The 72089-nt window shown below is 46.9% G+C and overlaps 1 protein-coding gene and 1 pseudogene across 1 annotated transcript; both read left to right on the forward strand.

Annotated features, from left to right (window-relative positions):
- The first annotated feature begins 25224 nt into the window (after positions 1-25224).
- LOC123497247 (uncharacterized) lies at positions 25225-42005 on the forward strand. Its single transcript, XM_045233598.2, has 9 exons — positions 25225-25248; positions 25335-25559; positions 25630-25782; positions 25974-26094; positions 26261-26472; positions 26550-26747; positions 26824-26961; positions 27041-27078; positions 41702-42005. The coding sequence occupies exons 1-9, from the start codon at positions 25225-25227 to the stop codon at positions 42003-42005; spliced, it is 1413 nt and encodes a 470-aa protein (XP_045089533.2).
- A 550-nt stretch (positions 42006-42555) lies between these two features.
- On the forward strand, positions 42556-45657 carry LOC109770197 (wall-associated receptor kinase 3-like; annotated as a pseudogene).
- Positions 45658-72089: the final 26432 nt, after the last annotated feature.

Raw genomic sequence — 72089 nt, forward strand, 5'->3', positions numbered from 1 at the left:
CATGCATGAAACGTCACCCAATTTTGGGAGGCAGTGGGCATGCCCATCTTAGGGCCCCACGCAAGATTCGAATGAGTTCAGACACCAAACGCACGTTGGGTCACGCCCGGTCAGTGTTTTCGGTGCGTTTCACGGAGAAAACCATAAGAAATTCATACGGTGTCGGAAAATTATCAGAACTTGCACGCATGATGACCCTGGTGATGCTGCCGTGTGGAAAAAGTTTGGGGTCCACCAGCTGAGTCAGAAAAGAAAACGCAATACGGAGCTGACATCCTTCATATCCGATCAGTGCCGGTTGCATGGGTGGTACGCGGTGGCATGCATGAAACGTCACCCAATTTTGGGAGGCAGTGGGCATGCCCATCTTAGGGCCCCACGCAAGATTTGAACGAATTCGGACACCAAACGCACGTTGCGTCACGACCGGTCAGTGTTTTCGGTGCGTTTCATGGAGAAAACCATAAGAAATTCATACGGTGTCGGAAAATTATGAAAGCTTGCACGCATGATGGCCCTGGTGATGCTGGCGTGTGGAAAAAGTTTGGGGTCCACCGGCTGAGTCAGAAAAGAAAACGCAGTACGGAGCTGACCTCCTTCATATCCGATCAGTGCCGGTTGCACGGGTGGTACGCGGTGGCATGCATGAAACGTCACCCAATTTCGGGAGGCAGTGCGCATGCCCATCATAGGGCCCCACGCAAGATTTGAACGAATTCGGACACCAAACGCACGTTGGGTCACGCTCGGTCATTGTTTTCGGTGCGTTTCACGGAGAAAACCATAAGAAATTCATATGGTGTCGGAAAATTATGAAAACTTGCACGCATGATGGCCCTGGTGATGCTGGCGTGTGGAAAAAGTTTGGTGTCCACCGGCTGAGTCAGAAAAGAACACGCAGTACGGAGCTGACCTCCTTCATATCCGATCAGTGCCGGTTGCATGGGTCGTACGAGGTGGCATGCCTGAAACGTCACCCAATTTTGGGAGGCAGTGGGCATGCCCATCTTAGGGCCCCACGCAAGATTTGAACGAATTCGGACACCAAACGCACGTTGGGTCACGCCCGGTCCTTGTTTTTGGTGCGTTTCACGGGGAAAACCATAAGAAATTCATACGGTGTCGGAAAATTATGAAAACTTGCACGCATGATGGCCCTGGTGATGCTGGCGTGTGGAAAAAGTTTGGGGTTCACCGGCTGAGTCAGAAAAGAAAACGCAGTACAGAGCTGACCTCCTTCATATCCGATCAGTGCCGGTTGCATGGGTGGTACGCGGTGGCATGCATGAAACGTCACCCAATTTCGGGAGGCAGTGGGCATGCCCATCATAGGGCCCCACGCAAGATTTGAACGAATTCGGACACCAAACGCACGTTGGGTCACGCTCGGTCATTGTTTTTGGTGCGTTTCACGGAGAAAACCATAAGAAATTCATACGGTGTTAGAAAATTATGAAAACTTGCACGCATGATGGCCCTGGTGATGCTGGCGTGTGGAAAAAGTTTGGGGTCCACCGGCTGAGTCAGAAAAGAACACGCAGTACGGAGCTGACCTCCTTCATATCCGATCAGTGCCGGTTGCATGGGTCGTACGAGGTGGCATGCCTGAAACGTCACCCAATTTTGGGAGGCAGTGGGCATGCCCATCTTAGGGCCCCACGCAAGATTTGAACGAATTCGGACACCAAACGCACGTTGGGTCACGCCCGGTCATTGTTTTCGGTGCGTTTCACGGGGAAAACCATAAGAAATTCATACGGTGTCGGAAAATTATGAAAACTTGCACGCATGATGACCCTGGTGATGCTGGCGGGCGGAAAAAGTTTGGGGTCCACCGACTGAGCCAGAAAAGAAAACGCAGTATGGAGCTGACATCCTTCATATCCGATCAGTGCCGGTTGCATGGGTGGTACGAGGTGGCATGCATGAAACGTCACCCAATTTTGGGAGGCAGTGGGTATGCCCATCTTAGGGCCCCACGCAAGATTTGAACGAATTCGGACACCAAACGCACGTTGCGTCACGCCCGGTCAGTGTTTTCGTTGCGTTTCATGGAGAAAACCATAAGAAATTCATACGGTGTCGGAAAATTATGAAAACTTGCACGCATGATGGCCCTGGTGATGCTGGCGTGTGGAAAAAATTTGGGGTCCACCAGCTGAGTCAGAAAAGAAAACGCAGTACGGAGCTGACCTACTTCATATCTGATAAGTGCCGGTAACATGGGTGGTACGAGGTGGCATGCATGAAACGTCACCCAATTATGTGAGGCAGTGCGCATGCCCATCTTAGGGCCCCACGCAAGATTTGAACGAATTCGGACACCAAACGCACGTTGGGTCATGCCCGGTCATTGTTTTCGGTGCGTTTCACAGAGAAAACCATAAGAAATTCATACGGTGTCGGAAAATTATGAAAACTTGCACGCATGATGGCCCTGGTGATGCTGGCGTGTGGAAAAAGTTTGGGGTCCACCAGCTGAGTCAGAAAAGAAAACGCAGTACGGAGCTGACCTCCTTCATATCCGATCAGTGCCGGTTACATGGGTGGTACGAGGTGGCATGCATGAAACGTCACCCAATTATGTGAGGCAGTGCGCATGCCCATCTTAGGGCCCCATGCAAGATTTGAACGAATTCGGACACCAAACGCACGTTGGGTCACGCCCGGTCATTGTTTTCGGTGCGTTTCACGGAGAAAACCATAAGAAATTCATACGGTGTCGGAAAATTATGAAAACTTGCACGGATGATGGCCCTGGTGATGCTGGCGTGTGGAAAAAGTGTGGGGTCCACCGGCTGAGTCAGAAAAGAAAACACAGTACGGAGCTGACCTCCTTCATATCCGATCAGTGCCGGTTGCATGGGTGGTACGAGGTGGCATGCATGAAACGTCACCCAATTTTGGGAGGCAGTGCGCATGCCCATCTTAGGGCCCCACGCAAGATTTGAACGAATTCGGACACCAAACGCATGTTGGGTCACGCCTGGTCATTGTTTTTGGTGCGTTTTACGGTGAAAACCATAAGAAATTCATACGGTGTCGGAAAATTATGAAAACTTGCACGCATGATGGCCCTGGTGATGCTGGCGTGTGGAAAAAGTTTGGGGTCCACCGGCTGAGTCAGAAAAGAACACGCAGTACGGAGCTGACCTCCTTCATATCAGATCAGTGCCGGTTGCATGGGTCGTACGAGGTGGCATGCCTGAAACGTCACCCAATTTTGGGAGGCAGTGGGCATGCCCATCTTAGGGCCCCACGCAAGATTTGAACGAATTCGGACACCAAACGCACGTTGGGTCACGCCCGGTCCTTGTTTTCGGTGCGTTTCACGGGGAAAACCATAAGAAATTCATACGGTGTCGGAAAATTATGAAAACTTGCACGCATGATGGCCCTGGTGATGCTGGCCTGTGGAAAAAGTTTGGGGTTCACCGGCTGAGTCAGAAAAGAAAACGCAGTACAGAGCTGACCTCCTTCATATCCGATCAGTGCCGGTTGCATGGGTGGTACACGGTGGCATGCATGAAACGTCACCCAATTTCGGGAGGCAGTGGGCATGCCCATCATAGGGCCCCACGCAAGATTTGAACGAATTCGGACACCAAACGCACGTTGGGTCACGCTCGGTCATTGTTTTTGGTGCGTTTCACGGAGAAAACCATAAGAAATTCATACGGTGTCGGAAAATTATGAAAACTTGCACGCAGGATGGCCCTGGTGATGCTGGCGTGTGGAAAAAGTTTGGGGTCCACCGGCTGAGTCAGAAAAGAACACGCAGTACGGAGCTGACCTCCTTCATATCCGATCAGTGCCGGTTGCATGGGTCGTACGAGGTGGCATGCCTGAAATGTCACCCAATTTTGGGAGGCAGTGGGCATGCCCATCTTAGGGCCCCACGCAAGATTTGAACGAATTCGGACACCAAACGCACGTTGGGTCACGCCCGGTCATTGTTTTCGGTACGTTTCACGGGGAAAACCATAAGAAATTCATACGGTGTCGGAAAATTATGATAACTTGCACGCATGATGACCCTGGTGATGCTGGCGTGTGGAAAAAGTTTGGGGTCCACCGACTGAGCCAGAAAAGAAAACGCAGTATGGAGCTGACATCGTTCATATCCGATCAGTGCCGGTTGCATGGGTGGTACGAGGTGGCATGCATGAAACGTCACCCAATTTTGGGAGGCAGTGGGTATGCCCATCTTAGGGCCCCACGCAAGATTTGAACGAATTCGGACACCAAACGCACGTTGCGTCACGCCCGGTCACTGTTTTCGTTGCGTTTCATGGAGAAAACCATAAGAAATTCATACGGTGTCGGAAAATTATGAAAACTTGCACGCATGATGGCCCTGGTGATGCTGGCGTGTGGAAAAAATTTGGGGTCCACCAGCTGAGTCAGAAAAGAAAACGCAGTACGGAGCTGACCTACTTCATATCTGATAAGTGCCGGTTACATGGGTGGTACGAGGTGGCATGCATGAAACATCACCCAATTATGTGAGGCAGTGCGCATGCCCATCTTAGGGCCCCACGCAAGATTTGAACGAATTCGGACACCAAACGCACGTTGGGTCATGCCCGGTCATTGTTTTCGGTGCGTTTCACAGAGAAAACCATAAGAAATTCATACGGTGTCGGAAAATTATGAAAACTTGCACGCATGATGGCCCTGGTGATGCTGGCGTGTGGAAAAAGTTTGGGGTCCACCAGCTGAGTCAGAAAAGAAAACGCAGTACGGAGCTGACCTCCTTCATATCCGATCAGTGCCGGTTACATGGGTGGTACGAGGTGGCATGCATGAAATGTCACCCAATTATGTGAGGCAGTGCGCATGCCCATCTTAGGGCCCCATGCAAGATTTGAACGAATTCGGACACCAAACGCACGTTGGGTCACGCCCGGTCATTGTTTTCGGTGCGTTTCACGGAGAAAACCATAAGAAATTCATACGGTGTCGGAAAATTATGAAAACTTGCACGGATGATGGCCCTGGTGATGCTGGCGTGTGGAAAAAGTGTGGGGTCCACCGGCTGAGTCAGAAAAGAAAACACAGTACGGAGCTGACCTCCTTCATATCCGATCAGTGCCGGTTGCATGGGTGGTACGAGGTGGCATGCATGAAACGTCAGCCAATTTTGGGAGGCAGTGCGCATGCCCATCTTAGGGCCCCACGCAAGATTTGAACGAATTCGGACACCAAACGCATGTTGGGTCACGCCTGGTCATTGTTTTTGGTGCGTTTTACGGTGAAAACCATAAGAAATTCATACGGTGTCGGAAAATTATGAAAACTTGCACGCATGATGGCCCTGGTGATGCTGGCGTGTGGAAAAAGTTTGGGGTCCACCGGCTGAGTCAGAAAAGAACACGCAGTACGGAGCTGACCTCCTTCATATCAGATCAGTGCCGGTTGCATGGGTCGTACGAGGTGGCATGCCTGAAACGTCACCCAATTTTGGGAGGCGGTGGGCATGCCCATCTTAGGGCCCCACGCAAGATTTGAACGAATTCGGACACCAAACGCACGTTGGGTCACGCCCGGTCCTTGTTTTCGGTGCGTTTCACGGGGAAAACCATAAGAAATTCATACGGTGTCGGAAAATTATGAAAACTTGCACGCATGATGGCCCTGGTGATGCTGGCGTGTGGAAAAAGTTTGGGGTTCACCGGCTGAGTCAGAAAAGAAAACGCAGTACAGAGCTGACCTCCTTCATATCCGATCAGTGCCGGTTGCATGGGTGGTACGCGGTGGCATGCATGAAACGTCACCCAATTTCGGGAGGCAGTGGGCATGCCCATCATAGGGCCCCACGCAAGATTTGAACGAATTCGGACACCAAACGCACGTTGGGTCACGCTCGGTCATTGTTTTTGGTGCGTTTCACGGAGAAAACCATAAGAAATTCATACGGTGTCGGAAAATTATGAAAACTTGCACGCAGGATGGCCCTGGTGATGCTGGCGTGTGGAAAAAGTTTGGGGTCCACCGGCTGAGTCAGAAAAGAACACGCAGTACGGAGCTGACCTCCTTCATATCAGATCAGTGCCGGTTGCATGGGTCGTACGAGGTGGCATGCCTGAAACGTCACCCAATTTTGGGAGGCAGTGGGCATGCCCATCTTAGGGCCCCACGCAAGATTTGAACGAATTCGGACACCAAACGCACGTTGGGTCACGCCCGGTCATTGTTTTCGGTACGTTTCACGGGGAAAACCATAAGAAATTCATACGGTGTCGGAAAATTATGATAACTTGCACGCATGATGACCCTGGTGATGCTGGCGTGTGGAAAAAGTTTGGGGTCCACCGACTGAGCCAGAAAAGAAAACGCAGTATGGAGCTGACATCGTTCATATCCGATCAGTGCCGGTTGCATGGGTGGTACGAGGTGGCATGCATGAAACGTCACCCAATTTTGGGAGGCAGTGGGTATGCCCATCTTAGGGCCCCACGCAAGATTTGAACGAATTCGGACACCAAACGCACGTTGCGTCACGCCCGGTCAGTGTTTTCGTTGCGTTTCATGGAGAAAACCATAAGAAATTCATACGGTGTCGGAAAATTATGAAAACTTGCACGCATGATGGCCCTGGTGATGCTGGCGTGTGGAAAAAATTTGGGGTTCACCGGCTGAGTCAGAAAAGAAAACGCAGTACAGAGCTGACCTCCTTCATATCCGATCAGTGCCGGTTGCATGGGTGGTACGCGGTGGCATGCATGAAACGTCACCCAATTTCGGGAGGCAGTGGGCATGCCCATCATAGGGCCCCACGCAAGATTTGAACGAATTCGGACACCAAACGCACGTTGGGTCACGCTCGGTCATTATTTTTGGTGCGTTTCACGGAGAAAACCATAAGAAATTCATACGGTGTCGGAAAATTATGAAAACTTGCACGCAGGATGGCCCTGGTGATGCTGGCGTGTGGAAAAAGTTTGGGGTCCACCGGCTGAGTCAGAAAAGAACACGCAGTACGGAGCTGACCTCCTTCATATCAGATCAGTGCCGGTTGCATGGGTCGTACGAGGTGGCATGCCTGAAACGTCACCCAATTTTGGGAGGCAGTGGGCATGCCCATCTTAGGGCCCCACGCAAGATTTGAACGAATTCGGACACCAAACGCACGTTGGGTCACGCCCGGTCATTGTTTTCGGTACGTTTCACGGGGAAAACCATAAGAAATTCATACGGTGTCGGAAAATTATGATAACTTGCACGCATGATGACCCTGGTGATGCTGGCGTGTGGAAAAAGTTTGGGGTCCATCGACTGAGCCAGAAAAGAAAACGCAGTATGGAGCTGACATCGTTCATATCCGATCAGTGCCGGTTGCATGGGTGGTACGAGGTGGCATGCATGAAACGTCACCCAATTTTGGGAGGCAGTGGGTATGCCCATCTTAGGGCCCCACGCAAGATTTGAACGAATTCGGACACCAAACGCACGTTGCGTCACGCCCGGTCAGTGTTTTCGTTGCGTTTCATGGAGAAAACCATAAGAAATTCATACGGTGTCGGAAAATTATGAAAACTTGCACGCATGATGGCCCTGGTGATGCTGGCGTGTGGAAAAAATTTGGGGTCCACCAGCTGAGTCAGAAAAGAAAACGCAGTACGGAGCTGACCTACTTCATATCTGATAAGTGCCGGTTACATGGGTGGTACGAGGTGGCATGCATGAAACGTCACCCAATTATGTGAGGCAGTGCGCATGCCCATCTTAGGGCCCCACGCAAGATTTGAACGAATTCGGACACCAAACGCACGTTGGGTCATGCCCGGTCATTGTTTTCGGTGCGTTTCACAGAGAAAACCATAAGAAATTCATACGGTGTCGGAAAATTATGAAAACTTGCACGCATGATGGCCCTGGTGATGCTGGCGTGTGGAAAAAGTTTGGGGTCCACCAGCTGAGTCAGAAAAGAAAACGCAGTACGGAGCTGACCTCCTTCATATCCGATCAGTGCCGGTTACATGGGTGGTACGAGGTGGCATGCATGAAATGTCACCCAATTATGTGAGGCAGTGCGCATGCCCATCTTAGGGCCCCATGCAAGATTTGAACGAATTCGGACACCAAACGCACGTTGGGTCACGCCCGGTCATTGTTTTCGGTGTGTTTCACGGAGAAAACCATAAGAAATTCATACGGTGTCGGAAAATTATGAAAACTTGCACGGATGATGGCCCTGGTGATGCTGGCGTGTGGAAAAAGTGTGGGGTCCACCGGCTGAGTCAGAAAAGAAAACACAGTACGGAGCTGACCTCCTTCATATCCGATCAGTGCCGGTTGCATGGGTGGTACGAGGTGGCATGCATGAAACGTCAGCCAATTTTGGGAGGCAGTGCGCATGCCCATCTTAGGGCCCCACGCAAGATTTGAACGAATTCGGACACCAAACGCATGTTGGGTCACGCCTGGTCATTGTTTTTGGTGCGTTTTACGGTGAAAACCATAAGAAATTCATACGGTGTCGGAAAATTATGAAAACTTGCACGCATGATGGCCCTGGTGATGCTGGCGTGTGGAAAAAGTTTGGGGTCCACCGGCTGAGTCAGAAAAGAACACGCAGTACGGAGCTGACCTCCTTCATATCAGATCAGTGCCGGTTGCATGGGTCGTACGAGGTGGCATGCCTGAAACGTCACCCAATTTTGGGAGGCGGTGGGCATGCCCATCTTAGGGCCCCACGCAAGATTTGAACGAATTCGGACACCAAACGCACGTTGGGTCACGCCCGGTCCTTGTTTTCGGTGCGTTTCACGGGGAAAACCATAAGAAATTCATACGGTGTCGGAAAATTATGAAAACTTGCACGCATGATGGCCCTGGTGATGCTGGCGTGTGGAAAAAGTTTGGGGTTCACCGGCTGAGTCAGAAAAGAAAACGCAGTACAGAGCTGACCTCCTTCATATCCGATCAGTGCCGGTTGCATGGGTGGTACGCGGTGGCATGCATGAAACGTCACCCAATTTCGGGAGGCAGTGGGCATGCCCATCATAGGGCCCCACGCAAGATTTGAACGAATTCGGACACCAAACGCACGTTGGGTCACGCTCGGTCATTGTTTTTGGTGCGTTTCACGGAGAAAACCATAAGAAATTCATACGGTGTCGGAAAATTATGAAAACTTGCACGCAGGATGGCCCTGGTGATGCTGGCGTGTGGAAAAAGTTTGGGGTCCACCGGCTGAGTCAGAAAAGAACACGCAGTACGGAGCTGACCTCCTTCATATCCGATCAGTGCCGGTTGCATGGGTCGTACGAGGTGGCATGCCTGAAATGTCACCCAATTTTGGGAGGCAGTGGGCATGCCCATCTTAGGGCCCCACGCAAGATTTGAACGAATTCGGACACCAAACGCACGTTGGGTCACGCCCGGTCATTGTTTTCGGTACGTTTCACGGGGAAAACCATAAGAAATTCATACGGTGTCGGAAAATTATGATAACTTGCACGCATGATGACCCTGGTGATGCTGGCGTGTGGAAAAAGTTTGGGGTCCACCGACTGAGCCAGAAAAGAAAACGCAGTATGGAGCTGACATCCTTAATATCCGATCAGTGCCGGTTGCATGGGTGGTACGAGGTGGCATGCATGAAACGTCACCCAATTTTGGGAGGCAGTGGGTATGCCCATCTTAGGGCCCCACGCAAGATTTGAACGAATTCGGACACCAAACGCACGTTGCGTCACGCCCGGTCAGTGTTTTCGTTGCGTTTCATGGAGAAAACCATAAGAAATTCATACGGTGTCGGAAAATTATGAAAACTTGCACGCATGATGGCCCTGGTGATGCTGGCGTGTGGAAAAAATTTGGGGTCCACCAGCTGAGTCAGAAAAGAAAACGCAGTACGGAGCTGACCTACTTCATATCTGATAAGTGCCGGTTACATGGGTGGTACGAGGTGGCATGCATGAAACGTCACCCAATTATGTGAGGCAGTGCGCATGCCCATCTTAGGGCTCCACGCAAGATTTGAACGAATTCGGACACCAAACGCACGTTGGGTCATGCCCGGTCATTGTTTTCGGTGCGTTTCACAGAGAAAACCATAAGAAATTCATACGGTGTCGGAAAATTATGAAAACTTGCACGCATGATGGCCCTGGTGATGCTGGCGTGTGGAAAAAGTTTGGGGTCCACCAGCTGAGTCAGAAAAGAAAACGCAGTACGGAGCTGACCTCCTTCATATCCGATCAGTGCCGGTTACATGGGTGGTACGAGGTGGCATGCATGAAATGTCACCCAATTATGTGAGGCAGTGCGCATGCCCATCTTAGGGCCCCATGCAAGATTTGAACGAATTCGGACACCAAACGCACGTTGGGTCACGCCCGGTCATTGTTTTCGGTGCGTTTCACGGAGAAAACCATAAGAAATTCATACGGTGTCGGAAAATTATGAAAACTTGCACGGATGATGGCCCTGGTGATGCTGGCGTGTGGAAAAAGTGTGGGGTCCACCGGCTGAGTCAGAAAAGAAAACACAGTACGGAGCTGACCTCCTTCATATCCGATCAGTGCCGGTTGCATGGGTGGTACGAGGTGGCATGCATGAAACGTCAGCCAATTTTGGGAGGCAGTGCGCATGCCCATCTTAGGGCCCCACGCAAGATTTGAACGAATTCGGACACCAAACGCATGTTGGGTCACGCCTGGTCATTGTTTTTGGTGCGTTTTACGGTGAAAACCATAAGAAATTCATACGGTGTCGAAAAATTATGAAAACTTGCACGCATGATGGCCCTGGTGATGCTGGCGTGTGGAAAAAGTTTGGGGTCCACCGGCTGAGTCAGAAAAGAACACGCAGTACGGAGCTGACCTCCTTCATATCCGATCAGTGCCGGTTGCATGGGTCGTACGAGGTGGCATGCCTGAAACGTCACCCAATTTTGGGAGGGAGTGGGCATGCCCATCTTAGGGCCCCACGCAAGATTTGAACGAATTCGGACACCAAACGCACGTTGGTCACGCCCGGTCATTGTTTTCGGTGCGTTTCACGGAGAAAATCATAAGAAATTCATACGATGTCGGAAAATTATGAAAACTTGCACGCATGATGGCCCTGGTGATGCTGGCATGTGGAAAAATTTTGGGGTCCACCGGCTGAGTCAGAAAAGAAAACCAGTACGGAGCTGACATCCTTCATATACGATCAGTGCCGGTTGCATGGGTGGTACGAGGCGGCATGCATGAAACGTCACCCAATTTTGGGAGGCAGTGCGCATATATACCGAGACAATAGAGTGCCTCAACGCACCGATTAGTGTGGTTAAACTGGCCCAAAGAAACATCGTAAACAGAAGGAAGGGATTTGCAAATGCATCAGACTATTTAGAAACCTGGGATGACTCGGACAGCATAACGGCTATAAATGCTCAAAAATATTTGAGACATCCTGCAAAATGGTGGCATAACCACTCAACAACATCATAATATCAAGGTTCTGGTTCAACTGACAACACATGGAAGTAGTAGAAACTGAACTGAGGCTTCAGACCAACAATCCTACGAGTCTACGGATTAGTAACACGTGATCCTGATAGAAAGATGAGAAGCCTAGTTCTTAATCCCCGTAGAAAAGAAGAGGTTGACTCAGATCAGAAGGCGTAAGGTAAAGGAGTAAAAAGAGCCTTACGTTCCCTCCCACTGTCAATTCCCCTACATATAACTAAAGCATTTCTAGACTCAACTTCGACCAGTTTGGCTTGGTAATCCTACAGGCAGTCAGGCTCTGATACCAAAGCTGTCGGGACCCTGATTCCGAGTCACACCGATCTAGCCTGTAACACCTCATATCACTTTGTGGCCTCACGCATGGTACTCCCACGGGTGTCACCTTACCATGGCCCGGGACCGTTTGCGCCTTTTGGCTCACGTATATGACAATGTCGCTAGCATCCATATGACAGAGAACCCGGGCCGACATGGCTAGTCGTGAACCCAAAGCGGCACTAACATATGGGGACAGGCATACATGAATCAACATCGAACGTGTCGGTCAGCAGCGTGCGAATCCGGGCTGTAGCACTAGGCTAACAGGACTCCGGGAACCCGGGCTGTAGCAGGCTAGGCAGGACTCCGGATGTCACCGCGTGACATTTCCCCGAAGGGACAGACACAGGAACGATATGAAACACATGCCGGCCAGTCAAGTGTCCAGAGCAGTAGTGTTGGGCTAGCAGGACTCCGGTGAACCGGGCTGTAGCGAACTACTATGGCTCAAGGAGGCACTAGACTACATTTCCCCATAAGAGAGGCTGCTAAGGATAGACAACTAGATTGTCGGATCCCACACATACCAAGCATTTCAATCATACACACAATATGCTCGATATGTGCAACTACAACATGGCATCACAACAAGACTCTACGACTCAGAGTATTTATTCATTAGGCTCTGAAGAGCCAGATATTACAAACCTGGGTCTCATGACCCAACATTCAGAGCATACAAGTCAAAGCACATGCGGAAGCTTAGCATGTCTGAGTACAGACATCTACAAATGAAAAAGGCTGAGAAGCCTGACTATCTACCAGATCCTGCCGAGGGCACAAGATCGTAGCTGAGGTATCAAGCTAAACGTCGAAGTCCACACGGAACTACTAGCGAGACTGACGTCTCTCTGCAAAACATAAAATAGGCAAACGTGAGTACAAATGTACCCAGCAAGACTTACATCAGAACTAGCTACATATGCATCGGTATCAACAAAGGGGGTAGTGGAGTTTAACTGCAGCAAGCCAGCTTTGACTCGGTGGCTATCCTGAACTACGACTGCAAGTAACTCTTTCGAGGTGGCGCACACGAGTCCACATATTCACCATATCAATACACCACCATGGATCCGCTCCCGTCTCCCTACGAGAACGCCATCCATAGCACTCACGCTTATCTTGCGCATTTTAGAGTATCCACTTTCACTTGTCTATGAACTGTACAGGCAACCCAGAAGTCCTTTACCGCGGACACGGCTATTCGAATAGATCATATTAACCCTGCAGGGGTGTACTTCGTCACACACGCTCTCGCCACTTACCACCATGTACACGTCGTGTACCTCGGCAACCTTCAAGCGGAAGCCTGGCGAGGGAGTCGGCCACGACCTGACTAACCACACAAGTCTCTAGTCCAGGTTTATCGCCTATTCGGGTTCCATCCGCAAGGAGATCCGGCCGGGGTGTCGCTCACGGCCCCAAATCGATGTGAACAGGGTTCCCAAGCCCACCTCGACGGATGGATCTACGCTGGGTACACCGTGCCATGGTGCCTAGTCTGTCCCAAGCCCACCTGTACCGGGTACCACTTGGTAGACTACTAACACTACCTACAAACACCAGAAACTAGTTGCAACTCCTGGACAAAGATCAAGTTGATTAATAAGTCGAGAGGGGCACTTAAGCATTCCAATGTGTGGTAGTAACTGTTCATGGATCACAAACACAGAACTCAGTTCCTGAGGACGGTTTCATTGAGACAACCCACCATGTACTCCTACATGGCCTCTCATCGCTACCTTTACCAAATCGTGTTCACACACTTAGCTCTCAACAGTAGGACATGTTCACCACATTCCAATTCATTCCCGATGAATCAGACCTGACACAACTCTAAGCAATAGCAGGCATGACAAACAAGCATGAATGAGTAGGCACATCAGGGCTCAAACAACTCCTACTCATGCTAGTGGGTTTCATCTATTTATTGTGGCAATGACAGGTCATGCAGAGGATAAAGGGGTTCAGCTACCGCAGCAAGTAACAGATAGATTGTTTTTGTCCTAATGCAGTAAAAGAGAGCAGGAGCGAGAGAGTGGGATTGTATCGGAATGAACAAGGGGGTTTTGCTTGCCTGGCACTTCTGAAGATAGCATTGAGTCTTCATTAGTGTCAACGATCACAACGCCGGAACATCGTCTACCGAGAGGGGACAAATACCGGCAACAGAGAAGAAATACAATCAATGCAATGCACAATATGATGCATGATCATGGCATGGCAATATGAATGCCTTTTGAGCTAATGCAACTAGCAACATATTAACTGGAGTTGGTTTGAACCTTAGGTTCAAATTCAAACTTCATATGTGGAAATTCAAATGCCATTTACATGATTTGTCCTAAACAGCAGCCTTAAATTGTTCTAACATGCATGAAAATGGTACAGATGGATAGATTGGATTTTTCTGATCATTTTCCATATATAATTTGTTTCATTTGGAGCTACGGTTGAATTTCTATGAATTTTAGAAGTTTAGGGCATTTTCTGAAATTCTTGAATTATTTTTAATCCAGAAAAGGATTAATTGCGTCAGCACTGCGTCATGCCTGTGTCAACAGGTCAGCAACGCTGACCAGGGTCAAACCTGACGTGTGGGGTCCACACGTCAGTGACACCTGGTGCTAACCCGCGTTGACTAGCACTTTGACCTGCTGCGGGGCCCATTGTCAGTGGCTAAGGGTGGCTGAGCTGGCAGGGATTAGCGCTAATGACTGCGCCACGTCGGTCCTTGCCGGTGTTTCGCCGGCGACAACCAAAACTGCGGCGGTAACTCGCCGGACTTGAGCTACAGACGGCGGTTGGACGCGCGGAAACCACCAGGAGGTAGCCCACGCTCTTCCGCATCCAGGGGAGGTGTCAGAAGGTCGCGGGGTGGCCTGGTTCGCCGGCGGCGAGCACTTGGGCGGCCGCCAGAGTTCGGTGTGTGCGGCAGCTGCGGCTAGAGCATGTGGCGGAGCAAGTTAAGCAGCGGGGCGACAGCTACGGACCAGTAGGAGCACAACCATGTGCTCGGACGCAAGCGTTGGGTGCCCTGGCCACGGCGGCGCCATGGCCGGCCACACGGAGCTCTCGGCTCGGGTGGCTAGACTGGCTAGAGGAGGGGATTGACTGCGGGGAAGAGGGATAGTCGACGGAGGATCTCACAGTGATCACGAGGAGGGGTTCGGCTTGCTCGTGGATGAACTGGGGCAGACGAATCGGCCGGCGGCATCTCGGATGCCCGAGGTTGAAGACGATGGCAGTGACGGCAGAGCAGGCCTCCCAGCGGGGTGTAGTTCACTGGAGAGGGCGAGGGCGTCAAGGCGGTTCCTCTGGACTGCTCAAGGGGACGAGGGAGAGGCGATGGCCGCGGTGGTGCTAGTCGGCGGCGGCAGGAGCGTTCGGTGAGGTGGGGGAACGGCGAGGGAGAGAGCCAGGGGAGAGGGGAGAGCTCGAGGGAGAGGCCGAGGGGGACCAGGGGTCTGCGTGGCATCGCGAGGGAGATCCAGGGCGACGAGGGAGCACGCAGGCAGGGTGGAGGTGGCCGGCGTGTGGCTGCGCGCGCCGGGCACGCGCGCTCCAGTCCTTCTGGCGTGAGCTGGAAGAGGACAAGGGAGAGAGATGGGCTGGGCCAACAGTGTTGGGCCAACACAGTGCAGGCCAGGTAAGTGGCTCAGGTACTCTCCTCTCTCTCTCTTTACTTTATGTTTTCTATTTATTTGATCTGTTTTGAATTAGTAAAATTACTAACTCATTTTGTAAAATCCTGATAAAAATTGTGGGCACTATTTGAATTATTTCCAACAGCCCCCAATTGTTTTCAGAAGTATTGAAGCATTTAAAATATTTATAGGCATTAAATGCTCCAATTCAAATACAATATGATTTAGCTCAAAAATCCATAAATGGCCAATAAATATGCTCATCATTTCCGGCAGAGGTTTTCACCTTTATCAAAAATCATGAACATTTCCAAAGGGCATTTTGGGTTCATTGAAAACATTTGAATTTGACCCTAGTTGAGTTCATTTGGTGCTAGGGTTTGTTCATCCCCATTTCAAATTTCAATAAGTTTAGACATGATGCAAGCATATCTAGCTAGCCTAAGCGCATACCAGACTAGGGATGTGACAACTCACCCCCACTAAACAAAAATCTCGTCCCGAGATTCAAGCGTAGGGTAAGATGAAAGGGGAACACAAACTAACATAATCTTCACGATCCAATTGTTCTCCTCGAAGATGTTGATTCATTGCATCATCTTGATCTTGACATCTTTTCTTTCGGGAGCTTCATCCAACTATGATGACGGAAGAGAGGGAAACTCTACAGGATTGATCTTCTCGAAGATCGAGCTATACAAGATCAACTCGCGGAATGAGATGTTGAAACATCTCGAGTTGAGACACAAAACACAACGAGAGGGATGGAAGAACAACGATGAGATTTGATCTGGTGGGCAACAATCCCACGCTTAGATAATATGGTGCATGGGTTCCAAAGCAGCGAGGAGTTAATTGCCATGACTCCATAACGGGGCACCTTAGGAAAGGTGACTCGTAGAATTCTTCCCTTAAGTGGCAAAAAGAATTACTTTTGATACAAAGATCATTGAAACTCTTTATACCAGCGTAAGGCAATTTACAAATGATCGTTTGAAAGAATTCAAAAGAATGGCACACTCAATTTGGAAAGGAAACTATGGTTATAGAACAACTCGGCAAATGGAAGGCACATTCCAGTTGATACCAAGGACATAACCTAGTGACTGAGCGTGCTTTCAAGAACTTGAGCATTTCCATATTCATCAAGGTTTTACCAACATCCGTGTCGAGGATCCTGGCAACACATCATACTACCATGAAGAACGGTGATGGAGGATGCAGGTGCCAAGGGGGACATCACTTTCTCAGATTTTTCCTTAGCAATGCCAAAGAGGCAAATCTGGATGATCGACCGAGAGACATTTAGCACTCCGCTTCTAATGTTCTCCTTGATGCACTAGCATATCCCATTCATAGATATGGTTTGATATCTAGAACATCAAGTAAAAGGTCGGACTTCGGAAATATAAAAATCCATAAGGAACAACTTAGGGAGCAAATCCTACGAAATCCTTATGGGGAGGTGGCCAACTTCCTCAATCAAGTTACTACAATAATAGGTCTTCCGGCTGGGTGTGTTGGCCACGACATCCACTTACCGGGTTACGAAGACCAATATTATAGCTATTGGGAGATGTTCCAACCATCATATCTTCCTGAGATTCAGATCTGGTTGGTAACAGGATATTTCAGACAGCATGTCCGAAAAAAAAGTTTGCAACACAAATCGACGAGATCATGTTGCGAGATTCTCGGGAATGAACTACGATAGCAAGCTCTAAACACGAGCTGGTTCTGCTACATACATGAGAACACGCTGTCCAGGACAAGCATGACCACGTAGTAGTCTCACAACAAACACTACCGGGTTCTGGTTGGGAACCATCATTGAGGATAACGGAATCTTGTGCATTACCATGGATTAGCACTTAACTCCTTTTCCTCGAACAAATCAATCAGTGGCTTGGTGTGCTAGGAAATACCGATGGGATGGAGGTAGCTAATCTCTCAAGCCATGGTATACTTCGCATGTGCATGACTGACTTGGGATGATTCCAGAGGAAGCAAAACAAACTTTCCCAAATTCACGGTGGCAACTTACTTCAGATACACATGAATAGAGGAAGTCACTTTTACACCGAACATATGCTTCGTGAACGGAACACGAAGATACTGCTTATAAAGTTTCCAATACTAGCTGGATGTTCAACACGAGTCATGGAGAAGGTAGCAGTGTTGCTGATGGGCTCAACAACAATTCATCCAGGTTTCCATGGAGATGGAATTCCATAATTATGTGAACAAGTGATAGCATTGGTCAGAACCAAAAGGTATAATGGTGCATGCTCGAGGGATCAACCACGAGTAAGACAACATTATGAACATCGTTGGTTCTGATTTGATTTGATGATAGCCCATACTCAAATCAAAGTCTTGATACGACAATAGGTCCAACAACTGATCACAGGGACCAATCGATGAAGATATCATCTTTCTTCAAAACACTCACAAAAAGATATCCCTTAAAATGAACTAAGCCAGGCAAGCTTTTATCTTCCAACTCCCCAAGTTGTTGTTTGTCTTAACCAACTAGCTCAGGGGTATCCAACACAGATTCTTGGAGAAAGGGTGGTTTGCAAGAATACCAACATGATCACGAACTCAACATACCGGTCAGGTGATGACCTGGTGATACTTCCGAGAAGATATTCGGAAAATCACATACCACCGATATGTTGCTAAGCTCGAGAACCATCTTGCTTTTCAGGGCAAGAAGATATGATCAAGAGAGTGATGGATTGACACAATCCTATCTCATTAATCGAGGAGTGCACCAGGGAAAACGGACTAGGTCGCACGATAAATCTTAGGATGACGATTCGATAACCGGCATACTAAGGATGAGAGTATTGTCCATTAACTACCAAGCAACGGGGTTGCTAGGAGTATTGATTTTACACATCACGGTTCACTTGTCGGTATTCCGGTTGTGACAACACGGGACCAAGGAATGAATAATGATGGCGAGAAGTATCACTGCGTCAAGAATTCATAAGAGGTGATGCAATTCTCATGACACTCTTGACATAAAGATGGTAACGCTCCAAAGTAGAGCAGAGCAAAGGCTGGATTGGCATTTTGATCTGCGGAATACAATTGTTTTGACCCGATCCTAGATATGGATGAGGTACCGGAGTTTGTTTCTCCTAGCCATCCAGAATAGAATGGCTTGACAGACCACAAGAATAGTAGGCATCGATGAACACGATCGCACACATACCCTTGACTATCAATTGATAGATGAAGGTCGGAGTACAGCTAAAGAGGGACAACCCAAAGGAACATATGTTTTTCTAAGTTGTGGATGCATGAGTTAGTATGTCGAACAAATTCAACATATTTCTTCCGGATAACCCATGCAGAGGAGGAAGGACTGGCAGAGTCACAATATGAATGAAGTACTCCTCAAGAGCGCCCTGGTTGTGATCTTTTGGTTAAAAGAACTTTTGCCATGATGGTTCATGGTATTGGAAGAAGGAAATACCACGGACCTCGAGGACTAATGCAAAGGTTACTAATAACCTAAAGGAACGAGCAAACACTATCAACATGAGGTAAGTAGGATGAATCTCGGGTCCAAGAACCCAGGAATAGAATGCCTACTAACTAAATGGCATCACGGGATGCTTTCGAGAATAATGGCCAGAATCATCACACTAGGAACACAAAACATGGCTAGATTACTAGGTGATCCTCTAAGACACCTAGGGTCATAATAATAGCTCCAACATATATACCGAGACAATAGAGTGCCTCAACGCACCGATTAGTGTGGTTAAACTGGCCCAAAGAAACATCGGAAACAGAAGGAAGGGATTTGCAAATGCATCAGACTATTTAGAAACCTGGGATGACTCGGACAGCATAACGGCTGTAAATGCTCAAAAATACTTGAGACATCCTGCAAAATGGTGGCATAACCACTCAACAACATCATAATATCAAGGTTCTGGTTCAACTGACAACACATGGAAGTAGTAGAAACTGAACTGAGGCTTCAGACCAACAATCCTACGAGTCTACGGATTAGTAACACGTGATCCTGATAGAAAGATGAGAAGCCTAGTTCTTAATCCCCGTAGAAAAGAAGAGGTTGACTAATATCAGAAGGCATAAGGTAAAGGAGTAAAAAGAGCCTTACGTTCCCTCCCACAATCAATTCCCCTACATATAACTAAAGCATTTCTAGACTCAACTTCGACCAGTTTGGCTTGGTAATCCTACAGGCAGTCAGGCTCTGATACCAAAGCTGTCGGGACCCCGATTCCGAGTCACACCGATCTAGCCTGTAACACCTCATATCACTTTGCGGCCTCACGCACGGTACTCCCACGGGTGTCGCCTTACCATGGCCCGGGACCGTTTGCGCCTTTTGGCTCACGTATATGACAATGTCACTAGCATCCATATGACAGAGAACCCGGGCCGACATGGCTAGTCGTGAACCCAAAGCGGCACTAACGTATGGGGACAGGCATACATGAATCAACATCGAACGTGTCGGTCAGCAGCGTGCGAATCCGGGCTGTAGCACTAGCCTAACAGGACTCCGGGAACCCGGGCTGTAGCAGGCTAGGCAGGACTCCGGATGTCACCGCGTGACATTTCCGCGAAGGGACAGACACAGGAACGATATGAAACACATGCCGGCCAGTCAAGTGTCCAGAGCAGTAGTGTTGGGCTAGCAGGACTCCGGTGAACCGGGCTGTAGCGGACTACTATGGCTCAAGGAGGCACTAGACTACATTTCCCCATAAGAGAGGCTGCTAAGGATAGACAACTAGATTGTCGGATCCCACACATACCAAGCATTTCAATCATACACACAATATGCTCGATATGTGCAACTACAACATGGCATCACAACAAGACTCTACGACTCAGAGTATTTATTCATTAGGCTCTGAAGAGCCAGATATTACAAACCTGGGTCTCATGACCCAACATTCAGACCATACAAGTCAAAGCACATGCGGAAGCTTAGCATGTCTGAGTACAGACATCTACAAATGAAAAAGGCTGAGAAGCCTGACTATCTACCAGATCCTGCCGAGGGCACAAGATCGTAGCTGAGGTATCAAGCTAAACGTCGAAGTCCACACGGAACTACTAGCGAGACTGACGTCTCTCTGCAAAACATAAAATAGGCAAACGTGAGTACAAATGTACCCAGCAAGACTTACATCAGAACTAGCTACATATGCATCGGTATCAACAAAGGGGGTAGTGGAGTTTAACTGCAGCAAGCCAGCTTTGACTCGGTGGCTATCCTGAACTACGACTGCAAGTAACTCTTTCGAGGTGGCGCACACGAGTCCACATATTCACCATATCAATACACCACCATGGATCCGCTCCCGTCTCCCTACGAGAACGCCATCCATAGCACTCACGCTTATCTTGCGCATTTTAGAGTATCCACTTTCACTTGTCTATGAACTGTACAGGCAACCCAGAAGTCCTTTACCGCGGACACGGCTATTCGAATAGATCATATTAACCCTGCAGGGGTGTACTTCGTCACACACGCTCTCGCCACTTACCACCATGTACACGTCGTGTACCTCGGCAACCTTCAAGCGGAAGCCTGGCGAGGGAGTCGGCCACGACCTGACTAACCACACAAGTCTCTAGTCCAGGTTTATCGCCTATTCGGGTTCCATCCGCAAGGAGATCCGGCCGGGGTGTCGCTCACGGCCCCAAACGATGTGAACAGGGTTCCCAAGCCCACCTCGACGGATGGATCTACGCTGGGTACACCGTGCCATGGTGCCTAGTCTGTCCCAAGCCCACCTGTACCGGGTACCACTTGGTAGACTACTAACACTACCTACAAACACCAGAAACTAGTTGCAACTCCTGGACAAAGATCAAGTTGATTAATAAGTCGAGAGGGGCACTTAAGCATTCCAATGTGTGGTAGTAACTGTTCATGGATCACAAACACAGAACTCAGTTCCGGAGGACGGTTTCAATGAGACAACCCACCATGTACTCCTACATGGCCTCTCACCGCTACCTTTACCAAATCGTGTTCACACACTTAGCTCTCAATAGTAGGACATGTTCACCACATTCCAATTCATTCCCGATGAATCAGACCTGACACAACTCCAAGCAATAGCAGGCATGACAAACAAGCATGAATGAGTAGGCACATCAGGGCTCAAACAACTCCTACTCATGCTAGTGGGTTTCATCTATTTACTATGGCAATGACAGGTCATGCAGAGGATAAAGGGGTTCAGCTACCGCAGCAAGTAACAGATAGATCGTTGTTGTCCTAATGCAGTAAAAGAGAGCAGGAGCAAGAGAGTGGGATTGTATCGGAATGAACAAGGGGGTTTTGCTTGCCTGGCACTTCTGAAGATAGCATTGAGTCTTCATTAGTGTCAACGATCACAACGCCGGAACATCGTCTACCGAGAGGGGACAAATACCGGCAACAGAGAAGAAATACAATCAATGCAATGCACAATATGATGCATGATCATGGCATGGCAATATGAATGCGTTTTGAGCTAATGCAACTAGCAACATATTAACTGGAGTTGGTTTGAACCTTAGGTTCAAATTCAAACTTCATATGTGGAAATTCAAATGCCATTTACATGATTTTTCCTAAACAGCAGCCTTAAATTGTTCTAACATGCATGAAAATGGTACAGATGGATAGATTGGATTTTTCTGATCATTTTCCATATATAATTTGTTTCATTTGGAGCTACAGTTGAATTTCTATGAATTTTAGAAGTTTAGGGCATTTTCTGAAATTCCTGAATTATTTTTAATCCAGAAAAGGATTAATTGCGTCAGCACTGCGTCATGCCTGTGTCAGCAGGTCAGCAGCGCTGACCAGGGTCAAACCTGACGTGTGGGGTCCACACGTCAGTGACACCTGGTGCTAACCCGCGTTGACTAGCACTTTGACCTGCTGCGGGGCCCATTGTCAGTGGCTAAGGGTGGCTGAGCTGGCAGGGATTAGCGCTAATGACTGCGCCACGTCGGTCCTTGCCGGTGTTTCGCCGGCGACAACCAAAACTGCGGCGGTAACTCACTGGACTTGAGCTACAGACGGCGGATGGACGCGCGGAAACCACCAGGAGGTAGCCCACGCTCTTCCGCATCCAGGGGAGGTGTCAGAAGGTCGCTGGGTGGCCTGGTTCGCCGGCGGCGAGCACTTGGGCGGCCGCCAGAGTTCGGTGTGTGCGGCAGCTGCGGCTAGAGCATGTGGCGGAGCAAGTTAAGCAGCGGGGCGGCAGCTACGGACCAGTAGGAGCACAACCATGTGCTCGGACGCAAGCGTTGGGTGCCCTGGCCACGGCGGCGCCATGGCCGGCGACACGGAGCTCTCGGCTCGGGTGGCTAGACTGGCTAGAGGAGGGGATTGACTGCGGGGAAGAGGGATAGTCGACGGAGGAGCTCACAGTGATCACGAGGAGGGGTTCGGCTTGCTCGTGGATGAACTGGGGCAGACGAATCGGCCGGCGGCATCTCGGATGCCCGAGGTTGAAGACGATGGCAGTGACGGCAGAGCAGGCCTCCCAGCGGGGTGTAGTTCACTGGAGAGGGCGAGGGCGTCAAGGCGGAGCCTCTGGACTGCTCAAGGGGACGAGGGAGAGGCGATGGCCGCGGTGGTGCTAGTCGGCGGCGGCAGGAGCGTTCGGTGAGGTGGGGGGAACGACGAGGGAGAGAGCCAGGGAGAGGGGGAGAGCTCGAGGGAGAGGCCGAGGGGGACCAGGGGTCTGCGTGGCATCGCGAGGGAGATCCAGGGCGACGAGGGAGCACGCAGGCAGGGTGGAGGTGGCCGGCGTGTGGCTGCGCGCGCCGGGCACGCGCGCTCCAGTCCTTCTGGCGTGAGCTGGAAGAGGACAAGGGAGAGAGATGGGCTGGGCCAACAGTGTTGGGCCAACACAGTGCAGGCCAGGTAAGTGGCTCAGGTACTCTCCTCTCTCTCTCTTTACTTTATGTTTTCTATTTATTTGATCTGTTTTGAATTAGTAAAATTACTAACTCATTTTGTAAAATCCTGATAAAAATTGTGGGCACTATTTGAATTATTTCCAACAGCCCCCAATTGTTTTCAGAAGTATTGAAGCATTTAAAATATTTGCATTAAATGCTCCAATTCAAATACAATATGATTTAGCTCAAAAATCCATAAATGGCCAATAAATATGCTCATCATTTCTGGCAGAGGTTTTCACCTTTATCAAAAATCATGAACATTTCCAAAGGGCATTTTGGGTTCATTGAAAACATTTGAATTTGACCCTAGTTGAGTTCATTTGGTGCTAGGGTTTGTTCATCCCCATTTCAAATTTCAATAAGTTTAGACATGATGCAAGCATATCTAGCTAGCCTAAGCGCATACCAGACTAGGGATGTGACATAGCGATGTGGTATTAAACTAGAACAATTAAAGTACAATGCATGTTTTCAATAAATGCATCATGGGCCAGCCGGCGGTAGTTTTACGGGACGGGCCAAGGGGCCCACTATGGCGTGACCACGTCTATGACGCCGTACGTGCGTGCATGGCATGGAAACCACGCCGCCATTACCTCGCCCGAGGACCGCCTAACCCCGGCGCCTCCACGCACGACCTCACCCCGATCTAACGGTCGCACCGCCGTGGCCGTCCCAACTCCCTTCCCTGCCGTCCTCACGACGGCCATACACTTCGGCATCTGCGCGCGCGACTTGGATCTCGGCCCGGCCGGGCCGTCTCAGCAAAGTCGCCCGCACCCAGAACCCTAGGACAGGCCGTCGGCCAGCGCGATGGTGTGGGCAGAGGGCGCGCGGCTGCCACGACTAACCCACACCAGGTGGGGTTAGCCAACGGGGGCTGCCGGTGCACCTCGAGGCGCCGGAAGGTATGGTATTAAACCATATGTAATGTTTTTTGAATCTCGTAACTAGTTAGATAACTTTCATCTTATTTAGAATGCAAGAATTCGGAGATGTGTACTGCTCGGTTGAGAAGTGGTGCGAATTGGTGGGAAAATTCACACCCAGACAGCGCATGATGCTACATGGCACAAATTTGGACAGTATGTTGAGAATTCCTTCAGTGAAAATGAGGAAAAATTTATTGGAATTTATGATTACAACGTATGATAGTAGTAGAAAGTGATTTATTATTCGACCAAATACTGACGGCATTAGTGTGCTTAATGAAGATGTTTATGACATAGTCGGGCTACGTAACGAGGGTGATGATGTCAATAGCATGATAGCAACAGTACAATTAGATGCCAAAAAATTGTTCCGAATCGGTTTCTAGACAAAAGAACAGGCCTAATCCTCATCGATGACTTGATAAAAAATATTGTTGATAGTCAGTCATATGTTGATGATTTTGTGAGAAGGGCCGTACTGGTTCTTATGGGTACAGTCTTAGCACCACAATCCACCAAGTTTGTTCCTTATCGTTATTACAAAATGGTGGAGGACGTGAACGCTATCAAGTCATACAATTGGAATGATTTCACGTTGGTGGTGTGCATGGATGCTATTAAAAAACGGTCGAAGATCTTGAAAAATTCAAGTGGCCTATCAGGAACTTGGCTCTTCTTCAGGTACAAGTCATTTCGTAATAGTTGTATGTACATATATTTTTTATGTGATGTATGTGTCTGACTATTTGTGTTTACTATCATGCAGTATATATACTGGGAAAAAGTTGAGCCAATTGGTGTGGATACATTTGATCCTTTGTCTCGTGAATACCCACTAATGCTTAACTGGCCAGAAACGGAAGAGAAAAGCGAGACGACTATGACAACATGCACGGGCGGGGCACCGGCAATGTAAGTCAGTAAGTATAGTCCTTATTGGTTTCACATAGTAATTAAGTATATTCATTATTTAATTCATTTTATTGTTTGTTGTACAGATTGAAAACTGCATTAGCGAAGAGTACAGACGTGCTAAGGTAGCACGTGAAGGGACTGTCCCAGAGGAAGAAACGAAGAAACCTAAACAGAAAGGTGGTGGCAGGAGTAGAAAGCCAAGCACGTCCGCGGTTTCATCGAACACGACTTATAGTATGGACCGTGTGATGACACACATAAAGCTGCTTCACAAGGAGGTTCTCAATATACCCGAAAGATGTGCACAGGTAATTTAGAAGTTGTATTGAACATGCTTTAATTGTTCAACTACTTGTCGTGTTTCATTTGTGTTTGTAGATGGTCATGGAAAGGTTGAACACGGAAGGTGTGCTGTACAAACCCAATAAGAGGGACAACGATGATGAATTTGATAATGTAGGTGAAGGAGTTGGGATGGAGAATGGCAAGTACAAGTCATCAAAATATTGGCCAGATATTGAACCTACGGACGTAAAGATAGGAACATCTTTCACGGGTATGATGATACCTCCGTGCCCGTTGATGACACGGGTGCTCCAGCGACGACACCGGGTAAAGGTGAAGCTACTGATCCTTTCATTATAGACGATAATGGAAACTCTCCATCTTCGGCATCAACTGTACGGACAAAAGACTTTCCGTCTATGTCCCGAACCCCGCAGAATGCTGATATTTCTGGTGAGTCTATGGATGCTTTGTCACCAACAAAGTCCGAAGACACGTTTGAGAGTTTCCCGGCAGAGAGCAACATAGGAAATGGTGAAGGCAGTCAGGAAAATGAAGGTAAACACAAAAGAAAAAAGTCGAAATATTGTCAATCCCCCTACGACCTTCTCATTACCCGCAAGAAACGTGTTAAAAAAGTAAGTCCAATACTACTTTATAATTCATTCACGCGTTATGTAATTTTTGTTTTATTATATAACTGACTGTAGCTGCATTGTTTTAGATCTATTTGCATCGTCACCACATTCAATTCTAGCAAGTTCTCTTAATATGACTCCGGATCACATAGAGGCAGCCAGAGTTTTTGTTGAGACTCTCGCATCGTCAAAGAAGCATGCACACCGAACTGTGGTTGATGTGCCGCCACCAGATGGGGACATATGCACGCCAGCTATGCTTCATGATGTCCTCACGTTTAAATGGTTGAATCGCGCTGTAAGTATGAGTTTGGTTTTAACAAAACCCTCATTTGTACTTCACAAGTTGATAGAAATTTTTGTTTATGTATGCAGATCATCAATGCATATTGTAAACACCTACAACACCGTGATTTTTCTGATCGTTACATATCAACAACATGGTTCCCCAAATTTATGTTGAATAGGGCAAGTGGAAAGACCAAGTCAGTAAATGATTTAGACTCAGAGAATGTTACAAAGAAAACAAAAGTCCTCGCAAGAGTAATGGATGAGTATTTCAGACGGGGCAAGGTATTGCTTTCATATTTATTTGTTTTTATTAGTCAATAATATTTAATTGCACTAACATCATTTGGTTACTATGTAGGCGTATTTTCCCATGCACGTTAATGATAATCATTCGATAACCATAGTGATGGACACCGTCAAGGAGGAGTTTCAAGTTCTTGACTCAAATTCTAAAGGCGCAATTAGCCAAAGAATTCGCAATATCATTGCCACCCTGGTACGCTATAATTTTCGCACTCGCATTCAGAAAAATATTGGGACATACATTATATTCTGGTTTGATTAATTTGTTTCAGAGAGCTGAAATTTCTAAGGATATTATGGAGGCCACGAGGTAGGGGGCGCACCTACCCCCCCCCCCCCGGGCGCGCCCTCCACCCTCGTGGGCCCCCTGTTGCTCCACTGACGTACTCCTTCGTCCTATATATACCTACGTACCCCCAAACTACCAGATACGGAGCCAAAAACCTAATTCCACCGCCGCAACCTTCTGTACCCGTGAGATCCCATCTTGGGGCCTGTTCTGGAGCTCCGCCGGAGGGGGCATCGATCACAGAGGTCTTCTACATCAACACCATAGCCTCTCTGATGATGTGTGAGTAGTTTAGCTCAGACCTTCGGGTCCATTGTTAGTATCTAGATGGCTTCTTATCTCTTTTTGGATCTCAATACAATGTTCTCCCCCTCTCTCGTGGAGACATATTCGATGTAATCTTCTTTTGCAGTGTGTTTGTTGAGACCGATGAATTGTGGGTTTATGATCAAGTTTATCTATGAACAATATTTGAATCTTCTGAATTCTTTTATGTATGATTGGTTATCTTTGAAAGTCTCTTCGAATTATCAGTTTGGTTTGGCCTACTAGATTGATCTTTCTTGCAATGGGAGAAGTGCTTAGCTTTGGGTTCAATCTTGCGGTGTCCTTTCCCAGTGACAGTAGGGGCAGCAAGGCACGTATTGTATTGTTGCCATCGAGAATAACAAGATGGGGTTTATATCATATTGCATGAGTTTATCTCTCTACATCATGTCATCTTGCTTAAAGCGTTACTCTGTTCTTATGAACTTAATACTCTAGATGCATGCTGGATAGCGGTCGATGTGTAGAGTAATAGTAGTAGATGCAGGCAGGAGTCGGTCTACTTGTCTCGGACGTGACGCCTATATACATGATCATACCTAGATATTCTCATAATTATGCTCAATTCTGTCAATTGCTCAACAGTAATGTGTTCACCCACCGTAAATACTTATGCTTTTGAGAGAAGCCACTAGTGAAACTTATGGCCCCCGGGTCTATTCTCCATCATATTAATCTCCCGACAACAAGCTATTTATGGCGCCGTTTTTATTTTACTTTCTTTACTTTGCATCTTTATCATAAAAATACCAAAAATATTATCTTATCATATCTATCAGATCTCACTCTCATAAGTGACCGTGTAGGGATTGACAACCCCTTATCGTGTTGGTTGCGAGGATTTATTTGTTTGTGTAGGTGTGAGGGACTCATGCGTGGCCTCCTACTGGATTGATACCTTGGTTCTCAAAAACTGAGGGAAATACTTACGCACTTTGCTGCATCACCCTTTCCTCTTCAAGGGAAAACCAACGCAGTGCTCAAGAGGTAGCAAGAAGGATTTCTAGCGCCGTTGCCGGGGAGTCTACGCAAAAGTCAACATACCAAGTACCCATCACAAACTCTTATCTCCCGTCATATTGCAATGAAAACTCTTATCTATGTCCAAGAATTTATTGAAAGAATGACCGTTGCTTTGGAAGAAAATAATGATATGCATGAATCTATAAATAATGATGATTCTGATGATTTGGTTGAAATATCCCTTGATGAACATGATGCTTGCTATTCTTGTGGCCATGATGCCAATATTTATGAAGATGAATTTGATATAGTTCCGTATGTTAAACATGAGATCGTTGCTATTGCACCCATACTTGATAGTTTCTTCGATAAAAAGCATGATTGCAATGATTTCACTATAAATTCTCTTGATGTCAATTGTGCTAATAATATGCAAAACCCTAAGCTTGGGGATGCTAGTTTTGCTATGTCTACTACTTGTTGCAATGATCATGATTGGGGTGATTCTTCTTATGATCTTGAAAATTTATTTAATCCCCATGATGAATATGAGATTAATAATATTGTTCGCAATAATATTGAAAGTGGGTTTGGAAGAGTGTCAACTTTAGATCGCACATATTTGGAGTATGTTCAATCTTATGATATTTTTTTATAAAAGTGGGTTTGGAGAGGTCATGACTTTAGTTAATGTTAATCCCACTATTTCGGAAGAGTGTCAACTTTGCATGCATGTGGATCATGTTGAAAATATTTTATGTGATATCTATTTTGTTGAATTTTCTTATGATCCCACATTTAATTATTATGAGAGAGGAAAACATGGTCGTAGAAATTTTCATGATAATAAATTACCTCTCGTTATGTTGAGATTGCTATTGTTTCTTTCCGCTTCCTTGCATATGCTAGTTTTTCCTTGCTATGGTAATTTGTTTGCCTATAAGATGCCTATGCATAGGAAGTATGTTAGACTTAGATGTGTTTGTCACGTGTTTTATGATGCCCTCTTTGTGCTTCAATTACTATCTTTCATGTGAGCATCATTAAAATTATCAATGCCTAGCTAGGGGCGTTAAACGAAAGCACTTGTTGGGAGGCAACCCAATTTTATTTTTAGTTCTTTGCTTTTTGCTTCTGTTTAGGAATAAATATTTGATCTAGCCTCTGGTTAGATGTGTTTTTATGTTTTAATTACTGTTTGTGCCAAGTTAAACCTATAGGATCTTCTTGGATGATAGTTATTTGATCTTGCTGTAAATTCCAGAAACTTTCTGTCCACGAAAATAATTGTTAAAAATCACTAGAACATGATAAAATATTGATTCCAATTGCTGCTGATCAATAAACAAATTGTCTAGGTCGTCCTATTTTGGATGAATTTTTGGAGTTCCAGAAGTTTGAGTTAGTTACAGATTACTACAGACTTTTCTTTTTTTGACAGATTCTGTTTTTCGTGTGTTGTTTGCTTATTTTGATGAATCTATGGCTAGTAAAATAGTTTATAAACCATAGAGAAGTTGGAATACAGTAGGTTTGACACAAATATAAATAAATAATGAGTTCATTACAGTACCTTGAAGTGGTGTTTTGTTTTCTTTCGCTAACGGAGCTCACGAGATTTTCTGTTAAGTTTTGTGTTGTGAAGTTTTCAAGTTTTGGGTAAAAGATTTGATGGATTATGGAACAAGGAGTGGCAAGAGCCTAAGCTTGGGGATGCCCATGGCACCCCAAGATAATCTAAGGACACCAAAAAGCCAAAGCTTGGGGATGCCCCGGAAGGCATCCTCTCTTTCGTCTACTTCCATTGGTAACTTTACTTGGAGCTATATTTTTATTCACCACATGATATGTGTTTTGCTTGGAGCGTCTTGTATTATTTAAGTCTTTGCTTTTTAGTTTAACACAATCATCTTTGCTGTACACATCTTTTGAGAGAGACACACATGATTCAGAATTTATTAGAATACTCTATGTGCTTCACTTATATCTTTTGAGTTATATATTTTTGCTCTAGTGCTTCACTTCTATCTTTTAGAGCATGGTGGTGATTTTGTTTTATAGAAACTATTGTTCTCTCATGCTTCACTTAGATTATTTTGAGAGTCCTACAACACAGCATGGTAGTTTGCTTTAACAATAATAGGCATCCAAGATTAGTAAAGAAAAAAGAAAAATTCTTATGAGTGTGTTCAATACTATGAGAAGTTTGATGCTTGATAATTGTTTTGAGATATGGAGATGGTGATATTAGAGTCATGCTAGTTGGGTAGTTTTGAATTTGAGAAATACTTGCGTTAAAGTTTGTGATTCCCGTAGCATGCATGTATGGTGAACCGTTATGTGATGAAGTCGGAGCATGATTTATTTATTGATTGTCTTCCTTATGAGTGGCAGTCGGGGACGAGCGATGGTCTTTTCCTACCAATCTATCCCCCTAGGAGCATGCGCGTAATACTTTGCTTTGATAACTTGTAGATTTTTGTAATAAGTATATGAGTTCTTTATGACTAATGTTGAGTCCATGGATTATACGCACTTTTCTTCCTTCCACCATTGCTAGCCTCTCTAATACCGCGCACTTTTCGCCGGTATCATACACCCACCATATACCTTCCTCAAAACAGCCACCATACCTACCTATCATGGCATTTCCATAGCCATTCCGAGATATATTTCCATGCAACTTACAACCGTTCCGTTTACTATGACACGCTCCATCATTGTCATATTTCTTTGCATGATCATGTAGTTGACATTGTATTTGTGGCAAAGCCACCGTTCATAATTCCTTCATACATGTCGCTCTTGATTCATTGCATATCCCGGTACACCGCCGGAGGCATTCACATAGAGTCATATTTTGTTCTAAGTATTGAGTTGTAATTGTTGAGTTGTAAGAAAATAAAAGTGTGATGATCATCATTTTTAGAGCATTGTCCCAAGTGAGGAAAGGATGATGGAGACTATGATTCCCCCACAAGTCGGGATGAGACTCCGAACTAAAGAAAAAAAATGGACATAAAAAAAGAGAAGAAAAGGCCAAATAAAAAAATGAGAGAAAAAGAGAGAAGGGACAATGTTTCTATCCTTTTACCACACTTGTGCTTCAAAGTAGCACCATGATCTTCATGATAGAGAGTCTCTTATGATATCACTTTCATATACTAGTGGGGATTTTTCATTATAGAACTTGGCTTGTATATTTCAATGATGGGCTTCCTCAAAATGCCCTAGGTCTTCGTGAGCAAGCGAGTTGGATGCACACCCACTTAGTTTCTTTGGTTGAGCTTTCATATACTTATAGCTCTAGTGCATCCGTTGCATGGCAATCCCTACTCACTCACATTGATATCTATTGATGGGCATCTCCATAGCCCGTTGATACGCCTAGTTGATGTGAGACTATCTTCTCCTTTTTGTCTTCTCCACAACCACCATTCTATTCCACATATAGTGCTATGTCCATGGCTCACGCTCATGTATTGCGTAAAGATTGAAAAAGTTTGAGAATGTGAAAAGTCGCTTGTCATCGGGGTTGTGCATGATTTAAATATTTTGTGTGGTGAAGATAGAGCATAGCCAGACTATATGATTTTGTAGGGATAACTTTCTTTGGCCATGTTATTTTGAGAAGACATAATTGCTTAGTTAGTATGCTTGAAGTATTATTATTTTTATGTCAATATTGAACTTTTATCTTGAATCTTTCGGATCTGAATATTCATACCACAATTAAGAAGAATTACATTGAAATTATGCCAAGTAGCATTCCACATCAAAAGTTCTGTTTTTATCATTTACCTACTCGAGGACGAGCGGGAATTAAGCTTGGGGATGCTTGATACGTCTCCAACGTATCTATAAATTTTTATTGTTCCATGCTATATTATATTCTGTTTTGGACATTATTGGGCTTTATTATACACTTCTATATTATTTTTGGGACTAACCTATTAACCGGAGGCCCGGCCCAGAATTGCAATTTTTTGCCTATTTCAGAGTTCGCAGAAAAAGAATATCAAGCGGAGTCCAAACGGAATGAAACCTTCGGGAACGTGATTTTTGGAACGAACGTGATCCAGAGGACTTGGACCCTACGTCAAGACATCAACCAGGAGGCCACGAGGTAAGGGGCGCGCCTACCCTCCCTGCGCGCGCCCTCCACCCTCGTGGGCCCCCTGTTGCTCCACCGACGTACTCCTTCCTCCTATATATACCTACGTACCCCCAAACTACTAGATACGGAGCCAAAAACCTAATTCCACCGCCACAACCTTCTGTACCCGTGAGATCCCATCTTGGGGCCTGTTCCGGAGCTCCGCCGGAGGGGGCATCAATCACGGAGGGCTTCCACATCAACACCATAGCCTCTCCGATGATGTGTGAGTAGTTTACCTCAGACCTTCGGGTCCATAGTTAGTAGCTAGATGGCTTCTTCTCTCTTTTTGGATCTCAATACAATGTTCTCCCCCTCTCTCGTGGAGATCTATTCGATGTAATCTTATTTTGTAGTGTGTTTGTTGAGACCGATGAATTGTGGGTTTATGATCAAGTTTATCTATGAACAATATTTGAATCTTCCGAATTCTTTTATGTATGATTGGTTATCTTTGCAAGTCTCTTTGAATTATCAGTTTCGTTTGGCCTACTTGTCACATCCCTAGTTCTGGTTTGCTCTAGGCTAGCTAGTCATGTGTGCATCATGTTTAAATTTCAATGAATTTGAAATGGGGACATGTGAAAGCCTCAGAAATCATTTCTGAAAAAGACCAAGATAAAAATTGCTTCAAATAGGTCCAAGTAAATGTTCATGTTTCTCTATGAAAATATTGGCCAGAATTAAAATTCAAACCAATATTTTTAGGAGCTCATAAATATTTATTTTGGGCATTTGAAGCTAATGCAATAACTATTTGCATTGGATTTATATTTGCTATATATCGAATATGTGTCCAATAATTCTGAGAAATTGTGAGGGCCTTTGGGATAATCCTTTCAGTCCCTGCAAATTATCAGAAGAAAGCAAAATGGTTTAGTGCTTAAAACTAAATCAAAACAAATAACAGAAAAGGAAAACAGAAAACAGAAATAAAAGAGAGAGAGAAGGACTACCTGGCCATCTACCTGTAGCCGGCCCAGCTCGCTGGCCCAGCCCACCTCCACCTCCCATGTCGTCTTCCTCCCCAGGCCAGTAGGCAGGGCGTGTGGCCGCCGTGCGCGCTCACACGCGCGCCACCTCCACCCTGCTCGCCTGCCTCCTCGACGGCCTGGACGCCTCCGGTGTTGCCACGCAGACCCTTGGACCCCCTCGACCGCTCCCCTCTCTCCCCGCCTCACCTCCCTCGCCCTCTCGCCCGACCCGAGTGGAGCTCGTCGCCGCCGTTCGCTCGCCCCTTTCCCGTGTCCAAAAGCTCCATGACGATGTAAAGCTCCTCCACATGGAAGATCCCGACCCCAAGAGCACCGTGGTGACGCCTTCGAGCTCGTCTTCCACCTCGGGCGCCACCGATCACCGCCGTCGATTCGCGACGTCTGGCGCGACCCCGAGCCCACTGACCTTCTGCGCCGCCTCCCTGTGAGCTCCTCATCTCTCCTCTTTGCTCGCCCCCTCCGTTCCCGTCCTCTAGCCATCGTTCCACAAGTGCCCGAAGCTCGCCGCCGACGGCCATGTCACCGTCGTGGCTTCAGACGCCGTAGCTTGCCCCTGAGCACGTCATCGTGCTCGTGCTGCTCCCAGGAGACGAACGCACCTGCTAGCTCACCTTCCCATGCACCATAGCAAGTAGTCGGTCTTGCCCGAGCTCCAGCCGCCACTGATTTGGTCGCCGTCGTCGTCTCCGGCGACCATTTGGTCTCGTTCCGCCGCCAATCGACGCGGACGAGGCCCAGCGTTCCAAAGGTGCCACCGGTGCAACGAACCGTGGCCTGTGATGCAAATCCGCGCATGGTCGCCGTCTCGGCACCTCGCCGGCGGCTAAACGCCGGCCTAACCACTAATTAGCACTAAGCTAATGAACCCTGGGTCACTGACATATGGGCCCCACGCCCTAACTAACTCTAGTTAAGTTTCAGTTTAGATCAGTTAAACCAGTTTAACCCCTGTGTCACTGACGAGTGGAGCCCACATGTCAGGTTTGACTCTGGACGCCCTGTTGACCGCTGACATCACAGTGACGTCATGCTGATGCAGTAATTCATTTCTGGAATTTAAATAAATCTTAAATGGTTTATTTATTTCAGAAAATGTTATAAACTTCTAAAAATCATATAAAATCAACCGTAACTCCAATTGAAATAAGGTATATATGAAAAACGATCAAAAAAATCCAATCTTTCCATTGGTACTAGTTTCATGCATGAAAAAGCAACCTAACCTTGCTGTTTAGATGAAACAAGATAATGCACTTATATGACTTTATAAAATGGGTTTGCATTTGAATCTTTGGTTCAAATGGACTCATCTCAATCTGTTCTAGCTTGCATTAGCCCAGAACACATTCATATTGCCATGTCATGATCATGCATCATATTGTGCATTGCATTGATTGAATTTCTTCTCTGTTGCCGGTATTTGTCCCCTCTCGGTAGACGTTGTTCCGGTGTTGTGATCGTTGACACTAATGAAGACTCAATGCTATCTTCAGAAGTGCCAGGCAAGCAAAAACCCCCTTGTTCATTCTGATACAATCCCACTCTCTCGCTCCTGCTCTCTTTTACTACATCAGGACAACAACGATTCAACTGTTACATGTTGCGGTAGTTGAACCCCCTTTCCTCTGCATGACCTGTCATTGCCACAGTAAATATATGAAACCCACTAGCATGAGTAGGAGTTGTTTGAGCCCTGATGTGCCTACTCATTCATGCTTGTTGTCGTGCCTGCTACTGCTTAGAGTTGAGTCGGGTCTGATTCATCGGGGATGAATTGTAATGTGGTGAACATGTCCTAATGTTGAGAGTTAAGTGTGTGAACACGATTTGGTAAAGGTAGCGGTGAGAGGCCATGTAGGAGTACATGGTGGGTTGTCTCATTGCAGCCGTCCTCAGGAACTGAGTTCTGTGTTTGTGATCCATGAACAATTACTACCACACATTGGAATGCTTAAGTGCCCCTCTCGACTTATTAATCAACTTGATCTCTGTCCAGGAGTTGCAACTAGTTTCTGGTGTTTGTAGGTAGTGTTAGTAGTCTACCAAGTGGCACCCAGTACAGGTGGGCTTGGGACAGACTAGGCACCGTGGCCGGGTATGCCAAGCGTCGCCCGTTTGGTGGGCTTGGAACCCTGCACACATCGTTTGGGGCCGTGAGCGACACCCCGGCCGGATCTCCTTGCGGATGGAACCCGAATAGGCGATAAACCTGGACGAGAGACTTGTGTGGTTAGTCAGGTCGTGGCCGACTCCCTCGCCAGGCTTCCGCTTGAAGGTGTCGAGGTACACGACGTGTACATGGTGGTAAGTGGCGAGAGCGTGTGTGAAGAAGTACACCCCTGCAGGGTTAACATCATCTATTCGAATAGCCGTGTCCGCGGAAAAGGACTTCTGGGTTGCCTATACAGTTCATAGACAAGTGAAAGTGGATACTCTAAAATGCGCAAGATGAGCGTGAGTGCTATGGATGGCGTTCTCGTAGGGAGATGAGAGCGGATCCATAGTGGTGTATTGATATGGTGAATATGTGGACTCGTGTGCGCCACCTCAAAAGAGTTGCTTGCAGTCGTAGTTAGGATAGCCACCGAGTCAAAGCTGGCTTGCTGCAGTTAAACTCCACCACCCCCCTTTGTTGATACCGATGCATATGTAGCTAGTTCTGATGTAAGTCTTGCTGTGTACATTTGTACTCATGTTTGCCTATTTTATGTTTTGCAGAGAGACGTCAGTCTCGCTAGTAGTTCTGTGTGGACTTCGACGTTTAGCTTGATATCTCAGCTACGATCTTGTGCCCTCGGCAGGATCGGGTAGATAGTCAGGCTTCGCCACCTTTTCATTTGTAGATGTCTGTACTCAGACATGTTAAGCTTCCGCATGTGCTTTGACTTGTATGCTCTGAATGTTGGGTCATGAGACCCATGTTTGTAATACCTGGCTCTTCGGAGCCTAATGAATAAATACTCTAAGTCGTAGAGTCTTGTTGTGATGCCATGTTGTATTTGCACATATCGAGCATATTGTGTGTATGATTGAAATGCTTGGTATGTGTGGGATCCGACAACCTAGTTGTTTATCCTTGGTAGCCTCTCTTATGGGGAAATGTAGTCTTGTGCTTCCATGAGCCATAGTAGTCCGCTACAGCCCGGTTCACCGGAGTCCTGCTAGCCCAGCACTACTGCTCCGGAACACTTGACTGGCCGGCATGTGATTCACTTCGTTCCTGTGTCTGTCCCTTCGGGGAAATGTCACACGGTGACATCCGGAGTCCTGCCTAGCCTGCTACAGCCCGGGTTCCCGGAGTCCTGTTAGCCCAGTGCTACAACCCGGATTCACACGCTGCTGACCGACATGCTCGATGTTGATTCATGTATGCCTGTCCCCGTAAGTTAGTGCCACTTTGGGTTCACGACTAGTCATGTCGGCCCGGGTTCTCTATCATATGGATGCTAGCGACACTATCATATACATGAGCCAAAAGGCGCAAACGGTCCCGGGCCATGGTAAGGTGACACCCGTGGGAATACCGTGCGTGAGGCCGCAAAGTGATATGAGGTGTTACCGGCTAGATCGATGTGACTTGGAATCGGGGTCCTGACACTACTAGATTGATCTTTCTTGCAATGGGAGAAGTGCTTAGCTTTGGGTTCAATCTTGTGGTGTCCTTTCCAAGTGACAGTAGGGGCAGCAAGGCACGTATTGTATTGTTGCCATCGAGGATAACAAGATGGGGTTTATATCATATTGCATGAGTTTGTCCCTCTACATCATGTCATCTTGCTTAAAGCGTTACTCTTTTCTTATGAACTTAATACTCTAGATGCATGCTGGATAGCGGTCGATGTGTGGAGTAATAGTAGTAGATGCAGGCAGGAGTCGGTCTACTTGTCTCGGACGTGATGCCTATATACATGATCATACCTAGATATTCTCATAATTATGCTCAATTTTGTCAATTGCTCAACAGTAATTTGTTCACCCACCGTAAATACTTATGCTTTTGAGAGAAGCCACTAGTGAAACCTATGGCCCCCGGGTCTATTCTCCATCATATTAATCTCCCAACAACAAGCTATTTCTGGCGCCGTGTTTATTTTACTTTCTTTACTTTGCATCTTTATCATAAAAATACCGAAAATATTATCTTATCATATCTATCAGATCTCACTCTCGTAAGTGACCGTGTAGGGATTGACAACCCTTATCGCGTTGGTTGCGAGGATTTATTTGTTTGTGTAGGTGCGAGGGACTCGTGCGTGGCCTCCTACTGGATTGATACCTTGGTTCTCAAAAACTGAGGGAAATACTTACGCTACTTTGCTGCATCACCCTTTCCTCTTCGAGGGAAAACCAACGCAGTGCTCAAGAGGTAGCAGCGCGATGTGGACAAAACGTGCACAATATCCCAGGGCGATTCTGGTGGCAGCAGCGGCACTGGATCCGATGAAGATCGGCCTGGCAGCATGATTGGCGCGAGGACGAATATTCCAGCCCAGCCCGTGCGGTGGCCGACAGCCGAGGCAGTGGTCGGCCCGCGCAGTCCAGCTAGTGCGGGCTGGCGCGATTCGCCGTGCGCCACGCGCGCGTCTGGTGGCCCAGCAGCCGACCGAGCGACAGCCGCGGGCCCGGTGGCAAACGTCTCGTCCCGCCCGACCGAGCGGGCACATGTAACGATCCCGAGGGGGGTTTATGGCGATCTGCCGGCCCATTAACGACGTGCATCGGGCGCGTGGGCCGGCCCTTTAATGCATCTTCGTGTGTGGCTGGGGACGCTGGCGCGTTGTGGCGACTAGGTTTAGTCCCACCTCGCCCGCGGAGAGACGCGACGACCGGTTTATATACCCGCGTCGTCGCCTTCTCACAAGCTCACTACAGAACACTAATGAATGCCCTGGTGTACGCCGTGGCCTCCCGCTCGGCGGCCGAAAGGCCTCCCAGAAGGCGTTGTAGTATACTGTCCGTGCGCGCGCCCGGGCACGGCTGGGCCTTTTTTCAAATATATTTTTCGCATAGATTAAATTTTTAAAATGTTAAACAGTCGACAAAGTCATGACAGCAGTAACACATTCATACAAATATATCATGTTTCACACATAACAATAAAAATCGCATGTCTCATAACGTTGAACAAGGTGGCATAAAGAATAAACTCAAAGTGCCATGTCTCTTATCCTTAAACAAATAAACTAAAAGTGCCATGTCGCATTACAATCGAACAAAGTATCCAAAATAAAGCAACAAATAGTATGACATGCTAATTGAACTCTGTCCCAGTGCCTTCCATTGATTATGAATACTTCATCTTTATGCCCGATTCCTACATAACAAATTGTAAACAACTCATCAAACAATTGTAAAGAGAGAAAAAAAAAAGTAATTAAAATAATGTAAAACTTACTTTTCATTCTCAGGGCACGTTTGCCGTCTATGGTCCTCTTTCTTACAAATGCCACAAAGAGGACCGGGTTTTCTCTCAGAAAATGATTTTGGTCTTCCATTTTTTGTAACATTTGGATCTTTCTTTACCCGCCCTGTCGTGCTCTGTTTAGGGGTGCCCTTCGTGGAAACTTTCACGGGATCACCTATGACATCAACATGTTGTTCCGGCTCACGTGGCTCCTGATGCACATTTCTTCTACTACCAACAGCATCATCATCAGGGACCTTTTTCTTCGCTATTATATTCTGCAAACACTACATCAACTCATCAAAGACGAATGGATCATTTGAAGCAACATGAAAAGCTTCAGCTCCTGTTATACTGAGTTGACTATAGCGAGCACGCTGCTCTGCCCCTGTCCAACCCCAGCCAAACATGGCAGTCTTCCGCTGTGCAGGCAGCCCACCTCTCGCAACTTTCGACATCCTCTTAAGGATGCAACACTTAGGTATTTTAGATATTTTTAGATGAACCAACACATACAGAATGTGTTTGCAAGGCAACCCTTTTCGAAGCATTCGTCCACAACTGCAGTCTATCGTATTCTCAGAGTTTTCAGCTCGATAATTCACGCTGAACTGAAATTTGCGGTTATTTCTCCATGTCACGATGAAGGTGTGGCAGTCAACTCCCACCAGCGTCTCAGAAATCTCAAGATCTCCCATCTTCGTCAGATCTTGTTGAAGAATATAAAAATTGGAATGAGTGAATACTTCGGCAGCATGCTTCTCAATGCCCTTATATTCTATGACTGATGGTGGCAATGACTGATTTGAAACACAGTCATCATGCGCCTCGTTCTCACGTAGTCGAACTATGCAATTCTCATAATGCACAACTAGATCAACAATAGTCATACCGCCGTCCAGGTGAAGGTGAAGACAAGAGTTAAGGCTTTCACTCCTCTGATTACTGCGCATACCCAGAAAAAAAAACCATCTGACAGATATGATGCTGCCCACAGACTCCTCTTCCTGTACATCCTGCGCAGCACTCTTCTGTTTTACCAGTCTTCCATTTACGGACAAAAGCATGCCATCTCGCCTCAAAGTTGGCTGGAGAGGTGGAGTAGTACAAGAGTGCCCTGAACTCATTTAGCGATTTGTAATTAAGGTGCTTCTGCATATTTTTTTCCATGTGCCATGAGCAGAGACGGTGCAACACATCAACCAAAACCAACCGAATAGCTCGTATCATTGCAGCGTCTCCATCTGTGATGATTGACCTTGGCTTCTTCTGACAATTGGCCTTCAGGAATGTCTGGAGCAGCCACACGTACGTCGCTTCGGTCTCGTCAGACACAATGGCACAACCAAAAACTATGGTGCAACGGTGATTATTTACACCAACAAAGGGGATGAACGGCATACCATATCTGTTCATCTTATACGTGTTGTCAAACACAGTCACATCTCCATACAACTGATAGTCCCGCCGCGACTGTGCATCGCACCAGAACATGCTCTACAAACGGCCCTCCTTATCGAGCACGTACTCAAAGAAAAAGTCTGGATCCTTCTCCTTTCTGCTCCTCATAATTCCGATTGCCGTGTTAGCATCACCCTTCGCAATCAACTTCATTTTTTCTCGGCAACATAGGTTGTAGACGTCTCGTCTCAGAAACCCACACTTATCATACGAGCCATACCTGCTAATGAAGTTGTCGACGATGATATGCTTTCTGATCCCAGCTCCTTCCATCGCCAAGATCTCAGCTATCTGGTGATCTCCCATCACTCGATGTGACCGCAGAAATACCACCTCATCTGCTCTAGCCAACAAATGGTTGTGATCATCCATAAAAGCTGCCACGAACCAAACTCCACGTCCTTTGTCCAACTTCACGACTAAATGTGCGCCACACTCGCAACGAGTCTCATGTCTTAGCCTGCGGGTACGGCCCTCCGGGTTTAAAAATTTACTAAGACGTTTTCCTGCCCTCGAGCAAACGTATCGCCTATACCGAATAGTGGTTGAAAGTCCTTTTCCTCGTTTCACCTTATCTTTTCTGATACTGAATCCACGGTCTTCGGCATAGTTATTATAGAACATGTAAGCCTCCCATTGTGATGCAAATGTCATACCCATAACCTTCAACTGTGTCTCCAGCGCACATTGCTGGATTTCAGCCTCCTCAATGTCCATATTAGCCAATCCTCATGCTCATAGCCATCATCACCACTCCAACCATCGAAGTTAGCCTACAATATTCCACATAAGCAAGTGTAGGTTGTCATTAACAAGTTTTTATTATTGTATGACATCTTAAATTTTGGACCGAACCTGGCTTATGTTATCCGCGAAAGATTCAACACCATGATTTTCCTCATTCTGGACGTCAATATCCTCCTGCACATAAAAAAATCATATGCACATGTAAGTACCCATATGGTTCTTCATCCGACGAAATGAATGTACACGTCACTTACGTTTTCACTACAAGCACCCTCCTCCTTCTTTTGAAAATCCTCCTCAGGTAAATTATCGTATAACGACCAAGATTCATTGTCGCTGCTATCATCATCAATCATCATTTTTACTTTCATTACCATTCGTACGATCAACACTATCGCTACCATCCCACTCACTCATATCCAAAAACAGATCCGTAAATCCAGTTTCTTTATCTATTGAATGACCTCACTACCAACACTGCAACATTATAAATAAAAATTGATCTATCAATTTTAAATCAAATTAAATGTACTACGGTCATACCGATGAGTACTTCATATCTAACAAGTGATTGCAGATAATTATTTACAGGTACAATTTTTTTGACAAACTAGACGGCTTACATGGCAGGTACGTGCACTTCGGCCGGCCTGGCCTGGCTGCGGACAGCGAGGACGTTCCCGGAGAGGTTGATCACGATGTTGCGGGCGGCGACGGCGTCCACGTAGGCCACGTCACCGCGACGACCTGCACGGAGGCCAGATCACGTACGGCGGGCGACTCCAACAACGTCCGCGGCGGCCAGATCCTGGGTGAAGACGGGGAGAATGGTCGCCGATCGGCGGGGAAAGGCGGCGATCGGCCGGACGGGGAGACGTTGGAATTGGCAGCGTGATCACGGCTAGATCGGCGGGGAAAGGCGGCGATCAGCGGGTAAGGGCGGCGATCGGCGAGGCGGGGCGACGTTGGAATGGGCCGCGTGATCAACGCAGGTCGTGGGTATTATTTTTTCGCGCGACGGGAGGGGGTAGATGCGAGCCGGCCGTATCGGCTCGAGCCGTGCGCTCGGCTCTACCTGTATGGGGACGCCGCATACGGCGCGGGATACGTTAAGCACCGTATGCCCAAAATGCCCTTACACGTTAAGGGGGATAGTCATGTCATCATACTGTACTTGCTCTTATGGAGTCAACCAACCTACAGTGAACCCATCGATCAAGGCAGCTGAGCTCTCACCTATTTAATGGTATGAGGAAAAAAACTCCCCGCAACATCAAAAGTCCGGCGCGACCTGTACCTTGACCGTCTACTAGCATCGGAATGCATTTATGGTTCTACTTTTCTTTGGAAGCTTGGGCACGTTAGCAGACCAAATCTTCAGCATAGGGAGTGTTCAGCAGGCAGGGTGTGTGTGTGTATATAACCCGGCCGGGGCGCAACTTGAAGGGGAGCAAAAGACGTAGCTGAACCATCAAATTCAATCAATCAATGGTGCCCTCTCGCGTTGTGCCAGTGGTGGTGGTAGCCTTGTGGTTGCAAGCTGCCGGGTGGGGGGAAGCGGCTGTCCCGCCCAACATGGCCTTGCCGGGCTGCCCGAGCTCCTGCGGCGACATAGCCATCCCCTACCCGTTCGGCATCGGCCCGGGCTGCTACCTCGACGGTTTCAACCTCACATGCAACGACGACGGCTCCCACCGACCGCCGAAGCTGTTTCTCGGCGACGGCACCGTCGAGGTCCTCGAGATATCCCTCGAGAACACCACGGTGCGCGTCAGCAGCGTGGTCGACACGAACGACACGGTCGTCCCTGGCGTCGGCACATGGGGCAGCGGCCTCGCCGGCGCCGGCCCCTTCTATCTCACGGGGCAACGCAACCAGCTCGTCGTCAGGGGCTGCAACATGCAGGCCGTCCTCCTGGACGCGCGTAACAGCAGCTACGTCGTCGCCGCCTGCACGTCCATCTGCGCCTACGTGAACAGCAACCCGGGGCTGCCGGCCTTGGCGTCCCAACCTATGGACCACTGCTCCGGCGTCAGCTGCTGCCAGACGTCCATCTACGTAGGCCTCACGTCCTACACTGTGCAGCTGTCCCCCGTGGGCGACATGATGCCATCCTTCTTCTTTCCGGCCATGGGACTTGTGTTCATAGCGGACGCGGAGTGGTTCGATGGGAACGCCACCAACCTCGGGCCGCTGCCGAACGAGGAAAAACCAGTGGTTCCGGCGACTCTAGACTGGGCCATCGGTGAATCGGAGTGTACCGGCCGAGATGGCGCGCCCGGCTCCGGCACTGCCTGCTCCAGCAGCAATAGCCTCTGCCGCGACGCCACAGGCCTGTCTCGCAGCGGTCATTCTTGTCACTGCTCACCCGGCTACGAGGGAAACCCATACATACCAGATGGATGCCGAGGTTCGTAACCAAAACATGGAATTATGTGAATCATTTGGTAATTGAACTGATCACACATACAACGCATATGTTTGATTGGTTTCTGATGGTTTTATTTAGATATCGACGAATGTGCGCGTCCGGAAGCATATTCCTGCTACGGTGGATGCAAAAATAGACCAGGGTCATTTTCGTGCTTTTGTCCTGAGGGGACACAAGGTGATCCCCGGATCAGAAACGGGTGTATTCGAAAACTCTCTATAGGTAACACACTTTCTAAAAATTTCCAAGTTTAAGTACTATGTTTTTTCGGAAAGATAACTAGGGAACGTTCCCTGGGAGGAGATTCCAGGGGACACCCCCAAAGCCTTTTGATCACGATCGAACGGACGGCATCTTTTCTATGAAGCATGACAACTTTTCTTTTTTCAAACGCACTAATGGCAGTTTTTGCCTCTGAACATGATAATTCTTACAAAATTACCATGGTAAGTTTAGTTGATTCATCACATGGCAAGTTTGACGTTCGTTGGAAAAAACTCTCTCAAGGAACATTCCCCAGATATTGCAGTCCTGTTTTTTTCCTGGCTAACTTGCACCTATTTATGCGGCTACTTTTCCATGGAATAGGTTCAGGTTATTACCCTCGCAAAAAATAGTTTGGAACATTACATTTAGCAATCCCAAAATGAGGCTCGATTTACATTGCACGTTACTTTTTTTTTAGTTTTTCTCTAACGCCAGCTTAAAAATAAGCATTAAGCATGTTGATTAACTGCAATTAAACTGAATTTGGAGAAAGTTTATTGCAGATTCTAATGTACCAAAAGATCTTCATACATGAAAATCGCAATTATGTTCACGATTCATATGTTTTTATCACACTTCACAGGTTTGTTTGTGGGTCTAGCAGTTGGCGGTGGCATAAGCCTTATTTGTCTAGTGCCTGGTATCATATATTTCAAGCACAAGTTAAAGGCTCAACAGGCTAAGAGACTCAGAGCGAAGTACTTCAAGCAAAATCGAGGTCTATTGTTACAGCAATTGGTGGACAAGGACATTGCTGAAAGGATGATATTTAGCTTAGAAGAACTTGAGAAGGCCACAAACAAGTTTGATGAGGCCCGCAAACTTGGTGGTGGTGGCCATGGTACTGTGTATAAAGGTATACTATCAAATCAGGATGTGGTTGCCATCAAGAAATCAAAAATTACAATCCAAAGAGAAATTGAAGATTTCATAAACGAGGTTGCCATCCTTTCACAGATTAACCATCGAAACGTTGTGAGGCTATTTGGATGCTGCCTGGAGACACAAGTCCCATTACTGGTTTATGAATTCATCTCAAACGGAACTCTTTCTGAGTATCTCCATGTTGAAGGTGCCCTATCCTTGTCTTGGCAGGATCGATTGAGGATTTCTATTGACACCGCAAGTGCTCTGGCCTATTTGCACTCATCCGCTTTGACATCCATAATACACAGAGATGTTAAATCTGCCAACATTCTACTTGACCATCGTTTAATTGCTAAAGTATCAGATTTTGGAGCTTCTCGAGGTATCCCTATCGATCAAACGGGAGTGACAACTGCCATCCAAGGTACATTTGGGTACCTAGACCCCGAGTACTACCAAACAAGTAGGTTGACTGATAAAAGTGATGTTTATAGCTTCGGAGTCATACTTGTTGAGTTGCTCACAAGAAAAAAAACCATCCGCTTTCATGCACTCAGAAGGCACAAGCCTTATTGCACATTTCAACTTGGTAATAAGCCAGGATAAGTTATGTGAGATATTAGATCCTCAAATCATCTCGGAGTGTCTGGAGGGTGCAAAAGAGGTTGCAACACTCGCATCAAGATGCCTAAACTTGAAGGGTGATGAGAGGCCAACCATGAGACAAGTGGAGATGGCACTGGAAAGATTGTTAGTAGAAAATAAAAATACCGAAAAGGGGCGTTCTGCTGAGCTAAACTGCACACCAGCTCAAATAAGCAACAACAATGCCGAAAATAGCAGGCAGTATAGCGCCGAGCAGTCACTCCTACTATCAGCAAGCTTTCCACGTTGATCCACTTGCCATTGAATAATTCAATGTTCTTTAAGTTGCTATGTTCCTATCTTAGTATAACTTATTGCAGGAAGTTTGGAGAATTACGAATTATGTTTGCGTGTACTATAGTTATTAGCTAGTGGTATTAGGTTCGGACTATCGGCACCCCTTCATCAAGTGGTTAGGAATAGCGAAAGTTGTTGCTAAGATGGTGGCTTTGGACAAACTGATGTACTACTTTGTAAGGTCTTTGTGAATAATTAATAAAATAGCTGCATGCATCGCCTAGATGCAGAGGGCGGGTATAATCCTCCTTTTTCTAAAAAAAAGCTATTAGCTAGTGGTTAACTTATTCTTTATATGGCATATCAAAATGTTGCAAAATGTTAACATTGCGTGTACACTATAAATACCATTTGTGTTTATCATCGCCAGGATGAGTAGTACACTGTAACACCCCGAGAATCATGCTACAGTAATCCCCTTCTAATGATGCCTTGTCATCATTGTTACTGTTGCTAATCTTCACTTGATCCAAATCATCGATTCAAATTCAAATTCAATCTAAAGTCAAAACTCTTATTTGTCAGACAGGAGATCTAAAATGTTCATCTTGTGGCAAATAGTCATTTGTTAATATTGGTGGTGAACCAACATTTTTGCAAGGTGTTTAAATGGCCTAAAGCAATTAAAGCAGTGGCTAAAACAATAGTTTAAATGGATTTTTACTTTATAAAAATTTCAAACTATTTCAAAAGCCTCACAACCTTTTTGTGGCAGTGCTAACTATTGCAATGTAATTATGTGGCCAAGTCCCACATTTTACAAAATCCTCTTGGCAGCCCAAATATTACCATGCTTTTTCTGTAAAAAGAAAAGAGCAAAAGTAAAAGAAAAACAAACCCCCCTTCTGACCCTCCTGGGCCTTAGTCATCTGGGCGGCCCAACCCAGCAGCCCACCTCCCCCGGTCGCCTCCCTCCTCTCTGTTCACCCGACCCAGCGACCGCGCTCGCCGGTCGCCACCGAACCCTGTCGCCGTCCCCGTCGGGGAAGGGATAAGGGCGACGTCCCCACGACACCTCGGGCTCCCCGCACCCACTCACTCCCCCTGGACGCCCCCTCTCCCCTCTCTCCCTCTGGCCTCGCCCCCTTCTCCAGATCCACCTCGGCCCGACTCAATGTCGCCACCGCGTTGCTGCGCCACCGTGCCCTCCTCGCGGCCCCGATGTGTCCACGAGCCCCACGACCGTCTTCTGCTTCGTCCGCACCAACGACCTCAAGGCGGGAGCCACCCCAGCGCCGGATCCCCTTCGTCTTCCTCCTCGACGGCCACCACACGACCTCGCGGCTGATCTGCTGCACCGGACCTCTCCGAGCCCTCTGCCTAGACCCCAAGCTCCCGCGGTGAGCTCCTGCGCCGAACGCGCCGTCCCCTGCCCTCTCTAGCCGCCCGTAGCCACTACCCCGACGAAGCCCGAACCACCGCCGCCTCGTTTGTTCGCCATGCGCGTCTCCGGTGACCTTTTGGTCACGGGCTAGTGCCCAACGTGCTCGCCGCGCTGCTTAGAGAACGCCTAGCCCTTCCATTCAAGCTGCTACACGCCGTAGCGCCGTCTCCGTCGAGCACCCGTACGCGCCGCCGCCTCTGCTCGTCGCTGGCGCCGATTCCGGCCAAGTCCGGCTACGCTACCGCCACCACTCGACGCGCGGCACCGTCAGCGTTCGAACGCAAGCAAAACCGCGCAAAACGGTGCCCTGTAGCGAATTTCCAAGCGTCTCCGGCAAACTCGCCGCCGCGGAGAGCTCGCCGGCGCAACTTCGGCGCCGGCCACCGACGTGGCCAACCTGGGGCCACCACCAGGGTCACTGGCAGCTGGGTCCCGCGGGCCCAGTTGGCTGGTTGACCGGGTCAATTTTGCTGACTGTGCACGGTTGACCTGACATATGGGCCCCCCTACTGTTAATTAGTCTAATAACGTTTTACAAATAAAAGTAATTAGTTTAACCTAAAACACTCACTGACACCCGAGGCCCACACCCCTAATTGACCCTGCTAGATTAGTTAATCCACTGTTAACCCAACAGAGGCTGACATGTGGGTCCCAGTGGCCCCACTGGGCAGTTTGACCTTGTCAGCCGTCCTGTTGACTGCTGACGTCACAGTGATGTCATGCTGACGTAGTAATTCCTTTCTGTTAATTTAATTAATTCCAGAATTTGTTTCAACTTTGAAAATTCATAGAAATTAAACCGTAACTCAGATAAAAATGTTTTCTACATGAAAGTTGCTAAGAACGACGAGACGAATCCGAATACGCGATCCGTTTACCAATCAGATGCCTCTAACTATCTGAACATGGAACATTTCCCCTCCGGTCATCTGTCTGACACAGGTCCGGAACCGGGAATACATTCACAGTTGAATTTCCCCTTCACCTATATCGTGTAGCCATACGTTAGGTCACACCCGGCACAGCGTATTGCCACGTTATGCTTTGTGATGCTATGTTTGCTTTATATTTACTGTTTCTTCCCCCTCTTCTCTCCGGTAGACCCCGTGACCGATGCTGCCCCTGTGGTCGACTACGTCGACGACGACCCCTCCTTGCCAGAGCAACCAGGAAAGCCCTCCCTTTGATCATCCCGATATTGCCCATTCCATTCTCTCATGCTTGCATTAGATTTTGTTACTGTTATTGTTTGCTCCTATTCTGATGCATAGCCTGCTTTTGTAACCTGCTGTTGTACCTTACCTGCTTATCCTAAACTGCTTAGTATAGGTTGGTTAGTGATCCATCAGTGACCCCCACCTTGTCCGTGTTGCCCCTGCTTCATCATCGAAGACCCGATCAACGGGATCGAAGACCAGGCCCCGACACCGCACATCACTTTCCCCTTAGTTGCTCGACACTACTGGGTTACTATCGAGTGCCGGGGGTGAGACCTCATCAGCACTTCTGATGTTACCCTGTAGTGTAGCTATTCGGTCGTGGTCATCGAGGGTGATTACGCCTTAACCACTTCCGATACGGCTCTGTCGTGCAACCCCTCAAGTGTGAACTTCGAGGGTGGTTCCTCTTACGTTCACCTTGATGATTACATCGAGTGGAATCCGTCGAGGGCGATTCCTCAGGTTTTCCCCTTGGTGTTAGACACACGGTTACTTTGGTTACTATGACTTTACACTGAACCCTCTTACTAAAGACGAGTCGGCCCTGAGGGGTACCCGCGCGAGCATATTTGCGAGTGATGAGGAGTCGGGTTGACCTGGAGGGTGCCCGCGAGATAATTACGAGGCGTGGCCGGGCATTCCTAGCCCTTGCCGCAAGTCCTCAAGATGGGGCAACGGGGTCACATATTTTGTGAGTCTCTACTTGTTACCGCGCGTTCCTAATCCACTACGATTTGGATATTTGATCCGAGGGGCCTCTGGCCTGATAGCACTAACCATCACGTGGGCATAGTATGGGCGTTCTGCGTCGTATACATCAGCCGAAGCTTAATAGACGTCAGCGACTGAGCGGCGCGCGCCGGGTTGGACTGCGTAAGCACCTGCCTTGTTGAAGGAGGTAGCTAGGTCTGCTCACCGGCCGCGTACGCAACGTGCAGGAGTTCCCGGCGAGATGGCCCATGACCCCTGGGGGCATAGGTTTAGTCCGGCGTGCTGACCTCTCTATTAAGCCTAGGTCGGGTTGCGGCGTATGTTTGGCCGAGGCCGGGCATGACCCAGGAAAGTTTGTCCGGCCGGAGTTAATCGAGTGTGGTGGGTAAGTTGGTGCACCCCTGCAGGGAAGAAAACATCTATCAATAGCCTGTCCTACAGTAACGGACACTTGGAGTTGTATCCCGATCGATACAACCAGAACTGGATACTTGAGATGAGACATGGATATGAGGTGATAACTGGATAGTATGGCTCTGGGATTGCTTTCTCGCAGGGAGTCGGGATGGGATCTCTGGCCGAGGTTGATAACACTTCTACTACTTTGCTTTATGCTACTCTACTCCCTCTTCTTGCTGCAAGATGGTGGTTTCCAGAAGATGCTAGTCTTCGATAGGCTAGGCTTTCCCCTTCTCTTCTAGCATTTTGCAGTCCAGTCCACAGATACAGCCCATTTCCTTGATATCGATGCATATGTAGTGTAGATCCTTGCTTGCGAGTACTTTGGATGAGTACTCACGGTTGCTTTGCTCCCCCTTTTCCCCCTTCCTTCTTCTTTCCGGTTGATGGAATCAGATGTCGGAGCCTAGGAGCCACATGCCACCGCCGATGCCTGCTACTACGTTGAAAGTGCGTTATATCGACTAGAGGGGGGTGAATAGGTGATTTTTATGAATTCTTGACTGAGGAATTTGCGGGTGGGGAAATTCCTTAGCGAAGAACTACTTGCAGCGGAATAAGTACTCAAGAGTAAGCATAGCAGAACATAGGTATGGTCATCATGATGAAATGAAGACAAACACAGAGTACAGAAAGCGTAAACACAGGATAGCACAGGATGAAGACAAACAGACTGAAGAAATTGAACTGAGGAAATTGAGAAAGTCTTCTGTCAAAGTATTCAAACACAGATATGACAAGCACACAACACAGTAATGAGGAAATGAAAGAGTTGAGGAAATAGAACCAGTAAGCTTGGTGAAGACAATGATTTGGTAGACCAGTTCCAACTGCTGTCTCAGTTGTACATCTGGTTGGAGCGGCTAGGTATTTAAACCTGAGGACAAACAGTCCCGGACACACAGTCCTCACCGTATTCTCCTTGAACTAAGGTCACACAGACCTCGTCCAATCACTCGTGGTAAGTCTTCAGGTGACTTCCGAACCTTCACAAACTCGGTCACTCGGCGATCCACAATTCCTCTTGGATGCTCTAGACCATGACGCCTAACCGTCTGGAAGAAGCACAGTCTTCAAAGGTAACAAATGTCGGATCCACGCAGGATCAATCTCTTCAGTGATGCTCAATCACTTTGGGTTTGTAGGTGTTTGGGTTTGGGTTTTCCTCACTTGATGATTTTCGCTCAAAGTCCTCGGAGGATGGGATGCTCTCAAATGACAAATGTCAGTTTCTCTCGGAGCAGCCAACCAGCTAGTGGTTGTAGGGGGCGGCTATTTATAGCCTAGGGAGCAGCCCGACATGAGAAGACATAAATGCCCTTCTATGATATGACCGTTAGGTGGGTAGATATTTTGGGACAGCTGGCGCATAGCACAGCAACGGTCGGAAATTTGAGTATCAAATTCCTCAGGGCTATCATGTTCCTCACTGTGTAGGCAATCCGCACTAGCGAATTCCTAACTCCTCAGTCAGAACAAATTCCTCAGAGACCAAAAGAACTTCGTCTCTGTCACTGAAGAATATGACTGAACTGTATGAGATTTCCAATGGCTTCACTCGAAGGGATTGGTAGGTGTAGGATTTTGAGTTGAGCATCACATGGAAATTTTTCCTTAGTATTTCCTCGACCCCCTTTAACAGTACGGTGTTTCCTATGACTCAAGAAAGAGAAAATGAAACTACGAAAACAAAAGTCTTCACGCTTCATGTTCCTCAAATGAATACCAAGTCTTCAAGGTCACACCAATTACTTCACTTTCAAAGTCTTTAGAAAGTCTTCAGAAATCCAAAGTCTTCAGTCGAAGAACTTCATTTTTAGGGGTCGACTTTCTCTGTAAATATCAAACTCCTCATAGACTTATAGACCTGTGTACGCTCATAAACACATTAGACCCTTAACCTATAAGTCTTCAATACACCAAAATCACTAAGGGGCACTAGATGCACTTACAATCTCCCCCTTTTTGGTGATTGATGACAATATAGGTTAAGTTTTCAACGGGGATAAACATATGAAGTGTAAATACTGATATTGAGGAATTTGATTGCAAGATATAGAAGAACTCCCCCTGAAGATGTGCATAGTGAGGAATTTGCTTTTGAAGCAATGCACACTTGAAGAGTTAAATCATGGAGATCTCCCCCTATATCTTGTAATTCATACACGCATTTGACATAATATATGAAGAATTTGAAATGCATGATGAAATATGGTGACTGATGTAATTCAGCATGCGTGCAATAACATTAACAAGGAATAAGCATGCAGAAGAAACAGCAAAAGTATTAGGCCACCATAGAGTTTTAAGTTTACAACTCGATCCAACAAAGTCATCAGAAGAACGAGAGTTGTAACTTAGAAAAAAAACGCCCATAAAAGATAGACCCGCTTGAAGACTAACTCAAATTTCTCCTCCTTTGTCATCGAATGACCAAAAGGTTCAAAAATGAGGACTAACGCCCCTGAAGAATATCAAGTTGATGAAGGAGCGCCAGCGTTGTTGGGGTCGTTTATTGATGTAGGGCCTGCCGCAGTGTCGTCCAAGTCTTCATGCTCATCAGTTTCGCGTGATGAAGAATAGGAGCTGGCCACCAAGGAAGGAACCTTGACCTTCTTGTATTTCTTTGGTGGAGGTGCAGACCAGTCAAAGTCCTCCTTGAGACCCATGTTCTTCAGATCTTCTTCGCTGTAAATGTGAGACAGAACAGCCCAGGTGCGACCGAAGACTTCATGGAGGTAGTAATGGGTTTTCTTCACTTCATTATGTGTAGCAGTCATGTTGTGAAGAATTGAACCAAACTGACGCTTAACCCATTTATGGTTTCGATCCACCTTCTGGTGAAGACTTAGCAGAAGCTCACGGTCAGTCATCACACGAGGAGCAGTAGCTTGAGGATTTTGCTTGGAGGCATGGGCAGCAGAATCATGAGTGGCAGAGTCATCATTGGTGGAATAAGATGCAGCCTTGCGAAATTGACCATCCAATGGACGAATGCCTTCATCTATAACAGTTGGTGCCTTGCCCTTTTCGTCAGCTGAGGAATAGGTCCGCTTGAGGACTTCAATCGGGGGCAAGTAGCTGAGGTGATTCTGAAAATCAGCTTTGTAGTTGAGTGAAGACCTTGTTGTGATGAATCTCATAATCCACGGTGCATAAGGCTTCAGCTCAAACGGTGAAAGTGCAACATTTGGCAGAGTCCTCATGAAGAAATCGTGATAATTGACAGGAATGCCATGAATGATGTTGAAAACCAGATTCTTCATGATGCCAACAATTTCCTCATCAGATGAGTCGTGGCCTTTGATTGGACTCATAGTCTTCGTCAGAATGCGATAGACTGTCCTTGGTACATACTGCAATTCCTTCATGAGGAATTTTGTCCTTGAGGCTTGACCTGGTTTCAATGGCTTCATCAGCACTTGCATATAGTGATCAGTAAGCTTAGGTTCTTGGTACATGCAACGAGCTCCTTCAGGTGGAGAACTGATGGGCAGGGCGTGAAGTAATTCAGTGGTCGGTGCCTTATAGTGAGTATTTTCAATCATCCAGTCCAAAACCCAGGAGTTCACATCGTCAGGATCTCCTGTGATGTGCAAAGTTGCGTAGAATTGAAGAATGAGTTCTTCATTCCAATCAACTATGTCTGTGCAAAAGTTGAAGAGGCCTGTGTCATGAATCACACTGGGGACAGGAGTGAAGCATGGCAGTGATTCCATGTCCACATGAGGAATATGCTCGTGGTCGAAGACTTTGTCCTTGTTGAAGAGCAGTGAAGAATAGAAGTTGGCATGGCTGGCGGTCCAGAAGCGCTTCCTTCTAAGACGAGCAGAATAATAGGGATTGCAGTCAGTGAAGAACACGTGCTCGCCAAAGAAATCATCAGCCTTGAATTTCTGCTTCTTTGAGAATGGATCCTTTGGCTTGGGCTGAGGAGTGTCAGTCAATTGCATTATCACCTCAGGAATCGCAATCTCAGGTTCTTCAGGCTGAGGAATTTCAGCTTCTACTCCAATGACAGCCTGGGTCTTCAATTCTTCATGTATATTTTCTTCAGCACTAGTGGCTGGAATTTCTTCATGGACAGATGGGGTTGCACGAGGTTCTTCAGATCCCATTTGTACTTCAGTAGCAACAGGGGACTGAGGAATTTGCTGTAAAGGTGTGAAGAGTGGAGAGTTGGGGTGCTGACTTTCCCAAAAGTCATCATTCATCACTGGTGTGGTACAGCCAATGTCCACGTCTTCATCTTCTATTTCTTCAACGCCGGCCTCTTCAGCAGTAAACTGAGGCATAGGTGAGGAAACAGCTGGAGTTGAAGGGATTTCATCCACTTCAATTTCTTCATCCATCTGCTCTGACGAAGCAGTAGAAGGATTTTCTTCATCAGATCCGCCAGGGATCTCATATTCTTCATCAAAAGGAACAAGGTACTTTGATGGCATGGTTGAGATCGGAACAGCATCAATGGGGTTTGCAACTGAGCTGGTCAATTTCTTCATCTTCTTCGGAGCTGAAGAATCTGATGAAGCTGATGCTTTCCTTTTCTTCACTGTTGCACGCTCTGCAGCCTTGGTCTTCTTCACATCTGATGCAGATGGAAGAATTGGAGTTGGGGTAGGCGCAGGAGGAGCAGAGGAATGTGGTTGATTTTCTTCGGGCACAACTGATGCAGTTGCCCTGACCTCTTCATTTTCTTCAGGCGCACCACTAGTGGATGCCCTGGCAATTTCATCAGTGGCTGGAATGCAGTCATCATCCCTGGAACTCACATTTTCTTCAGCAGCCTGAATGTCATCAGCGGTGCTGGCATGTTCTTCAGTTGGCTTAGCATATGCTTTAGTTTGAGGAATTTCTTGTTGCGATGGGGCTGCAACATTGGAGGTAAACTTCTCAGTCAGTTTAACAAACCTGACCTTGGCTCCTTGCCAATCAGCATAGTAAGCATTGAAATCATCGCTGAGGACTTTGATTTCAGACTGGATCTTCACAAGATCATCAGTTATCATAGAGACAACGTTGTTCTTCAGGAATTTCTCCTTCCTGTACTGCGCTTTCTTGATCTGCCTGGCCTTCTCAAATTTCCATTTCTCTTCTTGGATGAAGGCATTCAGCATATGATTTTGGCCAGGAGTCAGCTTGAAGTCAGGCATAGGAGTGTTTGGGTCCTTGTGCCAGAGATCAATGTAATCGAGGATCAACTTTGGATCCAAAAGCAGAGGCACATTTATGCCCTTGGCTCTAGCGGCCCTGACTTGCCTATCTCTGATGATTTCAGCAAGTTCTCCATCATCAGCTTCGTCTTCTTCAGACGGCACTTGGAAGGTGACCTGCTTCTTGTGAGGACTTGGGCAAGAACCTCGTCCAGCAGTGGTCTTTGTCTTCAGCAGAGAGGGTCCTGTTGAAGAATTTGGAGCAGCTGAGGAACTAGCTGAAGCTCCTGAGGCAATAGAGATCCCTGTAGTCCTTTGGCACGTGGCAAGATGCACATGTGCCGAGGATTTGGTCGGAGCAGCTGAGAACTTATGCGGAGGAGCTGAGGATTTTGGAGGAGCAGGAGCAGCGTGAGGAATTGGCCGTGAGGGCTTTGAGGATTGTGGCCGTGAGGGCATTGCTGAGGAACTTGGCCTTGAGGGCATTGAAGGTGAAGCACTTGGCTTACGCACAGGCTTCTTTGCCATGGATTTCTTTGGCTTGACAGAGGCCTCAACGGCAGCAGCAGCAGAGTCTTCATTGAATTTCCTCACTGTTTCTCTGGCTTGTCTAGCGAGCTTGGCCTGGCGCTTGGCCCATTCATCAGGATAATCCTCACCACGCTTGAGGCTGGTGGGATCAGCTTCTTGGCCAGGTGCCAACGGAGGTCTTGGGCATGGAGGATTGAGTGCGAATTTCTTCATGTACTTGGGAGTCACATACTTGTACTCCCTCCACTCTCTTGCCCATCTCCTCTCTATCTTCTGAATGCGCACCTTGCGCTGATTTTTATCTTCCTTAGGGGGTGTGCAGTACCCAGCATAGATGTCCTCAGGGATTTCAAATGCAGTGTTGACCTCAGGCCTCTTTCCTCCTTTCTGTGGCTTCTTTCCATCAGCCATTTTCTTCAGATGAGGAATTTGAACAATTGAATTCTTTGAAGAAGTATGCAACTTTTCTTCGAGGAACGCTGCAAATGAGTTAAGTTGATGAGAACATAGAGATTCAGCAGCGGACATGAGTACCTGTGAACAGAGTATAGTTGCGAGGAATTTGGAGAGGTCATATGCGTTCTCAGAAGGTTTTTCAAAAAAAACAAGTTTCAGGAATTTGACCAGATGAGACTTGAAGAATTTCACTAAGCATTCTTTGTCTTAGGTTCCAGAGTTGTATAGATCGAAGATCCACACAATTGAGGAATCTTGAAGAAAAATTATTGCTTAGAGAAACGAATCAAGAACAGATGACATGTGAGGTGTTTAGTGTGTGAAGAATTTGAAGAATAAACACCTTTGAAGAATTTGAGGTGTTTAGGAGGCCTTGCCTTTTCGATCGTTGTTGCTTTTGTGCTAGCCTTCTTAAGGCAAACTTGTCTAACTCATGTATGTACTCAGATATTGTTGCTTCCGCTGACTCTTGTGTTTTTGAGCTTATGTATTCGAGCCCTCGAGGCCCCTGGCTTGTAATATAAAGCTTGTATTATTTTAATTTGTGTCTAGAGTTGTGTTGTGATATCTTCCCGTGAGTCCTTGGTCTTGATCGTACACATTTGCGTGTATGATTAGTGTACGATTGAATCGAGGGCGTCACAAGTTGGTATCAGAGCCGACTGCCTGTAGGATCCCCCTTTCCAACTCCTTGGCCGAAGTTGAGTCTAGAAACCGAAAACCGTTTTACTAACTTGGCTGTGTGGCTTACGGGCCCACGTCGCCAATTGGGTGGTATTAGAATCTTTTATTCCTCGTCTATACTCTGGGACTCTGATCTCTCTTCCATTCGGGTTAAACGATTTGCTAACTCTAACATTAGGATCTCGTAACTACTTCCTCCCGGAGATCCCCTTATTACAGATGATCGCCTGCTGCACCAGAAAGTTCTGAAGATACTATCCGATGTTATCCCGATAACTTGTGCTCATCGCGTTTGCAATTCCCTACCACCGATAAGCCCCTATGACTAACTACATATCCTTGTCACTCATACCTTCATCCCTAGTTGCTCTTGTTATTACAAGATACCCCGAAATACTTGTCGTTGTTCCGAGAATCCTTTTGTGCCTACTGCCTTGCAGTTCCTTGTCGCCTGAATACACCGACAAATTAATCCTCACACATTTCGAGGATTTGTTTTTCCCCAGTTGTTCATATGTTTCACAAAAGTCTTTGAAATACTATTCGATCTTTCGATAATCCTCAATAGCCTGTTGTTCTTAAAATTCTTGCTTGTTTGCATTATGGATAATCCCATAAGTCTAGTAATCTTATTGGCATCCTTTGTCACTATCCTTTTGAGTCCGTTGATTAAATATGTTGCGGATGCTCGCAATCCTCAGTCGGATCATAGAATTCATCCTTCCGGCTTGGACATCATTTTGAACAGGAGCTGGTTCTCGACCAATCAATTTGCCGTCGATTGTACTCCTAAGTCTATTCAACTTATCCATCCTTAATCAGAGTGTTTGCTTCCGATCCATTGAATTGGAAATCATAATTCCTTTTCTTTTGAGCTTTGAATTGGTCGGTCGCTTCCATAATCTGATCTCCTTGCATTCTTTCTTCTTCTGGTTGGGTACCGATGCTCACATCAGATCCCTTATGGACCACCACATCCTTTGTTGGATCATTATCTGACAGTGCCCCTCGTATTTAATCACCTTGTGAGTTCTTCCCTGATACATAATGCCTTTGGTAAATTGTATCCTCTCCTTTGGTCAACCATGCTCTACCTTTGAGCTTGTGTTAGTTACTCTTTAAGTTTGTGGTATATGTTCCTAAGATACCCCGATGGGTTGAATCCATGCCTTCCTTAATCTGTGTGAACCAAAAGAGTTTTCACAAGTCATACTATTCTGGTGTTTTGCCAGATATAATTTCAACACTACAACTTCATCGAAATAGAGAAGTGAATGAAAGGTTATGCATTGAATAAGTGGGAGTCGACCTTGAAGCTTTGTGTTCATGCCCATGGACTCGATGTAGAACTTATCATGGAAGCTGCTCATAAAAAAATTAATTATTTCTTTGGTACAAGCTCATCTTGTATCTATGAATTGATCCTTTGCAATCGTGGTTCCGACCATATTCCCTCCTTGATTCCATTTACCGGATAAGTTAAAATACTTATCCTCTACAAATCATTGCCCCGTCCAACCTCTACCCCGATTTACCTTCCAGCATTACACCTAGTACTTGATACTGGGAAGTTTTATACCCCATCACATCATTCCTAGCCTGATCGGCTATATTCTTTTTATTGTGTCAACTTTTAACTATGCTACCCGGTCCTTATGCCCGGAGCAACTTTTGACGATGAGCGAAGCTTACGTCGATCTTCCTCTTTTTTTCAATTCACCTCGAACAACAAGCTTGATTTTGAGGTTGTGTCGTATCCGTGGTTCCATAGCCTTTCACTTCATCCTTCCTTTTCTGCTCGATGGCATCTTTATAGAGTCTCTCGACAAAATTTGTCATGATCACCGTCAACACTTTGCCTTCTTCACAGATGTCAATTAAATTCATGGCTAGAAATACCATCCCTGCCCCTCGATGATTTATGATATCATCGATGACATCTTGACTTTCTGCCAACGCAGACCTGGTTGTGCTTGGTTATTCCTTACGTTCTGAGATATTCTTGGAATTGTTTCTCGGTATCTCTTGAGATCTTTGAACCCAATCTTTACTTGACACCATATCATTGCTGCATCGAAGCATGACTGTGGTATTCCAAATATCAACAAGAACATCGGAAGCATAATACAAAATGTTTCTCGTTCAATTACCCTCACACCGTTGTATGGGTAATATCATGATTCTTCCCTCTCCCCATTATCTAAATGCTTTTGAACTTGCTGTCCTATCATGTATGTCCTGCTCCGCTTTTCCTTGGGAAGGATATACGCCCAACTTTTATGTGTAAACACATCTTCCTTTCCATTGGGTTGTTTGATTTGATAATCACATTTTCCTTTCCATTGGTTTGTTTAACGTTTCTTGTAATCTAACTTATCCGAGCAGAGGTAATTCTCTGCTTAGGTAAGCACCTCGGTGTACAACTCTGTCAGTAAGACCTTGTTACTATTGTTGATGACATTCCGGTAACCACCAATGGATGGGAACTTTGCCTATTGGTCCGCCTCGTATTATGAGCAGGAAAATGGTTCTCTTCGTCCCTCGCCCTTGGTACCAACACTGTTGCCAACATAATTGGTAGGCTATCCTCTGACCTGCCTTGCTATCATGACCGTGCAAAATTTTAGCGCCTTCCTGCTTTTAACCCACATGGGGGGCCCATAACCCATAGTTCCACACGATCTAAACCTGACTCTCCTGGACAACCCTGTCTTTCCAAAATTGTTCCTCGCGCTTGGCTTCATATGTAATTCACAAGCCACCTTCTTGTGATATGTTCTGGTATCAAACGCAATACTTATTCCCATTGCTCTGAACCCCTTTCACCCTCTGTTTCAGGCAACGAATGATTGCCTACCAAGTTGAAGCTTCTTATTGCACCTTCTTACCTTGCTCTCAATGACTTTCTTGGATTTCAACTCGAGAGATGCCTCTATGCCACGTTCACCGAGATAGCCCCCAAGTACCTATCTTGTGTTGAGCTCCGTCCTTCCCGAGTCTTTCTCCCTTACTCCACCTCTTAAATCTCGGGACGAGATTTCTTGTAGTGGAGGAGATTTGTAACACCCCGAGAATCATGCTACAGTAATCCCCTTCTAATGATGCCTTGTCATCATTGTTACTGTTGCTAATCTTCACTTGATCCAAATCACCGATTCAAATTCAAATCCAATCTAAAGTCAAAAACTCTTATTTGTCAGACAGGGGATCTAAAATGTTCATCTTGTGGCAAATAGTCATTTGTTAATATTGGTGGTGAACCAACATTTTTGCAAGGTGTTTAAATGGCCTAAAGCAATTAAAGCAGTGGCTAAAACAATAGTTTAAATGGCTTTTTACTTTATAAAAATTTCAAACTATTTCAAAAGCCTCACAACCTTTTTGTGGCAGTGCTAACTATTGCAATGTAATTATGTGGCCAAGTCCCACATTTTACAAAATCCTCTTGGCAGCCCAAATATTACCATGCTTTTTCTGTAAAAAGAAAAGAGCAAAAGTAAAAGAAAAACAAACCCCCCTCTGACCCCCCTGGGCCTTAGTCATCTGGGCGGCCCAACCCAGCAGCCCACCTCCCCCGGTCGCCTCCCTCCTCTCTGTTCACCCGACCCAGCGACCGCGCTCGTCGGTCGCCACCGAACCCTGTCGCCGTCCCCGTCGGGGAAGGGATAAGGGCGACGTCCCCTCGACCCCTCGGGCTCCCCGCACCCACTCACTCCCCCTGGACGCCCTCTCTCCCCTCTCTCCCTCTGGCCTCGTCCCCTTCTCCAGATCCACCTCGCCCCGACTCGATGTCGCCGCCGCGTTGCTGTGCCACCGTGCCCTCCTCGCGGCCCCGATGTGTCCACGAGCCCCACGACCGTCTTCTGTTTGTCCGCACCAACGACCTAAAGGCGGGAGCCACCCCAGCGCCGGATCCCCTTCGTCTTCCTCCTCGACGGCCACCACACGACCTCGCGGCCGATCTGCTGCACCGGACCTCCCCGAGCCCTCTGCCTAGACCCCACGCTCCCGCGGTGAGCTCCTGCGCCAAATGCGCCGTCCCCTGCCCTCTCTAGCCGCCCGTAGCCACTACCCTGACGAAGCCCGAACCACCGCCGCCTCGTTTGGTCGTCGGCGCGTCTCCGGTGACCTTTTGGTCACGGGCTAGTGCCCAACGTGCTCGCCGCGCTGCTTAGAGAACGCCTAGCCCTTCCATTCAAGCTGCTACACGCCGTAGCGCCGTCTCCGTCGAGCACCCGTATGCGCCGCCGCCTCTGCTCGTCGCTGGCGCCGATTCCGGCCAAGTCCGGCTGCGCTACCGCCACCACTCGACGCGCGGCACCGTCAGCGTTCGAACGCAAGCAAAACCGCGCAAAACGGTGCCCCGTAGCGAATTTCCGAGCGTCTCTGGCGAACTCGCCGCCGCGGAGAGCTCGCCGGCGCAACTTCGGCGCCGGCCACCGACGTGGCCAACCTGGGGCCACCACCAGGGTCACTGGCAGCTGGGTCCCGCGGGCCCAGTTGGCTGGTTGACCGGGTCAATTGTGCTGACTGTGCACGGTTGACCTGACATGTGGGCCCCCCTACTGTTAATTAGTCTAATAATGTTTTACAAATAAAAGTAATTAGTTTAACCTAAAACACTCACTGGCACCCGAGGCCCACACCCCTAATTGACCCTGCTAGATTAGTGAATCCACTGTTAAGCCAACAGAGGCTGACATGTGGGTCCCAGTGGCCCCACTCGGCAGCTTGACCTGGTCAGCCGTCCTGTTGACTGCTGTCGTCACAGTGATGTCATGCTGACATAGTAATTCCTTTCTGTTAATTTAATTAATTCCAGAATTTGTTTAAACTTTGAAAATTCATAGAAATTAAATCGTAACTCAGATAAAAATGTTTTCTACATGAAAGTTGCTTAGAACGACGAGACGAATCTGAATACGCGATCCGTTTACCTGTCAGATGCCTCTAACTATCTGAACATGGAACATTTCCCCTCCGGTCATCTGTCTGACACAGGTCCGGAACTGGGAATACATTCCCGGTTCAATTTCCCCTTCACCTATATCGTGTAGCCATACGTCAGGTCACACCCGGCATAGTGTATTGCCATGTTATGCTTTGTGATGCTATGTTTGCTTTATATTTACTGTTTCTTCCCCCTCTTCTCTCCGGTAGACCCCGAGACCGATGCTGCCCCTATGGTCGACTACGTCGACGACGACCCCTCCTTGCCAGAGCAACCAAGTAAGCCCTCCCTTTGATCATCCCGATATCGCCCATTCCATTCTCTCATGCTTGCATTAGATTTTGCTACTGTTATTGTTTGCTCCTATTCCGATGCATAGCCTGCTTTTGTAACCTGCTGTTGTACCTTACCTGCTTATCCTAAACTGCTTAGTATAGGTTGGTTAGTGATCCATCAGTGACCCCCACCTTGTCCGTGTTGCCCCTGCTTCATCATCGAAGACCCGATCAACGGGATCGAAGACCAGGCCCCGACACCGCACATCACTTTCCCCTTAGTTGCTCGACACTACTGGGTTACTATCGAGTGCCGGGGGTGAGACCTCATCAGCACTTCTGATGTTACCCTGTAGTGTAGCTATTCGGTCGTGGTCATCGAGGGTGATTACGCCTTAACCACTTCCGATACGGCTCTGTCGTGCAACCCCTCAAGTGTGAACTTCGAGGGTGGTTCCTCTTACGTTCACCTTGATGATTACATCGAGTGGAATCCGTCGAGGGTGATTCCTCAGGTTTTCCCCTTGGTGTTAGACACACGGTTACTTTGGTTACTATGACTTTACACTGAACCCTGTTACTAAAGACGGGTCGGCCCTGAGGGGTACCCGCGCGAGCATATTTGCGAGTGATGAGGAGTCGGGTTGACCTGGAGGGTGCCCGCGAGATAATTATGAGGCGTGGCCGGGCATTCCTAGCCCTTGCCGCAAGTCCTCGAGACGGGGCAACGGGGTCACATCTTTCGTGAGTCTCTGCTTGTTACCGCGCATTCCTAATCCACAACGATTTGGATATTTGATCCGAGGGGCCTCTGGCCTGATAGCACTAACCATCACGTGGGCATAGTATGGGCGTTCTGCGTCGTATACATCAGCCGAAGCTTAATAGACGTCAGCGACTGAGCGGCGCGCGTCGGGTTGGACTGCGTAAGCACCTGCCTTGTTGAAGGAGGTAGCTAGGTCTGCTCACCGGCCGCGTACGCAACGTGCAGGAGTTCCCGGGGAGATGGCCCATGACCCCTGGGGGCATAGGTTTAGTCCGGCGTGCTGACCTCTCTATTAAGCCTAGGTCGGGTTGCGGCGTATTGTTTGGCCGAGGCCGGGCATGACCCAGGAAAGTGTGTCCGGCCGAAGTTAATCGAGCGTGGTGGGTAAGTTGGTGCACCCCTGCAGGGAAGAAAACATCTATCGATAGCATGTCCTACGGTAAGGGACACTTGGAGTTGTATCCCGATCGATACAACTAGAACTGGATACTTGAGATGAGACATGGATATGAGGTGATAACTGGATAGTATGGCTCTGGAATTGCTTTCTCGCAGGGAGTCGAGAAGGGATCTCTGGCCGAGGTTGATAACACTTCTACTACTTTAATTTATGCTACTCTACTCCCTCTTATTGCTGCAAGATGGTGGTTTCCAGAAGATGCTAGTCTTCGATAGGCTAGGCTTTCCCCTTCTCTTCTGGCATTCTGCAGTCCAGTCCATAGATACAGCCCATTTCATTGATACCGATGCATATGTAGTGTAGATCCTTGCTTGCGAGTACTTTGGATGAGTACTCACGGTTGCTTTGCTCCCCCTTTTCGCCCTTCCTTCTTCTTTCCGGTTGATGCAATCAGATGTCGGAGCCCAGGAGCCAGATGCCACCGCCGATGCCTGCTACTACGTGGAGACCGCCGATGACCAGGAGTAGTTAGGAGGCTCCCAGGCAGGAGGCCTTGCCTTTTCGATCGTTGTTGCTTTTGTGCTAGCCTTCTTAAGGCAAACTTGTCTAGCTCATGTCTGTACTCAGATATTGTTGCTTCCGCTGACTCTTGTGCTTTCGAGCTTATGTATTCAAGCACTCGAGGCCCCTGGCTTGTAATATAAAGCTTGTATTATTTTAATTTGTGTCTAGAGTTGTGTTGTGATATCTTCCCGTGAGTCCTTGGTCTTGATCGTACACATTTGCGTGTATGATTAGTGTACGATTGAATCGAGGGCGTCACATACACATAACATATAGGTGTTCATTCCAAATTGTTCATAACCACCATCACATATGTTTATACCATCTGTTGCATCTAAAAAGTTTGCAATTGAAGTCTATTATCACCAGCAATTCGTCAGAAATGTATCTAATGTCAATTATGAAGCATAACTTTTTTGTTTACTGAAATTCTAACCATGAATTCTACATATATAGATACATTAAACATAGTGCAAACTAAATAATCGGAAGTTGAAACCAACTACAACAAAACAATTTCTCCTGATAGAGACCTAGGATGAATGCAAGAAAAAATCTACCACCTAACTGTCAGCCGAACCATGTTTCTAAGCCTATGGAGTGAACCTAGGCCTATGGATCCTCCTCCTCTGGAACCAATCCTATTGCAAGCCCGAAGAAGAGCCGACGGGCTCACAACATGATGGTGGTCCTCTCTGTTAAAACTGAAGTCCCACCCTCCCCTCTAAAACAACCAATGTATGACCACCTCGACTAACTTCATGACAATGTCACCATAGATGACCACCTTCCTCCCATTGTCAGCAAGACCTAGATGCATTAGCGGTCTCATCTATAGGAGACAACCTTAAAACACACACCAACATTCAGATTTGGTGAACAGCTTGGATGTATCCATGATGCAGGAAGCCTATAAGACTGTGAACCGGGGCCCATGTATGGGTCAACAATCACGTCAGATCCCCAGTTTTGTCTTTACATCTCAAATGACATGGTCATGGCTCATATCGCATCCAACGACCATATTGTTCTAGATATTGGTGTCGCCACCTCCAGGGTCTTTTAGATTGTGAATAATTTATGGGATAATTGGTTTTATGCCCCTAGTTGGGTCACACTCGGCAGGTTTACCCCTAGTTTCCAAAAGTACGCATTCCTGCCAAAACCAATTTGCTCGTCTTATGCTTTTGCCCTTTGACAGTTTGACCATGATTTTGAAAACTTCATAAAAATCATACTAACTCAGAAAAATTCAAATAAGATATCAAAATGTTCAGAAAAACATCACCTATCCTCCTAGCAGTGGCTACGTCTTACTCGCCATTCCTCGTGGCTTTGTCAATATTATGATGTCATTCTTTGGTCAAATGGTCCATTCTGCAATGGGCGAACGGTTTTGGCGTTTTCGCCAGGTTTCGGTCTGTTCAACTATCGTCGCAACATTCATCCTACTAATAATCGTGTATGTCCAATGCACATGGGTATTAGGTAGGTTATCAATTGCACATTGATATTAGGTAAGTTAATAATTGCATGTTAATATGTGGTCAACTCTAATGTTGATATTAGGTATGGCATTAGTTGTGTGCTAAACATGGTTGGTGCTCACCATTAGGGCGACTTGGACCACTTTAGATCAAGTGGATTAGACGACTGAGATGGTTTGATTTTTTTTCTCACTCGTTATTTTATGGTACTCCCTCTGTAAAGAAATATAAGTCCTAGTAGATAAGAAATAATTCTAACAACGTTTTCCTCGGCATGCCTCTTGGCTCTGCCATTGTTAGATGCCACTCCTCGATCGAATATTCTATTCTGGAATGCATGACCGCTATTCGATTGCCACATTTTGGTTTGTCCAACTATCAATGTGCCCATCCTCATATAGTTGTGGCAACATCTTCCACGGCATGCCTCTTGCCTTTGCCATTTTTACGATGTTACTTTAATCTGCTATTGCACATCTTCAAATGAGATTATGTGTCGGGAGTTGGTGGGCGGTAGTGGTTGTCACAACCCTAGTCTGGTAATGTACCTAGGCTAGCTATCATTGTTGCATCATGTTTCCATTTCATTTAAACATGGGGACGATCAAAACTCTAGCACTAAATCAATTCAAATAGGTTCAATTAAAATATTTTCCAATGAACCCAAAATGCCATACAAAAATGTTCATCATTTATCGAATAAGATGAAAACCTCTAACAAAAATGTAGTAATTTTTTTCCAGGATACGTTGGGCTTTGAATTAACTCCATGAGTATTTTAATTAGGGCTAATAAATGGCCATAAAAATAGGGGCATGCTACGCATCCGCCGGTTGATCTTTTTAAAAGATAGTCCGGGTCTCTAGCCACTAGATCTGGCGTTATCAAGCAGCTGACGGGCATTCTAACTTTTGCAATAGAGGTTATGTTGCAGATTTTTTGCATCAGTGATTATGTTGCAAAAAAAATTGCAACAGAGATCATGTTGTGGAAACATTTTTAGAATTTGTTTTGCAACAAAGTTTATGTTACAGAATATTTTTTGCAATAGAGATCATGTTGTGGAAACATTTGTAGAGTTTATTTTTGCCACAGAGGTCATGCAAGGTTTTTTTAATAGATATCTTGTTGCGGGAACATATGTAGATTTTTTTATTTTTTTTGCAACATAGGTCCTATTTTAGCTTTCTTTGCAACAAAAAGCATGTTGCAGAAGTTGAACGAGGGGAAAAAAGGAAACAAGTGGCGCTCAGTCATTAGCGATTCAGATAAGTAAGAAGAAAAAGATAGCGGTGATAGGCCTCACATGGGATGTGTGGTGCGCATCTGATGCGGCGGACGACGCGTTGTCAATCGGCCGATTGACTGGAATCTTTTCCCGTAAAAATATTTATAGCTCCAATAATTCTGAATTTTTTTATGGGGCTTTGTAATACTTCATATTGCATCCACAATTATTTTCAGAACTAACAAAATTATTTGGTTTAGCAAACCAAATTCAAAACAGAGAGAAAAATAGAAAACAGAAAAGAAAATAGAAAAAAAATACACACACACGGAGAGAGAGAAACTTACCAGCCGGCCTGTCACTGTAGCTAAGGCCCAGCCCAACTGCCATTCGTCGTCCTGCGACGCGCGCGCGCACGTGCCTTACCACCTCTTGCTTGCTTGCCGCCAGCGCGACGCCGCGGATAACTTGCTGTTGCCATCTGTATCAAGCAGACCTCCCCCCATTCTCCCACTCGCCCTCTCTCGCTCGGTCCCCGGCATGGCCGAAGCTTCCATGGCTGCGCCGCCGTCGTTCCCATAGCCACCATCATCCCCTCGCCTCGCTGTCGTGTTAAGAAGAACCGTCACGACCTCTTCTTACCCTCCACCAAGCCACGTGAGCTAGGACACCCTGTGAAGCTGCCTTTCTCTTCAACCTCGGACTCGGAGATCGCCACTGCCGTCCCGCCGTCTCCAGGCCTCCCTCGAGGCTGCTGAACTGTCCGTTCGACTGCCTGTCTGCGTTTCCCCTCTCTTTCCCTTGTCGATAGGCACGTCACAAACAAGTAACTCAGTGCGATAATTAGATTGGCTAGTTAGGATCACACTACTAGGAAAAAGTCTATACACAGAATCTTACCAACAGCGTGTTTTAAAATAAGGCGCTGCTGCTATATAGCAGCAACGCGCTCCAGCAGAACTCGCTACTGCTAAGTTTACTAAAAAAAATTAGTCCCACCTCGCTCCGCGAAGAGGGTTTCTACCACCTTAAATATGTTACTTCTCAAACTATCACAAGCACTTGGTCTTCACTGAACTCTATGTGTAAAATTTGTAGCCACAATATGAGTCTTCCCCGGTTACTAAACCGGTGAGGACTCATATTGACAAATTAGATTATACACAAAAAGATCATTGCTGATCAATGTATTTTTGATGTCTATTTTTACATGCTGACACATAGCAGTAGCGCGCTCTTTGTGAAAGGCGCTACTGTTAGGTCGTTTAGCAGTAGCGCCTTTCTCTATAGCGCGCTACTGCTAAGCCATTCCATCTCCCACCCCCACTCTCCTCTATCCAATCCACTCACACTCACTCGATCTCCCCCTCAACCCCCCCCCCCTCCCCCCCCCCCCCCCCCCGCCCGCGCCGGTCCTCCCCCGTCGCCCCTCCTCCCTCTGCGCCGCCGTCACCTCCTCCTCCTCGCTGGACTCGATACCGCCCTTCTGCTCCGTCCTTCCTCCACTCGTCGCTGGCCGGCCCCTCCTCGCTCCGCCTTCCTCCTCCGTCCTCCCTCCACTCGTCGTCGGTCGGCCCCTCCTTGCTCCGCCTTCCTCCTCCGTCCTACTCTCTTCTCCCTCCTCGAGTCGCCCCTCCTTCTCCCTCCTCCCTCCTCCATCCACAACCCCTCCTCCCTGCTACATTTTGATTTAGTAAGCTAGTTCATATGCAACATTTTGATTTAGTTGATATGATTTAGTTGATTTAGTAGGCTAGTTGATTTAGTTAATTTAGAACATTTTGATTTAGTCGATGTAGTATGCTAGTTGATTTGGTTGATTTAGTAGGCTAGTTGATTTAGTTGATTTAGTATGCACCATTTTATTGTTATTTTTTCTGTACATGGATAGCTAGATGCTTTTGTTTTTCTGTAATAAGTTATTTTTTGGCAAAATGTAGGTGCCAATTTAGTTAAATTTGCCACTTGTTTTTTAATCAATTATCTTAGGCAATAGGGGCCAAATAAGATGAAATGTCTTGGTAGGTGGTACCCTGATTTGGTAGATATTTGTGAAAAGGCTTTTCGGCATTAGGTGCCACCGAAATGCTTTGGTAGGTGGTACCTTGTCATCTAACATGTTACTAGATCTTAGGATTATAATTGTCTATCAACTTGCTTCTCGCAGGAGAACCAAAAATATCACATGCTACTGTTTTTCTTTCCTGTGAAGTGGATCGTTAATCCTTTGCTCATATTGCTTTAGAAAAATGGTGCCACCACCACCACCACCATGTCGACTGTGCAAGTCAAGGTGCGCCAGCAGCTTTGCAACTGGCAAGCTGTTCGGCATCTACTTCCAGCCGAGTTTTCGTCATGCGGCGGTAAGAAATTAGATGAAATGTAACAACTATTTTATTTTTAGTGTTGGAATTACTGCATTGTGTCATCTTGCTTTTTTTACACAGATCGTCCCATGCAATGTGAGGTTGAAATTCAACAAGCTGACAGGAGACACTGTGACATTTGAGGCTCCTGGGGGGCGTACACTATGGAGGTCAAGAAAGGGCGCAATATGTTGCAGATTGGAGGAGATGGATGGGCCCGTTTCCTCGCCCGCATGCGTCTTACTGGTGGTGAGTTGATCGGCTTCTCCTTTAGAGCAGAAAGACTCAAGCTGGCTGTCATTTATGTCAACCTGGTGGAAGATGATGAAGATGACCAAGATGATGAAGATAATGAGGACCCACTCGATGAAGATGATGAGAACCCACTTCATGAAGCCATCGTAGCTCAAAGAATGAGGCTGGGCGAGGAGGAGGTGTGCAACCTATGGGACATAATTCCGCCACGTGATGACTTTGTCGGGGTGCCATTCGTGACCTGTGTGACAAGTACCATGGTCGATCGGCATGAAATGGTACGTTGTACTGACTGTAGTAATTTGATGATATATATATATATATATATATATATATATATATATATATATATATATATATATATATGCTTTATTGTTATACTTATAAATGCAAATTATCCGATGATATGCTTAGTGAATCCGATGATATGCTTAGTGTAGAGTCCAATGATATGCTGTGTGGAATCTAGTCGATGATATGCTTTAGTGTAGAGTCTGATCACATGCTTATTAGTGTAGAATCCAAGGAACTATTAATAGTGTAGATAATCCATATATACTTATTAGTAGGATTCATGCTTAATTAGTACAAATGTGTAGTACTGTGTCTTTTGATAGTGTAGAAATCTATACTTAATAGAAATATATTTGCAAGAGTATGTGCGAGGCTATTTATTAATTGATATGTTTTTCTTATTCAGAAATTGCCAAAGAACCTATCCGTGAGTTGTGGTATCGAGCCTGATGAAGAAGGATCAGCTGGACTGCGCCTTACCGCAAGGGGCTCCGTCGCCACCTATACTTACCGCATGGACACACACAGTCGCACACACTTAAACTCGGTTGGGTGGAAGAGATTCCTCGTTGGCAAGAATCTTCGTGTTGGACAGGCCATCCTAATTACTATCAGGAACACCCACCGCCCAGGCTTCAGGATGATGATCGTCGTCGATATCATCTAGAACTACATATGTGTGTGTGGCTATATCATCTAGAACTACATATGATGATCGTCGTCGATATCATCTAGACCTACATATGATGATCGTCGTCGACATCATCTAGAACGACATATAATGATCGTCGTCGATATCACCTAGTACTGTTTGAGGATGCATGTTGACTATATATGAAATTGTTATCTAGTACTCGCTCCGTTCCAAATTACTCGTCATGGTTTTAGTTCCACGACAAGTAATTTGGAACGGAGGGAGTACTACCCAATACATATAATGCTTTATGAAATTGATATCTGGAAATTCCAGATATCTAGTAGTCCTAGTATCTGGAAATTGCAGTTTATTGAAACTGAAACGGGGTAGGAAGCGGGGGGGAAATGATGAAAGTTATAGCAGTAGCGCGGGGCTACGAAAGCGCTACAGCTAACTAATAGTAGCGCGTTCTGGAAAAGCGATGCTGTTATAGTCAATAGTAGTAGCGCGGGTACAGACCGCGCTACTACTAACAGTTAGCTGTAGCGCCGTAGTAGTAGTGCGGCTGCCCGCGCTGCTGATAGCCTCAAAACCCGCGCTACTACTAGGGTTTTCCCTAGTAGTGTCACACAGTACCTTGCTATTTAGTTTATCGCAAATTAGTGCCATGCGTAGCCAGCTAGGTCGATTACTGTTAGCGTCCAACTCGGTCTAGACCACACTCGCACACGTTCTGGACGTTTATTGCTCACGTGCGCCAACACTCAACGGAGAGCCCACTCCATCCCAAAAGCCCGGACTGAAAGGAGAAAGGAATCTCTCCCTTATAAGCTAGTCATGGCCTCCTCCCGTAAGCGAGGTAGGACTAAACCGAGCCAGCTTCCACCGGTGGACAGCAGGCCTACATCCCATCCCCCTGAGAAGCCCCTCAGGAAGGCATGGCGATGTTGGCTTTGATACCAGATGTTAGCATCCAACTCGATCTAGACCACACTCGCACATGTTCTAGACATTTATGCGCACATGGGCTAGCATTCAGCGGAGAGCCCACTCCATTCCAAAAGCCCGTACCGAAGTGAGGAAGGAATCTCTCCCTTATAAGGTGGTCATGGCCTCCTCCCGCAAGCGAGGTGGTACTAAACCGAGCCAGCCTCCACCGGTGGACAGCAGCCCTAACAATTAATTAGCATGCGCCGGGTGAACCCGAGTTTGTGAGATGCTGCATTGAAGCGAGGCAAACAGCCCAGATCGGGATACATGCTGATTACTAGTTACTATGCCTTGTTAATTATGTCCAACACAAATCACAAATCTATATTTGCACTGAGACAAAGATAGGAATAATAGAACAGAGCCAGAAGAGAGAAATAGTTAAGAAATAAGAGGAATGGGAAAAGTAATAACAGAGAAGATCAGGAAGAGTGAATATTGGCAGAAAATATAGAGAGAAAATAAATAAATGTATCATACATCTAAATATTCTAATCACTGTTAATGCAACAATGGATCCGGTGTGTCCAGGTGTGGTGACAGCCGAGTTAATTAACAGGTGTGATAAGGTTGTTGAACGGGGGCAAAGGTGGATGAAGAACAATCGCTTCTTCCTTGTCCTTGAAAGGACTTCATGTCGAAGACGGTATGTTCGTAGGAATAATGGATGATTTCATAACTAACTGAGGCTTCTTACATGCACAAAGGGGACTAACTAATTAGTAGTGTCTGATATGATTTCCCCTGGCGGTGTTATACACCGGTGGCTCGTCCAAGGGAGCCCGGCCTCAGGCTTGACGAGAGGCCCATGGTTATAGGAAATCCTAAAGAGGGCGCTATAGGTCTTCTTGCCCTCCAAGCCAAGGATGGCGACAGCCAAGATCACATCCACCTTCATGTAAACCCTAGCCTCCTTCGTGTATATAAAGGGAGCCTAAGGGGGCTCTCATTTCCATCTATTCCCAGTTACAAACTCTTGGTAGCAATCTCATACACCGTTGTAAACCCCTACGCACGGGGTATCCCTCCACCATGAATAACCAACACAAGCAGGACGTAGGGTATTACTCTCTGTAGGCTCGAATTTGGATAAACCCCTCGTGTGACCTCCGATCTAAGACTTCTAGCTACGCTTGGACCCCTATCGAGGGATCTGGTGGTATTTTGCACCATCACCCCCTCCCCCTTATTTTGCCAAGATCATCCCTTGCTTTGCAAGGCTTGATGTCCTAAAGGCGTTACATGTTACAGACATGCCCTAGGTGGTGAGAACTGGCCAAGACATACAAGCTCGATGTCGGGGCGAAGATTGACATGTGCATCATTGGCCAACCCAATCTTCGTATCAGGCTGCGTATGCCAACTATTTCAGTGCTCCCACCATGGAAGTTTATATGAATTATAAATAGTTTATTTTCGAGTAACTAACTTCATGTAACTAATATTGCTTACATATACTCCCTCCGTTCCAAAATAGATGACCCAACTTTGTATTAACTTTGTATAAAGTTGGGTCATCTATTTTGAAACTGAGGGAGTAATTTGGAGAGTTAACTTGAGCGTATCCCCAGGAACTCGTAGGATAGGAGAGAGGAGTCATGCCACTGCAGAAAGAAACCTCGCTTGGCAAGAGCTACACATTGCCGTAGAATTTGTGG

Source organism: Aegilops tauschii, chromosome 2 (genome assembly GCF_002575655.3).
Source record: "Aegilops tauschii subsp. strangulata cultivar AL8/78 chromosome 2, Aet v6.0, whole genome shotgun sequence".
Classification (NCBI taxonomy): Eukaryota; Viridiplantae; Streptophyta; class Magnoliopsida; order Poales; family Poaceae; genus Aegilops; species Aegilops tauschii.

What these genes read in the sequence shown, in the direction of transcription:
- LOC123497247 (XM_045233598.2), top strand. Translation starts at nt 25,225, where the DNA reads ATGCACGGGCGGGGCACCGGCAAT. An exon ending in TACCCGAAAGATGTGCACAG is followed by an intron (nt 25,560 to 25,629) that starts GTAATTTAGAAG and finishes TTGTGTTTGTAG; the next exon opens with ATGGTCATGGAAAGGTTGAA. An exon ending in AGTATTTCAGACGGGGCAAG is followed by an intron (nt 26,748 to 26,823) that starts GTATTGCTTTCA and finishes GTTACTATGTAG; the next exon opens with GCGTATTTTCCCATGCACGT.